Raw genomic sequence first — 69,369 nt, forward strand, 5'->3', positions numbered from 1 at the left:
GCACGTATGTAGTGTTGTTAGTGAACTTTTACTTATATATAACATATATATGATGCAATATTTTTTTAGTGTAAGTAGCGCCACAAAGGAGGCCTCATATGTACGTACATACTGATATAACGATATTATAATTTTTGATTTGAGAATGAGGAGGGAAGGAATAATATCGTGACTTTTCAGCAAAAGACGTCGCTTCTAATAGCACAGTATAAAACCGATCTCTATGCTGGAATAGCATCGAGAAAATTCGTTTGCATAGTTACTTATTAAACCTAATCACCAATTATAGATGGTAAAATTTCGTTGAGCTGCTGCTGCCTGTGGATTACACCAAATGATCAAATGCTGCTGCTTGTGGATTACATTGCCAGCTACTGAAAGTCAAACGCTTGTACAATCCCAGTCTCATATAGCTCATTTTCTCCATTGATTAATCTGTGTGGAGGCTTTTATTTGAAACCTAATCCAAGTCTAGGCGGCAGCAGGAAAGCTTTCCTCTATCGAGGCCTTGGGCCCAACACGGACGGAAGGCACCGAAGTAGGCGACTGGAAGCACGATCGGATTTGGGGCAAGAATTTGGGTCCACCAATTTAATTAAAAATAATAGTAGGTATAGATCTAATCTAACGGTACAAAATAATGGGTCCACTAATTTAAATGAAAATCAATGGCGAGATTAGACTGTGCCACGTAGCGATTTAGGAGCATTTGTAGGAGCGTCATATGGCGGTTTGAGAGCGTTTGTAGGAAGTTTAATGGACTTTTAGTATATAATAGATAATAGATAGATAGATTTTTTAAAAGATATAAAAAATAAATTTCCGATTCAAAATTTTACAAAAATATAGTCTCAAGACAAGTTGAACCCTACTCTCCTGTCGATGATGCCGCCGATCGAGCGAGGAAGCATCAGATGGCCGTGGCAACTCCGACGAGGTTGGCGCCGCCAAGGCGCACTTCGTGTAATCGTGTTCGTCCCGCTGATGTACCAGGGGCATTTGATCCCGTCGGTGGACACACGGCGCTGATGGTGGCCACCCACGGCGCGGTGGCCAGCGTCGTCGTGACGCCGTCCTACGCCGCCGCACCGTCGAGCTCGCGTCGTCGACGTCAGGGTCGTGGAGCTCCCGCTGGACCTCGCCGCGGCGGGCTTGGCTGACGGAAGCGACGACGCGACAAGATCCGCCCGGGGCTCAACTACTTCCGCCGCGCGCTGACGCTCCTCCGGGCGCCGCTCGAGCGCCACCTCCGCGTGGAGCGCGCGCTGGCCGCGGCCGATATGATGGCATCGTCATGAACACCTTCGTGAAGATGGAGCCCGATCGATCGAGTTCGTCGCCAGCTACGCGTTGGCCATTGGAAAGAAAGGTGTGGACCATCGGGCCAGTATCTCTGTATCACCAGCACGATATCGCCGGCGGCGAGAGGGAAGTCGGCGGCCATTGACGCCGACGAGTGCATCCAATGGCTCGACAGCAAGGATCCCAGCTCCGTCATCTACGTTAGCTTCGGTAGCATCGCGCGCATGGATCCGAAGCAGCTCATCGAGCTCGGGCTCGTCCTCGAGGCGTCGGCCCACCCGTTCATCTGGATGGTGAAGAACGCGGAGCTCTACGGAGACACGGCGCGCGAGTTCTTCCCACGGTTTGAAATTTCGGTAATTTCGTCACCCACCGGCAATCTCATATCTCGTCCGAAATTTTAGGTTTTTTTATGAATTTGGTCAAATTTTAATCAAATTCATTCAAAATTAGTCAAAATTTCAAATAATTTCGGCCAACTAAATTTCAAAATTTCCAACATTTCGGTCCCCCGGCAAAAAAAAAACAATTTCGAATTTCTTTCAAAAAGAATCGGTGAGCCACCAATTACATTGAATATAGATGGAGAAAACTATACGGTGTAAAGGAAAAGAAAAAAAAAATACTCAGCTAAGGTACAAGGTTCTTGCACGAGCTCGAGGCACGCATCGCCGGCCTTGGCATGGTCATCAGGGGGTGGGCACTGTAAATGCTGATCCTGTCGCACGCCATGGTCGATGGCTTCGTGACGCACTGCGAGTGGAACTCGATCATGGAAGCTGTTGCCACCGGGTTGCCCATGGTGACATGGCCGCATTCTGCCGAGCAGTTGTTGAACCAGAAGATGGCCGTGGAGGTGCTCGGGATTGGCGTCGGCGTCGGCCTTGATGAGTCGGTGACTGAAGGACACTGTGGTGGGGAGGATGGTGGTGGAGAAGGCAATCGGGAGCATACTTGATGGAGGAGAGGAAGGAGAAGAGAGGAGGAGGGCGCGGGAGCTCACGGAGAAATCGAGTACGACAGTGCAAGAGGGCGGATCATCATGTGACAATCTGTTTGATTTCATCAAGTCCTTTAAGGGTGAATAGGGGTGAATAGAGAGATCGTTAGATTTGTCCCTTATTCTTTTAAGGGTGAGATCGGTAGATCTTAGTAGTACGAATGAATAACATTTTGTTTTAAATAGAAAAATGAGTGGCATTTTTTTCTGGAGAAAGTGTATTATTATTATTATTATTATTATTATTATTATTATTATTATTATTATTATTATTATTATTATTATTATTTTGAATCTTCAGTTCATCCTTTTCTCCCCCTACTCCATTCTTGTGTTGACATGCTGTCTAGACTTTGCTACCAACACGTATTCTTGCAAGAGGCCATCAAGGCCCAAAGCCCATCAACAATTCAGCATACAGGCGTATATAGATTTTTTTTTTTTGCGAGGAGTATATAGATTTTCAGCGTATGTTGTTTTTAAACTTGTACACAAGAATTGAGGAGGTGACACAGATTACTCCATTACCATATATGAACACTATACTGTTGGCGATTCCCTCGCTACTTTTTGGGGAAAAAATATTGATGTTCTTAATTTATACTACAATTGACATTTCTAATGGAACTTATATTTAAAAAAGAGTTGAGAATATCAAAACTACCTACATTTATGATTGAAGGGATTAGTATTCATGAGAAAACAAACAACAAAATACTAATTGGTTACACAAACACACATACATTGGTAGTAGTAGCATGCTATGCAAGTAGCTACTTTTATTACAGATAGCCTTGGTAAGGCCTTTATTACTTAAATACATAACACATTTGCATCTTCAGTAGCATTTTTGTAGGCATTATGGGTATTAGTTCTGATGAAGGTTCTATGGGTAGCGCACACCGGCGGATCCAGAACCGCTTCCTGAGCCACTCCCAGAACTACTACCGCCTGGACCGCTTTGCCCACCACCGCCACCACCACCTTGACCACCTGCCTGAGCATATCCACCACCGTAAGGCCAATATCCGCCATAGTAGGGCCCATATCCACCAGCTTGACCATACCCAGAACCAGACCCCGAGCCCTGCCCAGATCCACCATTTTGTCCACCGCCACCACCTCCACCTTGGCCTCCACCTTGAGCATATGCACCACCACCACCATAAGGACCATAGTAAGGACCATATCCCCCAGCTTGACCATAGCCAGAACCGGAACCGGAACCAGATCCGGAACCACCATTTTGTCCACCGCCACCGCCTCCACCTTGGCCACCTCCTTGAGCATATGCGTTACCACCATAAGGACCATATCCACCGGCCTGACCATACCCAGAACCGAAACCAGAACCATACCCAGACCCACCGTTTTGTCCACCACCGCCACCTCCACCACCACCTCCTCCTTGAGCATATGCTCCACCACCATAAGATCCATATCCCCCTGCTTGGCCGTACCCAGAACCGGAACCGGAACCATATCCAGAACCACCATTTTGTCCGCCTCCACCACCTCCACCCCCACCACCCCCACTAGCATATGCTCCTCCAGATCCACTTGCTTGGCCATATCCCGAGCCAGAGCCAGATCCCCACCCAGAACCGTTCCCCGACCCACCACCACCTCCCCCTCCACCGCCACCGCCCCCAGCACTAGCATATCTCGCTACCCTTGCCGCATTGGACAGTCCAATGCTCAGTAGCACGATGAAGCTAAGAGCTACAAACTTGGTTCTAGCCATCTTGAGCTTTGCAAGATTGCAGGATGAGATGCATGGAACCTATGATAGCATGGGTACTTATAGTAGCCGGAGTCCATGCATGCAAGGCTGTAGTGCACAATGACACTTGGATACTAGTTTAACAAATTAAATTAAAACGATGCAGTGTGCTTCACGAAGGAGGAATAGACAATGTAGAGTTATTGGACGTTATGACTTTACAGGATAGGGCATGCAGACATCTCTTCTGACTATTACATGTGGATCTGAGTTGATAAAACGCGGCTAGTATACCACGCGCGCACTCTGAGAGTTCAGGCATTTGAAATGCAGGCGAGATTTGCCACTAGTATTAGAAATTCAGACAACATTTGTTTTTTCGTATACAAAGTCGTCGATCGTCTTACCAGCGACTTGACATTATACTATAAAACTATTAATTACGTGCCAATTATATGCCCATTAGCAGATAGGCTAATTTGTCTAATACATGCAGCGCATTCCTGCACACTGTAGCAGTCTGAAACTCTGAAGTCTCTGAACAAATCGAACGGTGCTGTACTGCAGTGTTGACAAATGACAAGCCCACAGGCTGCGTATTCATGCAAACTTTGACTGCCGATATTTATGTCAGTCTATCTTACTGCCTTTGTTAAGTGCCCTACGAGTATTAGAAATGCACCTAATCTGTCTGACAGCTCTAGGTATTGACTCGTTCAATTACAGACTGCATATGATATTTAGGCAGAAAGCCCATCGATCAGAGAGCCGTATGCATGTACAACTGCAGCTGCATGATCATAACTTTACTTCCCTTAGGTGTGTAAAATTGAAATGGATTAGGACAGACAGTGCTTACTTCTTAATGATCATTGCAGAGACTTCCTCTGTAAGAAAACGATATTTTATTCTTTGTGCAGATGCAACTATATATATGACCTGCAGAGTGAATGTCTAGTTGTGATCAATTAATTCTCCAAATAGTCTATATGCAAGTGCATAATATGATCACGGTCGTCCTCATGGAGAGAGTTGGCATCATCGCTCTTCTAGCGATTGACATCATCACTCAGATCAACGAACTGATCAGCTGAATCATTAGATCGGAGTAATTAATTTTCACATGTACTCTCTCCGTTTCACAATGTAAGACTTTCTAGCATTATCCATATACATATATATGTTAATGAATCTAGACATATATATGTCTAGATTCATTAACATCTAAATGAATGTGGATAATGTTAGAAAGTCTTATATTGTGAAACGTGAAACGGAGGAAGTATATATATATATATAACAGTAATATGCGTGAGAGCTGGCTGGCGCACAAACAATTTAGTACGTTTACCTCCAAAAAAGAAAACATTTTACTACGAAGATGGATGCACGCAATTAAACTGAACCAGTTCAATTAGACTTGCTGACGAGCTGTTAAGCATTCAGACATTCAGACTTCGTAACCACAACGTGCATTGGCCGTAAGTCATTGACCATTACAATGAGAGAAATTTTATATAGCTAAGATCGTTTAATTTGTTGATGGCAGTGAGGTGAACTCCGAAGGGAGCTTCCTTGCAACTCGCAAGTTACAGTTACAGGCTTTACAGTTAGGGCCTGTTCACTTATATGCCATTTTCAATCTTACCAAATTTTGATAAAGTTGTAAAAAAAGACTACATTTAGTTTGCTACCAAATTTTGGTAACTATATAAGAAATCCTACCAAAATTTTAGTAAGTTGCCACTATGCCAAAATTTTAGTAATGCTAAAATTTGGTAAGGTTTTTTTTATCAAAGTGAACAAGCCCTTGGTCCGAGCCAAGTTGCCTTGTCGACGAACTGAAACCTACGGTCCTACAAGGCCATGGAATACGGGCCTGCATGGCCCAACATGCGCTGCCGCCAGCGAAATCCACGAGTTAACACCCGGTTGCCAGTCAAGCAGCCCAAGAGCACATAATAATCTCGCAGGCCGAACCCAAAAGAAAGGCTCACGCAAAACGCTTTCCTATGGTCTATGGGTGGGGCTGCAGGAGAACTACCAGGGAGGAAATGCAAGATCAATTGGGTAAAGACAGGCATGCCAATGTCATATTGTGGACTTGGGATACTCGATCTGGAAATTAGAAAAGTTCGTGAGAGCTCTGCGAGTGAGATGGCAATGAAAAGTGCTAGGAAAATCCTGGGTGGATATGGAAACCCCGTGCGATGACACGAACAGATTACTCTTTGCTGTGTCATCCATGAAAACAATATGGATAATCTGGAAGGAGAGAAACTAGAGGATCTTTTAATGAAAGGAGCTCTCCACTCTAATCTTGAACTTGGGCACAAAAAATAAAGGAGGAGGCAACAACTTAGGTCATTGCAGGAACCAAACAACTAGCGGGGCTAATTCTGTGGCCCCTTAAACGGCTAAACCCCTGTACAGTTTCCTTTTCATTTTTCATACGTGTACATCACTTTTTTCTTACTTTATTTAATACAATTGAAATAGTATGTGTCGATTCATTAAAAATAAGTTGCACGCAGAAACAAAAAAGTTCTTCAAAGAAAAGGCATACTACATGTACAATATATTTTTGTGAGGAATATACATGTACTCCCTCCGTTTCAAATTATAAGACGTTTTGACTTTGATCAAACTCAAATTGCTTCAAGGGTGATCAAGTTTATAAGAAAAAGTAATAATATTTTCAACTCAACACAAATTTATTATAAAAATATATTCAATTATTGATTTAATGAAACTAATTTGGTATTATAAATATTACTATATTTGTGCATAAACTTGGTCAAATTTAAAGTAGTTTGACTTTGACCAAAGACAAAACATCTTATAATCTGAAACGGAGGGAACATAACATATCAAGAAATTCCTATTTCTAAAAGTATATCCAAACATGGTCTTTTGCACATTGCATGAATGCAATATATTCCGTTCATTTGATAAGTACAAAAAATAATGAATTGAGCTTAACTCAACTAGACAGCCGGTTAGAATGTCTCTGGTAGAATGTATAAAAAGAATGGAAGAGACTCCTATGATGTATTGCCCTCTGACGTGAGTGGCTGACATGTGGGTCCACCAGCTGTGGGGCCCATATGTCATTCTCTCAAATCAAAGTTAAAGGGTATTACGTTAGAGGATCACGTTCCAAAAAGAATTTAAGTTATAGATTTACCACGGGTACTCGTATTTAAGGTTTATTATTTTTTATTGGCAATACTACGTACCGGTTGACAACGATAAAACAATAAAATTTATCATATGCCGTCCTGATCTCTCGGAGTTCGATGGTCAAACTCATCATACAATGTCCTAATCTCGCGTGTACATGAGCAATTACGTTTGTAATGTATTTGTAAAAATGGTACAGAAAAATAAATCAGAGCACGCTACAATACAAACCACACAAAAATAATAATCCCTCCGTTCCAAAATAAGTGTAGTTTTAGCACCGTTCATGTTCAACGTTTGACTGTTCGTCTTATTTAAAAAATAATTATGATTAGTATTTTTATTGTTATTAGATGATAATACAAGAATAGTACTTTATGTGTGACTAATATTTTTAATTTTTTTTATAAAATTTTTAAATAAGACGGACGGTCAAAACGCTGGACACGGATATTTATGGCTGCTCTCAGGACGGAGGTAGTAGAAAAAATTATAAATTAGTGCACGCTGCAACACTAATCATACTGTCCCACCAATGAGACCCTTTTTTAGTAGCACTCTACTTAAATTACGAGCTACCGAAGAATTCCACACTACTATACTTAAACAACAGATGAGAGGTAGCGACAACCATAAACTAAGAAAAGAACAGTGTCCAGCTGTAAGTATGTAGAAGCTTGTTTCGCATGTGCCCCCGGCCAATATTTTACCCTCTCCTCTTCTAGAAATTTCGTCGCATATATAATTCTTACCTACCTGAAGCTAAACAAGAATTTCCATCGCCTCCCTGTTCCTTTTCCCCAAAAAAATCCACCCGACCAACAGAGTAAAAACGAGCAGAAACCTTACAATAATCGACGCTGCCCTCCTGCTTAAAATTTTCCGCTCAAGAATCACATCGGCTAGCCTAATAAACCAAAGAAAAACTAAAATTTAAATTTTCGAATTTAATATTAAAATTAATTTTAAGATTTTTTTAACGTAATTTTCTTTTTAGCATTGTTTTTTAAGTCGATACGAACTAATGTATAAAATTTTTACCTACAAATTAAATATTCCCTAATAAATTGTTTTGATTTACTCCACCTGTCCAATATTAAGCACACTTGTGATTTTCAGTGCACAACGTTTAACCGTCCGTCTTATTTAAAATTCTTTTATAATTAGTTTTTTTATTATTAAATGATAAAACATGAATATTACTTTATGTGTGACTTAATTTTTAAATATTTTATATTTTTTTAAACAAGATTATTGGTCAAATGTTAGACATGAAAATTTATTATTACACTCAACATGGGACGGAATACGGGGCCATCGATAAGACGATGAGGCTCCGATCAAGTGACGCTCCGGTAGGTATTGACAGGGACAGGAACAAATTACAAATCACATAATCATGACCATCCAAAAACCCATCCACATCGCCGCTGAAATCGCCGATCAACAGCTGCAGATGATGACTTGTTGGAGTTCGCATGCATGTGTACTTCTTGCGGATCAAATGTGCGATGATCAGATGAGAGGCTGAGATCGAGCAGCGATAGCGTCGTTGCGAGAACACTAAAAAAAAAAAATTATTGGGAGACAGATCAATCGCTAGAACTAGAACGAGCTACGTGTAAGCAAGTCAGGCGATGATTAATCAAATGGGAGAAACGGGGCGCATGATGTGCATGACAAAGGGTAGCCGTCTCCTGGTGGCGTTGAGTGATAGGATGATTGGGGATAGAAAAAAAAAACTTAGGCGGTGTTCTTTGCTCAGGTTCCCAACCTCTTTTCCTCGTGTTTCGTGCGTATGCTTTTTAAACGGTTAAACTGTGTATTTTTTAAAAAAAAGTTTCTAAATGAAAGTTGCTTAAAAAATCAAATTAATTTATTTTTTTAAAAAAAATAGGTAATACTTAATTAATCACGCTCTAATGGACTGCTCAGTTTTCCGTGCATATAAGATAGGTTCCCAACCCTTCCAACGAACGCAGTCTTAGGATGTGTTTAGTTCACGCTAAAATTAAAAGTTTGATTAAAATTGAAACGATGTGACGAAAAAGTTGAAAGTTTGTGTATAAAAAAGTTTTAATGTGATAAAAAAGTTAGAAGTTTGAAGAAAAAGTTAGGAACTAAACCAGTCCCAAACTGCCTGCCAGCCAAGACCAACGTGACTGACCGGTGGTGTTTCCCATCCCAATATGTCATGCCATGGGAAGGAACTCCTGTGCAGGGGAGCGAATTGCCGAATCGACGGGAGGAATGGCACAAACAGATGGTGTTGGGGTGGGGTGGTGACAGCTGTGTTGGTGATGACGTTTTAGAGGGGACTTTTATAAATTTTAATTTAGTCTTTAGACTCTTTACCGCATCCAAAAAGCGCGGGGATTCAGATTAGAGGTGGGGTTTATTTTAGCCCTTTTTTGAACATGGCGGGGCCGGAGGTTAGAGATGAGAGATACCGGGGACAATATTCTCAAAAAAAAGGACAAAGGACGATTTAGTTCTAGCTTGTGACGTCGGTAAAAGACTTGGGATAAAGGGGCAAATCCTTTTCTTTTTGGCTTGATTTCATTCTCACGGCGATTCTAGTTGATATGACAATGGTTTGGATACGATAATTTCTTTTAACACAGTACAAATAGACACTCATATAAACACGTGCACATCTTACCTGACGAGCACCTCAAGAGATTGTGGCGATATATCTTTGTCAATGAAATCATCATTCACCATAAGCATCTCGCTGTCAACGAATATGTTGCCTACTATTGAAAAAATAATTAGCAATAAGACGAACACTACTATCAAGTCTTGGACTTGAATTCCGGTCATGATCTCATCGAATACTAATTTACACTCTACATCTGTTTATTGCTTTATTAGCCTATGCAATTTCAATCTTGAAACGTAATGTTAGTATTGATTTAGGGTTTTCTATCGTAGTTTAATTATTCAGCATTGATTTTTAAACTACGAATAATTTATATTATTTGAAAGAGAACAGTGATGATGGTGAGTGGTGAGTGTACCATCACCTCATCACCAAGTCCATATGAAAATAAAAAATGTTATTATGGAGCTAGAAGACCAACATGTTAACCGCCTCCACTACTAAATACTAATTCCCTACTTTTGTGAGAAGGGAAAAATGATGATATGGGGCCAAATGCCACATGTCAATAACAAATATATGTAAAAATTAAGAGATAACATATAAAAATAATAAACATAATGATAATAACGGATTAATGATATTTTTATTTAATCAAATCCAACTGTAATGCACATGCAATATTATACATATTAATATGTGTATAGATATAGAAGTTTTACACATAAATATTGTTGTTTTGCTTTTTCATAGCTCAATTAATCAAACACTAACACCACCAAAACTCAGAGAGCTGGAAAGATTGATCTGTTTATAAGATAAAATAACTAATGAAGACTTGGTATTATCATCAAATAGACCATAATAGTGACGCTTCAACGCTTTGAAGAAAAATATTTCACGTAAGTGGGTAACTTTTGGACTCTGTAGCATATATTAATTGAATCGTCTGTACTTGGGGAAAATTCTTTGTGGGATACAAGTGGACAATCCCACTGTATTTGGATAGAAAACTCACTTACTCTCTTCGTTCTAAAATAAGTACAGCGGTTGCGTTTATTTTGGAATAGAGAGAGTAATAGTTTTTTTTTCACATGGTAGTATAAATTTTAAAAAAAATAAATTATAAGTGGGATAACCGGATTAGTGACAAAAAAATCTGCTTGCCCGTCCACTTGTATCCCTAATTCCAAGTAAATAATGGAACAACTCAACAAGGTTTGCTTCAAACCAACCTTAATATGCACATATAAATGTAATGTTTTTCTTAAAAAAGTACCCTCGTCTAGACCTTAATATTCTCCATTAACCTTACCATATAAACTTACATATAAATTTGATCAAACCAAACGGGAAATTCTACTGGAAAAAAAATAAAAAGGAAATGCGGTTACAGAAGCTCGTCTCTCGTTTTTCCATTCTGTTTCGACATGGACTGAATTTGGATCGAAAATGTTGTTGAGTTGTACAGAATCTCTTTGCTGCTTTTTTTTTCCTAAAAAGAGGATGAGCTATCAATAGACTTAATTTTATAAATGAATTTAGGGTTTCTTTATTGTATTCTACTACTTAAACTGCCAATCACGTAAGTTTTCAACATTTACTTTTAAACTGCCAATCACGTAAACATAAATAAAAGAATACCTATAGATTATTTTATTATTTAATTTATTTTTATGGCTTAGAGCAGTTATAATAGCAAACTATAAGTCAGCTATAAACACATTTTGAGAAGATAAAAGAGGAGTGAGAAGAGCAACGGGCTACATATTTGTAACCAGATGCAGCACGAACTTCAAGATGTATGTGTACATGACAGGTGAGACCAAGTATTAATTGTGTAGTATATGTTTATTGGTAACGGCTCTGTTCGGCTGCACTCATTTTTACTATGTTGTAGCCAACAACCACAGTGTTTTCTTTGTGCAGCTAGCTGCTAAACATAGTAGCCGAACAAGCCGAACTATTATATAAATTGGCTATTTAAATCCCCATTAAATTAATTCAGTAGTTGGCTATACTATTAAACTTCTCTTATAAAGTTATCATCTGTAGCCAAACAGCCATAGCGGTCCTCCTAAACACACAGGAGAAGGATATATGCAGCATATCCGCACATGCCGCTGCCTATCCCCTCCTTCCAATTTTCAAGCATCTCCTTGTGCTGCTACTGACGTTGATCTGGTCAGTCCGTTCGCACCCGGGCGGTACGGATGCATCCACTTTTTTTCGTCTCTCCGTTGGGCGCACGCTAACGTTTTCATCTCTCTACATCATGCAGAGCCTGACACGTTGCCACTGTCTCTGGTGCCCTATAATCGGAGGCATCGCTATTCTACGCCGGTAAAACGAATGCTAAGCACACTCACCAAAAGCTACACAAGAAAGAGCATACTTATTAGTGCACAAGGTTAATTTTTGTACAAACAGTGATACAGCTACATTTGAGGATGGAATTTATGGGCACCTGTTGCACACCCTTCTGCAGCATTTTTATCCTGCAGATTGTACCTTAAAGTTTAATTTGATACTCATTTTATCATTAACCAAACTACCTTGGTAATAATACGCACTCTCATCAACTCATTTTCCCTCTGTAACCAAACCAAACATGTGCTTGTTTTAATTTTTCTCCTAAATTTTGGAATAGGTTATTTTTCTATTATTGTTGTTTATTATTTCTAGTGGACTATTTACTCATATTTGTATGCATATAGCTCTGCCACGTTACAAACATATTAGTAGTTTTAACCTAACTGATTTTAACAGTTGAATTACGATAAGAATTTTCTCTACTTACAAGAAAACTTGAATTTTCCTTTTTTTTTTCTCTAACTTTCTGGAAGCCGGTAAGATATTACATAAAAGATAAATAATTTACGTGATGCATCTATCGTGTGGAATTGTAGAATTGTTCAACTTTATCCCTTTACATACTTGGCGCTACTACTCTAGCCATCTTTAAGATATGTTTCTTTCATACACCTAGTTCTCGTATTATGCGTACGTATCAATGTAGAAATGTCATGCTTATCTCAACATCTTCAAGATAGATTGCTTACGCACAACTATCCTTTACAGTTTATATATCTACCAATGTTAATCGGAAGATCGACATCCATCTTACTATAAATCATATAATCTCTCAAACAATTATTATCGATAAATTTACTCCAACATACTCATTTGCTATTGTACTTATTGTTTATATTGGACTCTTTACTTAGATTTATACGCATATGCATTGCCATATTACAACTATGTATCACTAGTTGTATAATTAATATGATCTTTATATGTCTATGAAATATATATTACTCTGTACCTTCTGTTGTAATATAAGCATTTTCCCCTTTAAAGAAAACTCGATTTTTTTTCACAAGGATAAACCTTTTTACCTTCCGAACTTTCGAGACTTCTCCTTATAATATCATTACGCATATGAGGCACAATTCACAAGATGCACCTACTATTTAGCGTAATACAATGTTTGACGTTATCGCTTCATCTGTTTGACGCCGCATGATCTAAGCGTCTTTAAGATGGATTGCTTACCACAACTAGCCTTCGCATTGTATGCATATGCATACGTCTACAACTATGAAATTCATGCCTATCTCGATATCTCCAAGATAGAGTGCTTACGTACAACCGACCTTTGTAATTTTATAAGGTTTGTGAAGCGCCAACTTCTAACCAGTTATAAATCACAGAATTCTCTCGAAGAATTATGACTAAACCTACATATCTATTATCCCATATATATAAAAAGATTCACCTAAAAAAACTTGTAAGGCTAAGAAGATTGCGGGCCTGTTTGGAGCTTAAGATTTTGAGAAGCAACTAGTTGGTAATCAATTTATAAGAATCTTGAAAAACTGGGTTTTACAACTTCTGATTTCTAGTTTATTTTTTGGATTCTACAACTATAACTTCTTAGAACTATTCGAGAATATTCTGATTCTGAAAGAAAATGCAATTGCGGGAAGCTCTCCAAATATATGCTGGTGAGAGACCCCAAAATTTACTGGCGGTGTAGTCGTGTAGAGGCAGAGCAAGCCTGTGCTCGGAGCGAAAAAATTGGGCGTTGAGACCGTGCGGATAGCGCCCCGCTGTCCTCTGACCGATAGATAGGCTTTTGTCCGCCTCCGGCGCGCGACACCCACTTTAATGCCCCCGAGGCGACACCTGTCCCTCCCGCCTCCCTCAAAGCCGCACCAACTGCCCTCTCTCTCTTTCCGCTCTCCACGCCCCCCGATGCTCCCCTCTCCCTCGCCCGCTTCGCTTTTCTAATCTAATCTAATCTAATCCAATCGGCCGATTAAACCTGATTTCCCCTTGCTAATTCGGGCCATCGCATCACTCCCCCAACTAATCACACTCCTCTCTCCTCCGCTTCCTCTTCTCGTATATTTATAACCCCACTTCCCTTTCTTCCTCTTTCTTCTCATCTTGGTTTCTTCCTAGTTTCGGGAGAGGATTTTAGTGAGGGATTTGAAGGATTTTGAGGTGGGAGAGGAGATGGAGTTGCCGGCGGATGGGAGCGCGCTGGCGAGGCAGGGGTCGATCTACTCGCTGACGTTCGACGAGTTCCAGAGCGCGCTGGGAAGCGCCGGGAAGGATTTCGGGTCGATGAACATGGATGAGCTGCTGCGCAACATCTGGACGGCGGAGGAGTCGCAGGCCATAGCGCCGGCGGCGGCGGCTGCTTCGGCGGCGGCGGTGGTTGGGGACGCGCAGCAGCAGCAGCAGCCGATCCAGAGGCAGGGGTCGCTGACGCTGCCACGCACGCTGAGCCAGAAGACGGTGGACGAGGTGTGGCGCGACATCATGGGCTTGGGCGGCGACGACGACGAAGACCCCGCGGCGGCGGCGGCTGCGGCGGCGCCCGCGCAGCGGCAGCCGACGCTGGGGGAGATGACGCTGGAGGAGTTCCTGGTGCGGGCCGGCGTCGTGCGGGAGGACATGGGGCAGACCATCGTGCTGCCGCCGCAGGCGCAGGCGTTGTTCCCCGGGAGCAATGTGGTCGCCCCGGCCATGCAGCTCGCCAACGGGATGCTGCCTGGTGTCGTCGGCGTCGCCCCCGGCGCCGCCGCCGCGATGACGGTGGCGGCGCCGGCCACGCCGGTGGTGCTGAACGGGCTGGGGAAGGTGGAGGGCGGGGATCTCTCGTCGCTCTCGCCGGTGCCTTACCCATTCGACACCGCGCTCAGGGTGAGGAAGGGCCCTACCGTCGAGAAGGTGGTGGAGAGGCGGCAGAGGCGGATGATCAAGAACAGGGAGTCCGCTGCTAGGTCTCGCGCGCGGAAGCAGGTGAAGCCTCTCTTCTCTTCAACTGCACTAGGATGTAGGAATATGTAGCAATCTTATGTCCATTTGCTTGATTAATTAGTTCTGAAAATTCGATGGTGCCTATATTTGGTATGCCTCTCGATAATGCTGTACTTTATTCACATGATGTGATCCCCCCACTTCTAATTCAGCTTGTAGATGTTAATTTATGCCTAATAGCCACTGCAAATAGCAAGTTAGCGTCGTTAAATATTGTTCAACCACAGAGGATGAGAATCTAAAGTGAATAAGCCATGGTTCAAGTTGATGCTCTCGGATTCAGAGAGATGACGAGTGGCTTTGTTCATTTCGGGACACTGGCTGAGCAGTGAATTTTTTTTTTTTTGGATCGACTGTTGCCGTGATAGGGATAGCATGCTCACGATGAAGCTTGGAAGGACAATTGACAAGACCAATTCGAGAAATAGTAACTTCCTTTGATCTTTTCTTTTAAAAAAAACTTGTGGGGGTAATAGGTCTTTTTTATGTGCAAGTTGTGCTGCCATGATGCACTCATACTTCTATAAAAGCTATTATATACTTTTATTGTTCTAACATAGCAAGGTCAAGTCTTTCTGATACACTTCTTGACAGAGAATAGTTCTAGACAGTTCTGGTTGTGTTGTGAAAGACAATTTTTTAACATTAAATTTTGGCTTTCTGATATACAACAGGCATATATAATGGAGTTGGAAGCTGAGGTGGCAAAACTGAAGGAACAGAAGGCTGAATTGCAGAAAAAACAGGTATACCTGATGTCATATAAAATTGCTTTGATCCATACATACTCTTTATTTTTTTTGTTTCTCTTACCAATTCCTGTAATCAGTTAGTGGTCCTTAGATAACCTCTTGACTTTGGACAATTCTTATGTTTCTTGCCACGATTGTCATATTTGTTTGGGGATTTGGGCTTTACCAATGGCTGTTGTTTTAATCTGCCCCTAGCAATGCTTGTTGCTGGTATGGCAATATGTAGGTCGCCACAAATAGCATTCGAATGTCCTTGTTCTATGTATTTCCTGTGGAATTTATCTGACTTTAAATCTTTAATACCTGTTGGAGGTTTGCACTTAAAAGGTATATCCTTCTTCAATTTGAACATTGATGGGGTTACATTAATTTGTATTACTGTCCTGCAAACTTGTGTTGAAATCCTATGCCATGTGGTATCTTCTTGTTCACACATTTTCCATGTGCCTACTATTGTTATGCCAGTATGTATTCCACATCATATCATGATTTTGGAATTGAATAACTTAACAAAAGCACCAAACCTTTTCTTCTTCCAAATTCATGACAAAAAAAAATCCAAGAAGCTTTATTAACTTATTATGCTTCTAATTTGCAGGTGGAAATGATACAGAAGCAAAAGGATGAGGTAATGACCTTACAGTTGGTAGCAAATACCATGGTTCTGAATTCACACTATGTTTGTCCTCATTGATTTGGAAGTTGTCTATGCCTCTTTTGGATCATACCATATTTTCTTCTTTTTTAATAAAAAAACAAGAGTAAGTTCATTTCCACAAACTTTCTGATTAAGGGGTCTTTGGATCGGGGTGAATTTTTTGGGGGCATTTGCAAGTTTGGACTAAAGTTCTGATGACTTGAATCCAGATACCCTCTATATCCAAACAGGCCCAAATTGGGGCAAAACAGCAAGCTGACTCTATCGAACCAATTCGTTTTTCTTTCTGTAAGCCTTTGCTAAAACTGATTGATGACTTAGAATCTCCATGGCTGAAGTTTGTCAGAGTGAACAACAACAGTATCATTAGGTCATTTATTAGAGCTGCATGACATTCATATTCTTTTTAATGAGCTGCACAACATGCATGCTTTCCCATTTCTGGCTGTGAGGTGTATTTGTTGTTATTGCATTTTTTTGGTCATGTCAGAAAATATCTTACTACATATGGTTTAAATTATGTTTAAGAAATCCCTTATTGTTTAACCAACTTCCATCATAAATGTACATGCTGGTGCTGGCCATATATTTCATGTCACTGACACTCTGGCATCTTATCCCTTCTCATTTTCTTTCATGTATCATGTTATCTATGTAGGGTCATGGTGTTACATCCATCTTCAGTTTCTTAACACTTTAGTGCCATCCACTTGTGGTTTTTTTTCCATAAAACAAATTTGAAGAAACTAACTGAGATATGCAATGCTGGAACTCCTGCCATTGCAATAGAAAATTAGCACATCATGATTTTCAGCTATCACAGTGTGGACTACTTTGATGTGTTTTTTGTTAAAAAAAATGCACACTACTTTGTCCTACAGTCATCCCTGCTGTCAAATAATTGAGTTTGCCATGTACAGAGTAAATTTGTCCAGATGTGCACCATTCTGAATATGGTATCCCATTTTGGGCACACATGCTTGTAACACCAAAATTCCCCCGGAGAACATACTACCCCATAAGCTCAAGTTTTCATTTTCAAAATCTAATTATCTGTAATTCTACATTTATTTAGTTAGTATGAGTGCAGTGACATATATGTAGTACCATCAGCATATTTGTCCCATGTTATTAAGCATTCCATAGTTAAAGTATTTAGTTTTCTACCTTCTGTTTTATTTTTAACTAACCAGTTCAAATTTTCAACCAAAGAATGATACTCTTTACCAAGGAGATCTGAAGTAACTTCTTGGGCATATAATGCTAAAACAACAAAATGGACATTGGGTAGGTTTGTCTGGGTGGTATGCTCAACCCAGTCTGATCTGGAGTATTAAAAAGAATCCTGACTCTAAACTTAGTCCACCCCTACTATAGACGCTAGAGTGAGCCTGTCCGGCATTCAAATTAAGGACACTAGCTGTGTTTGTTTCTAATGGTTGGGAGCCTTCCCCCTCTAGCATGTAAAACGAAGCGACGGTTTAGCACATGATTAATTAAGTATTAGCTAAAAAAAATGAAAAATGGATTAATATAATTTTGAAACCAACTTTCCTATAGAATGTTTTTTCTAAAACACACACTGTTTAGCAGTTTAGGAATCGTGCGCGCAGAAAACGAGTGAGTAGAGGTTGGGAAATTGTAGGGAAGATGTCATGTTGGTTCGAATTTTGAAAGGCTGCGAACTCTTACTATGTTACATAAGTAATTTTGGTTGCTACTCAGCGGTTTCAAGCAGTAAACCTTTGCCTCAATCATTCTGAAGTTTAAGCATTTCCTTGATTATAATCAGTAATTGTCTCAGTTAGAAGGCCTTAACTGGGTGCATTTTTATGTTCTGACTTTTGACGATCTCACTGAAATCTGACAAGTGTCTAGCTGAAGATAGTACATTTTACTAGGTGCTTTGCAATGTTCAGAAAGTACTCTTCATAGATTCTTCTTTCCCTAACAGGAGTTTTATCTATAAATGGGTTTTGCAGGTCATGGAGAGAATCACTCAGCAACTTGGACCAAAGGCAAAGAGATTTTGCCTCCGACGAACACTGACTGGTCCATGGTAAGTTGATCAAGTTTGCACAGCATTGACCAAAGTTAAGATCGTTGGCTTCCTTGGATGTGACCAATCGCCGCGTGTATATATATCAGCTGAAGCCAGAGTCTCCGGTTTCGCCGTGGCGCTCAGCTTCAGAGTTGCTTCTCTCCTTGTTGGTGAATGGTGATAGTTCAGTCTCTTGGACGGTCGAATGCTGGCGTCGATTACTCACTAGGTTTAGCTGCGAGATCGTTGCGTGAGCAAAGGCATACTATCTAATCTGTTTAACTCCTTATTTAGGGAAATCTGGCATGGTGAAAACGGGGCATGCCTTCTGTGTTGTTGTTTTTGTGCAGCTGTTGCATCTGCTCTGTATGTTGCTGTTGCGTTGACATGTCATCCCGTTTACAGTTCAGTGATTCTGTTCTGTACCCAAGTTTAAGAGGATTCAGTTTCAGTGATCTGCATGTAATTTGAGCTTTACAGTTTCCGTTCTTCCGGATGATGTGACTGAAGAATATGCGAGACGAAGTTGCTGCCCTGCTGGTTTGACTGGATGATGATCAATCTTGGCCTATCCATTCTCTGTCCACATGAGTAAAACTTCCTTGTTTTCCTGCATATGCCGTACAAAATTGTTGCTAATTACTGTTTGGTTTAGTGGAGAGCACGTTTTGCTCGGTCTTCTTGATAAGACGGACGTGTATAGTGTACTAATTCCTGTGCCCCGACAAGGATGGCTCGGTGGTGTTTCCTGTATCCTGTACTGTAGGGTGTACCACGATTTGCACAGTTCGACAAGAGCAATCAGTGACAGCTGTTCTTATCTATATAAACTTTGCGTATCATATCGATGATGGAATAAACAACTCGTCCAATATCTTCTCCATTCTAAAATATAAGTATTTTGTATTCCTTTTATTTAAGTTAAGGACAAAGGAGAAAGACGGATATCTCAGATGGGTGAAAAGTGTGAGAATGGCCTGGGCTAAGAACATTTTCGGAAGATTGTAAAATGCAGGAATAGAAAAGATACAAATTTAATGTTGTACTCTTATAAAACATGTAGGATTTTAAAACACAAGAATACTAGAATTGGTACCTTTGGATGATTCGGTAGAAATAAAACACAGAAATTATAAAGCAAGTTTGTACGGATAAGAGATAGTAGAGATTGGAAGGAGGATGCATGGAACTTCTTAAAAGAAAACCAGAGATAGAGTTCATGTTTACTTTCCTTGGAAATGCGACATAGGAAAACCAAAATCCATAGGATTTTTAAAGTTTTGTATCATCAATCCAAAGGACGCCATATGAATAAAATCCTAATGATTTGAATCCTCCACAAATCCATTGAAAATCCGCCAATCCAAATAAGGTATAAGATTGAGTAAAAAATTAAACAAGGGGTCGTTGGTGAGGGGAGTACTACATTACTCCAGAAATAGCTATATTTGGGTTAAAATTTTGAACATGAAAAGTAGCTGTAACAGGGCAAATAGTTATAACTAATGAATATGGGCTTTATAATTCAAAAACTGCAATAATTGATGGTTTAGACAACCATACAATGGTATGGATAATGAACATGTCGTACAATATCATTTTCCTCCTTCCTCTCCCTCTTTTAGGGTTTCCCAAACCGCCGGAATCTGCCCCAGCGGTAAGCATGGTTACCGTGTAGTAACCATGGTAATCGTGCCAACTCGTATAAAACAGTATAATTTTATCATTTTAAATTATTTTTAAAATTTATTTGAATTTAAAAAGGTTATCGTGGTTTTCTTTTACCGTATCATGTGGTAAGCGAGTAACTGAATGGTTATGGGCGGTTTGGGAAACTCCGCCCTCTTCCATGAGAACTCAAGTAACGAATCTTCTAAACAACCATGTCACTATCGTTCATGTCGTGTACAAACTACAAAGTGCTTGCTCTGTTGTCACTCTGTTAGTAACCATAATTGAAATTGACCGCTTGATAAGGCGACCAGTTGTTATCAGCCGGAAGAATAAAATATATATGGACGCTTGATTAGGACACCAGTTGTTATCGGCAGGAGGAATATAAATATATGAAAACAATGATTTTTATAATCTTTCAAAAGATGTGGGAGATACTACAATTTTCCAATTTAAAGTTTTAGTAGCTCCAGGTTAAAAAGAGTAAATTTTATAAAACTACACATACTTTTGAAACAGTTTCTAAGAGACGAAGTTTTGTTGGTCTGTCGAACGGTGAACACGGTAGCATACATGCTAGTGAAGGAGAGTGTTCTTCTGGGTCTTATTTTGGGCTTGTTCAGATTGATGCCATTTTAAACCATGTCATTATTTTTGGTAAAGTTATCAAATATGTGCATCCATTTAGTTTCTTACCAAACTCTGGTAAATGAATAAGAAATCCTGCAAAAACTTGGTAATATTGTCAAAATTTTGGTATTGCCAAAATTTGATAAGGTTTATTTTGGATACAATCCGAACATGCCCTTTATCTTTCCTTGATAATGGTTATAAGCAAGATTATGTAGTTGAACAAATCCCTGGCGGTGTTTACCAAACAAACACAGCACTCTCCCTCCATCACAAAATAAGTTAATCTAGCATGAGATATGACACATCCTTGAACCCTATTCAAATTCATAGTATTAGGATGTGTCACATCTAGTATATTAACTTATTTTGGGATGTAGAGAGTAATACCTCCGTTTCAGACACACCACAGTTTTGCACAGTTTATGTCCAATGTTTAACTTTCCATCTTATTTAGAAAAAAAATATAATGAGTATTTTTTTATTGTTATTAGATGATATAACATGAATAATACTTTATGTGTGACCGCTTTTTTTAAATTTTTTACAATTTTTGAAATAAGACGGACAATCAAACATTAAACACGGAAACTCACAATTGCACTTAAAACAGGATGGATGTACTATATCAGATTTCTCATGAAAAATTATAGTATTGTATTAGCTTGTCCACGTTTAGGGCTCCTTTGAATCGCAGGAATGAGAAAACATAGGAATAGGAAAACGCAGGATTTTGATAAGAATGCAAGTGTAAAACAGAGGATTGCAAAACACAGAAAAACACAGAGGAATGGCCGTTTGATTGGACCGTAGAATTAAAGGACAGATAAAGACTCAAAGGAAAGTTTCTAAGAGGTTTTACCTCATGTTAGAATTCCTCAAAAACTTGTATGGCATTAGGCAATCCATAGGATTTTCATAGGATTCCATAAAATCCATTCCTTTGATTCAAAGGGCTATATAGGAAAAATTCCTATATGAATAAAATCCTCTAAGGGCCCCTTTGAATCACAGGGTAGAAAAAACGGAGGAATAGGAAAAACACAGGATTCTGACAGGAATTGAAGTGTAAAACAGAGGATTGCAATATACAGGAAAAACACAGGAATGGTCGTTTGATTGGAGCGCAGGAAAAACACAGGAATCGGATAAGAGAGATAGACTCAAAGGAAATTTTCCAAGAGGTTGGAGCTCTTGCTAAATTTCCTCCAAAATCCACATGTAATGTGCCATTCCATAGGAATTTCATAGGATTTAGAAAGCTTCAATCCTTTGAATCAAAGGGCGCCCTAAAATTTCTATGAATTTACTTTGAATAAAGGGAGCCTTATAATCTTAGGATGTGTCAGTTAACTTATTTTGGGATGGAGGAAGTCAGGTAAAAAAATATATTTAAAATTATTATCACCGATTTTCGATGATCTGCCAGCAGCTAACCACCGGATAGGGCCAGCAGCTAACCATCGGCGTGGGCGTCGGCGTGGCGTGTCTGCAACTCCTCCGGGGACCGGGGGCGGTTGGCGTCGTCGCACCCCCCCGCTTTAATTGCCTCCTCCTCTTCTTCTTCTCCCCCTTCCCGCAGCTGCCACTTCCCCACAACGAGGAGAGGAACAGCAGAGCAAAGCCCCACCTCCTCCCCTCCTGCGCATCTCCTCTCCTCCCCGGAATCTGCTCCTCGCCGCCGCCGCCCGGCAGAGGAGATGGACGGCAGCAGCCTCAAGTCGGCGCAGCTCCTCGAGCAGATGCGCCTCCACATGGCCACCGACGCCGGCAAGGACATCGCCAAGAAGGTCGGCCTCGTCTACCAGTTCAACATCGCCCCCAAGGTCAATATCTCCTTCTATCCCCTTTTAATTGGGTGGAATTGAAGCGCCCCCCGTCTTGATCCTGTTTAGTGGCGCGCCTTTCGCAGAAAATCGGAGTCGACGAGGAGATCTTCGTCGTCGACCTCAAGAAGGGCGAGGTCACCAAAGGTGTGTGCGCGCGTGTATCTTTCTGCTTCTTTTGATGATCGGATTAAACTGTACTGAAATGCCTGGTTCTGGTTGGTTGGTGTGCAGGGCCGTACGAGGGGAAGCCAGATGCGACCTTCTCCTTCACGGATTCTGATTTCCTCTCGATCGCCATGGGGAAGATGAACCCACAGATCGCGTTCATTCGGTGAGGAGAAGAACGAAGAAGTTTTATGTTTTTCTTTGTACTAGAAAAAAAATGCCCGTGCGTTGCAACGGGTGAAAATTATTTTAATCTTACTATTGTTATACGGTATAATTAAGATGAAATTTCACTGTAAGGATTCGCTTGATATATATATTTTTTAGAAAATCAGGAGCTGTAATTAGGAATCCGATCATCTCAAGTTAGATTGCAAACAAACTTAAAAACGGACTCAAATACGGATACGTATTTCCAAAAGCAAATGAATTTACAAACCGACTCATACACGGATGACGTACCAAAATACCGGCAAAAACATCTTTAATTTTTATAATAGTAGAGATTTGTTTTCGAATTTAGCTTTTGTAGGTGGCTGATGAATTATGAAAATTGTGTGCAGAGGCGCGATAAAGATCAAGGGGAGCATAAGCGCGGCGCAGAAGTTCACCCCGGATATCTTCCCCAAGCCTTCCAAACTGTAGAAGGTTAGAGGTATATTGTTTGGGCGAGGTTGGTAATAATAAGGGTTGCTAGTTGCAATACTGTGTTTGATAGAATGGGGGGAGAAAACTGGAAACAGGAACAACACACGAGTGCCTGATGTTATGGCTGGAAATCGGATATCGCTATGGTTAATGTTATCACTGATATCAAGTTCAATCCTTGTTTGTTGTGACTTTCTTTTATATATCATAATATGATCCAAATGTCTGTTGATGTTTCTTGACGAATATACCCACTATAGTGATGATATCAGATTTCTATAATGAAACTAGCAATTGCTTGGCAGTGCCGTTTTACCCTGCACTGCATTGTGCTGTGAAGATCTACTAGAATACTACTCCCTCCGTTTCACAATGTAAGTCATTCTAGCATTTTTCACATTCATATTGATGTTAATGAATCTAGACATATATATCTATCTAGATTCATTAACAACAATATGAATGTGAGAAATGCTAGAATGACTTACATTGTGAAACGGAGGAAGTAGTTTTAAAGGGCCTAGCAATGTATTGTATAATATAGTTCGTTCTGTTTTACAGGGTTATACTGGTTCTTGAGTTTGATGGGGTTATGCTGGGTTAGAGCAGGATTTGTAGCCATATTAGTGTGCAGCTGTTTCATTTTCCTGTTACCACAATAACAGTTTAACCATCCGCATATTCAGTACATAGTGTACTACCCTGGTAAGTCCATGCCTCCATGGTTGATAGGGCTAGCATTGACAGTTGTGATAGAGAGATCCATGACCATGATGTTAGCAACTGCCAACTGTGTAATCAGCTATCACTCATTTTCTCATAATTGCTAATAATGAAGAAGGCCCACAAATATGACAATCTTTTCTTGAGATGTCTTGTATGAAGATCCGAAAAGGCTATTTTGCTTCATACAGTATGAGCTAACTACTGGACTACTTTGTCTGTGAACTGTTTTTGTGGACAATAAATTTACTGTTCATAAATTATGAATGGTTACCTAGGAGGCAAAGGCATTGGAGGTTGAATTGCCATCTGCGCATGTTTTTCGACAGGGTGTAAGATAAGAGCTTGTTTTTGGATTCCAGTTTCAAATCCTCCACTGCTCCACCTGATCATTGTAAGATACTAACATAGCACCATTAGCCAATTGATTCAGCATGTCTGCCATTCATCTGGTGGTATTGAAACTGACATTGTAGAAGCTATGCTTTTCCATGTCATGGTATACACTATACACTCACCACTTCCATACAACATGCGAGTGTAGCCCTGCTGCAAGTTCATCATGCTGAAGTTTCCTTCAGCTGCAAATGTACAGTATTATCATTGGCTCATCGCGGTGCATTTGCTTGTCTTGTGGTTGTGATAGCTTTGATTGGTTCGGTGAGTCATGGTCAATTGGCTGCTTTTTTTCATGTGGTTTTATATCTCAAATGCGGAGTTGCGGACTATATTTGTTCGCTCGTAGAGTTGAATCAAGCGGGCACTGACTCGTTTCTCAATTCTCAGTTTTTCTCTCCAAAACATGGTTTTAGTTTGGTAGCCCCTACTAATCCCTTTTGACATAACCGTGTTTGGATAAAACGAGAGAACCAAACTAGTTCCAAGGAATTTGGAATTTCTCCTTTCGAAATGTGGTTTGGACTTTGGGAGACATTAAATTTACACCACCTTTCAGGTTCCTCAAAGCCTATAAGAGCGTCCCCAGCAGAAGCGCTATCCGGTCCTCTATGTGAAAAATAGCGTATGAAAGTGAACCTCCAGTAGATAGGCCATTGCATCATCCAAAGATAGCGCATCCGCTGAACCGGAGAGAGGAATACCAAATTTGGCGTTCCTCTCTCCTTACGCCAAATCGCAATGATCACGTTTGGGTTGAACTCCCGCCCCCATCCGGAGTTCCGGAACGACCTCCGCCCATCGTCATCGTCACTTGCCGCCGGCGAAAGTGAGTCCCCAAAGGCGGTGGAGAGGCTGGAGAGTCGTCATCGTCACTTGCCGCCGGCGAAAGAGAGTCCCCAAAGGCGGTGGAGAGGCTGGAGAGAGAGGGATGTACCAGATCTGGAAGCTCCCGCCGTCAGCCGCGCCGAGGTGCGGCAGCCGCTCTGGCCGTAGCCAGCGCCCCTTCACTCGCGAGTTGTTGTCGTCGCCCCTCCATCCGCAAGCTGCTGTCGTTGCCGCTCCACGCTCGCCCGGTGCCGCCGCCAGGCTCCGGGATGCGGCAGCCGCTCCGCCCGTCGCCGGCGGCCCTCCACCCACGAGGTGCTGCCGTCGCCCCTACGCGCTCGCCTGGTGCCGCCGTCGCCGGCGCTGAGATGCGGCAACAGGTGAGCTACTGCTGGCGCCCTGTCCGCCCGTGAGCTACTGCTGGCGCCCTTGCTCCCACTTCCTATTGGAGAAGAGAAGGAGAAGAGAGTGGATGGTGGGGTAGAGAGAGGAGCTGAGGAGGTAGCAAGGAGGAAAGAAAAAGGAAGAGGAAGAAAGGGGAAGAATGAGAAAAAAAAGGAATATTTATTTTGCTATAATTTTTGCTCTTTTGTTGTACACTTTACTTATTTTGCTATGATTGCAAATATATTCATTTCAAACATATATTTAGTCATTCAAAATATAACCCTTATAAAAGAAATTACACAAATATAAGTTAGTTGGAAGATATTAATAAAATATAGGAGAATGTGATATGGAGGATGTAATTTGGATGATCTATTAGAGTGAGAAAAGATATGGGATGCTCTCCAGCCATTCCCACAAGGATAATTCTAGGCGAGTGGGACGCGCGATGGCCTGAATTCATTCGAGGACCGAATTCGTTCAAGGAAATTAACTGGGCGTAATTTAATTATGGGCCACATTCATTTAGGGGTAAAAGATGGTCCAAATCTCATGGTGGGCTGAATTCGTTCGCCGGAATTAAGTGGTGCAAATTCATTGGCGGGCTGAATTCGTTGACTGAAATTAAATGGGAGCAAATTTACTCTCGGCCTGAAAATTTTGGCAACAATTTGTGGGCCAAATTTTGTTTCGGGCTGAATTTGTTGAGGGGAATTAATTGATGGACCCAAATCATTGATGAACTATCTGGGTCAAATTTAACGGTGGGCCTAATTATTGATGGATGTTAAGTGGGCCAAATTTATTCGTAGGCTGAATTTGTTGATGGGCAGTAGGTGGTCCAAATTCATTTTGTCTGAATTCGTTGACATGAATTAACTAGGCTGCTTTCGTTTTGAGGCCTTGGTGGGCTGAATTTCTTGATGGGTAAATTTATTCCTTGGGCTAAATTTGTTGAGGGCAGTACATGGGCCAAATTCCTTGCTAGGCTGAATTGGTTGATATGAACTAACTGGGCTGATTTCATTTGAGGCATTGGTCGGCCGAATTTGTTGATGGATAATTGCTAGGCTGATTTCATTTTTGGACCGATTTTGTTGACATTTGTCAAGCAGGCTGTATTCGTCGCCGTGGTGGGCCCAATTCGCGATCTTCTATGACTTTGTACGATTAGGAAAAAGTACACCAAAGGTCCCTCAACTTGTCATCGGGATTAAAAACATCCTCGAACTACAAAACCTGATATGCGAGGTTCTTTAACTATACAAATCCGGTCACCCGAGTTCCTTCGGTGGTTTTGACTCCGGTTTTGGTCTACGTGGCAGCTGAGTCAGCGTGGGACCCCACGTGGGCCCCACATGTCAGCCTGCCACGTCATCACCTTCCTCCTCTCTCTCTCTCGATCTTGTCTCAGCAGGCCACCGGCGGGTGGGGAGGAGGCTGGCGGGGAGCTCCTCCTGCGCGGCCGCGAGCTCCTCCTGCTGCAGCTGCTGCTAATTTATCTCGTGTGGGACGGAGGGACGCTGCTCCTCCTTGAGGTGAGCATTTTCTTCCTTCTCTTTTGTTCACTTGTGGTGGATGTGCATATGCATGCCGCCGCTGCTGCTATGCCTCTCCTCTCTCGATGCATAGCTGCGAGCTTGTACGCAGAAATAAATGGTGGCGATTTGCTTTTGTCCCGTTGCCTGAGGAAATCTGTCCCCGGGATTGTATTTTTGTTTCCCGAGCTGTTTCCTCACCCAGACGGCCATGGCGCTCACGAAAAAAGCAGAGCGCCTCGACGTGCAATTCCAGTTCAACCCGGTGGTGTCCCGCCTCGATGCCCTCGATGTGGAGTCCCTCCGCGTGAAGACCGGCGAGGCCCTCGCCATCTGCTTCAGCCTCCAGCTGCACTGCCTCCTGGCGTCTGACGACGACGCCACGGCCGGCGCGGGCGGCGACAAGGAGAGGCGAAGCCCGGAGTCCGGGCTGTCCCCGTCGAAGTCACGCGCGGACGCGTTCTTGGGCGCGCTATAGGGGCTGTCGCCGAAGGTGATGGTGGTGACGGAGCAGGAGGTGAGCCACAACGCGGCGGGGCTGACGGAGCGGTTCGTGGAGGCTCTCAACTACTACGCGGCGTTGTTCGACTGCCTGGAGGTGGGCGGGGCGAGCGGGTCGGTGGAGCGCACGCGCGTGGAGCGGTGGCTACTCGGGGAGGAGATCAAGAACATCGTGGCGTGTGACGGCGGCGAGCGGCGGGAGCGGCACGAGCGGCTGGAGGGCGCCGGCTTTGGCCGCGTCCCGCTCAGCTACTACGCGCTGCTTCAGGCCAGGCGGGTGGCGCAGGGTCTCGGCTGCGACGGCTTCAAGGTCCAGGAGGAGAAGGGCAACTTCTTCCTCTGCTGGCAAGATCGCGCCCTCTTCTCCGTCTCCGCATGGCGCGGCCGCCGCTTCGCCGCCTTGCTCCCCTTGCCGCCATCGACGCCTCTCCCCTGCTCCCGCGTCATTGCTACCTTGCTCTCCTCCCCGCCGCGTCACCGCCTTACTCCTCCCGCCGCCGCCTTGCTCTCCTCTCCATCCGTACTGCCCAGAGCAGAGAGAGAGGATGAAGGGAGAGAAGAAGGGAAAGAGAGAGTAGGCTGATCTGGACAAGCTGACAGATGTTGTCCACGTAGGTCCCACGCCGACTCAGCCGCCACGTAGGCCAAATTCAGCGTCAATACTACTCTGGGACCTTGCGTGATTAGTTTTGTATAGTTAAGGGCCCCTGCATATCAGGTTTTATGGTTTGAGGATATTTGTGTACCTCGCTGACAAGTTGAGGGACCTTATGTGTACTTTTTCCGTACGATTACGATCGTTCCTGATTAGGATCTCAACCATGTGAAAAAAAAAGTTTTTCATTTAAACCCCTTCCATATTGCGATTGCCTCGCCGACCAGCGGCGGAGGCGGCCGGGGATCGCCGCGGTTGAGGTCGCCATGGCGGCGCTGCCCCACACCAGGGCCCCAGTTTCGGGCCACTCCCACCTCGTCCTCGCCTCCCTCCGCCGCCCGCCTGGCCCGTCTCCGATCTCCCGGATGAGATTGGGTGCGGCGGAGAAACGGGAGGCGAGGGAAAGCGGGTTCCTCCTCCGGCAGCCACGCCGGTTGCCTCCCCGTCGATCGCCTCCGCGTGGGTCTCTCTCCCAATTCCCCAGCATATGCATTCACTAATCGAGGATTCGAATCGTTGAGCCGCTCGCGTGTAGGTGATGTATCTGCCCTGCTTGCCCCGCTCTCCTGCCTGCGGCCATTGTTGCCTCCACGAGATCATGTGGTAGTTTAATTAAGCCTGATTGGTGTTGGTATTTTGGTGGTAAAACATTGGTGTTGCTGCTGCAGTTACAGAAGTGTGTCGAATGGTGAATGCATGCTTGGGAATTGGGATAAAAACCTGTCCACTTCGAGAGTGTGGGTTAATGGGTTTGTTGATCCGAGCTTGATTTGAAGGCCATAGATCGTGAAATTCCTGAAGAACTGCGGTCTAATCGCTGAAATGAGGTAAGCAACGATAAGCATTTATTTTATGTCATTTTACATGCCCATTACTGCTTCTTTTTTGAGGATTTATTTGTCTAACCTTCGTGCAGAATATATCATTATCGTTACTGCACATAATGGGATATATATGGAAGCAAATGTCATTAAAAAACAGTAATGAGAACATATATTTACAAACAAGACATACATATATCCTTGAAAAAGAAGGAAAATTAAATCGATCAATCTACACTGTTATACTCCGTCCGTCCCAGCTTATTACTCCCTCCGTCCCATAATATAAAGAATTTTGGGTGGATATGATACATATTCTTAGTACAATGAATCTGGACAGACCAAAATCTCTTATATTATGGGACGGAGGGAGTAGGTGCATAAGATTTTTCACTGAGAGCAAGAAGATGCGCATTAAGAAGTTAATCTCATTGACTTCTTCATATATACCCCTAATTAATTAAATGGAGGATCTTTGTATGCCTGCATGCATGCTGCCTTGATAGAGTACTTAGAGCAAATTTAATTATAGAGCTAACTACTACTTCCTCCGTTTCACAATATAAATCATTCTAGCATTATATAATGTTAATATATAATGCTAGAATGACTTACATTGTAAAACGGAGGGAATACTAGCTATAAGCTCATACCTAGTATAAAAATAGTATTAGAGATAACATGTAAAATAGCTTATATAAGCTTGTCTCTATTTTTATCCTCTCTCTCATTTATTTATTTAATGTATTAATGTATTTCTCAACTCTTGTATGTGATCAAGACTCATTCTGTCTCTTCTCCATACTCCCTCCGTACTCATAAAGGAAGTCGTTTAGGACAATGTTTAAGTCAAATCTTGGGAATATAAATCATGAATAACTCTCAAGTTGTTGAGTTTGAAAATGTAAAAACTATATGTATAGATTTGTCTTGAAAAATACTTTCATAAAAGTATACATATATCACTTTTTAATAAATATTTTTATAGAAATAAGAAGTTAAAGTTGTGTTTTAGAGACCGTGTCGCTGTCCTAAATGACTTCCTTTATAAGTATGGAGGGAGTATGTGCAAGTAACCGATTATAGCTAGCTTTTAGTCTGCTAAGAACAAGTTTAATAGTATAGCCAACTACTAGTTCCAATTCATCTATAGCCAATCTAATAGCTCATTTATACAATAGTTACATACTATATTATTAATACCTGGTCCCACCTGTCATACACACAATACGTCTTAAAGTCCGTGCTACAGCTGGCTACAAATCTGTAGCCCGCTGCTCTTCTCTCTCCTCATTTATCTCCTTAAAATATATTTGCAGCTGGCTTATAGCCTGCTATTGTACCTGCTCTAATACACTTGCTCTTACTGCAACATGCACATGTCCAATCATCTTGCATGCATGCAGAAGGACACTCAGGAGAAAATGGCAATAAATTGAACTGTGCCTAATATAGTGGGACAATGATAGAAAATTTATGCACCTAAGAGCATTACCAACAAAAGCAAAAAAAAAAAAAAATCCATTCCCAAGATTCTTTTTTATCCCAAATCAGATTATTAAGTATGAATTTATTCTTCTCTCCAAGAGATAACTAAAGATTGACTTCCAATAATAAAAGGTGGGCCATCCCAAACTACCAACCAAGCCTTCCTCCTGTTTTCTTCGGGCGCATGTCCCTTGATCGCAATTAAGCCTCCCCCTCTTGTCCAAATCGCGCACGTCCTCCCCTTATGATGGCGACTCCCTCATTTCACTCCTGATCACTTCCATACCCTCACCTTGCCGCCTCTCCCCTCCTCCCCTTCCTTACTGCATCTCCCCTTCTCTTCCCTCGTCACATCTCACCCCTCGTGTAATCGGTCACCAAAAGAACAAGGAGAGATAGAGATGAGCCATTGTAGTAATCTCATCCAAATTCTCCTGGATGAAGTATTCATCGAATGACGCCAAAGATTTTTTTTTTTTCAATGGCACAACTAGTACACGATCATTACATGAATAATCATGAACATAAGTGTGTTGGGTCTGTGTTTGGACACCAAGTACTTGATCGGAATACTGACCATTGGAGACTATACATTGACTACTTATCAGAAGAACCTATGTATAGCCCTGTTTATTTTAAGAGCATGTTTGTAATAGTTAAATGTGTGTGTTTTTTCTCTGTTGCAAATATTGATAAACACATGATTTATTATTGTTAAAACATACACATATTTAGAATGAGATGACCTCTTTCTTTTACGCATAATGCATGTTGTGGAAGAATATGATAATTATTGTGCAAAAAAGAAATGCATCCGGTACACTTGAATTATCATGTTTGTAAAAGATTACAACAGTATTCCAAATGTTGAGTTATGGAGTAGCGTCAGATGCGATAGATGAATATGTTCATATTGGAGGAAGTACTACTACATGAAGTCTAAAATGGCTAGTTAAAGCTATAGGAGAAGTTTTCAAAGAGGAGTATTTGAGGACACAAAAACGAGAATAGCTAGCATAGCTAGATTATTGGCTAGTCAAAGCTATAAGTGAAGTTTTCCGAGAGTATTTGAGGACACTAAATGAGAATAACATAGCTAGATTACTTGCAATTGGGAAAGGCGAAATATTTCTAGTAATGTTGAGCTCTATATATTGTATGCACTAAAGTAGGATAATTGCTTTGCTGCATGGCAAGGTATGTACGGTGCGCATGTGTGGGAGCCTACTATTATTTTAAAAGTTGGTGCCGTACATGATCTATGGTTTTGGCATGCTTTTTTGGTTTACCCTGATCTCATAATGATATTAATTTTTTTTCAATGGTTGCGGTGTTTTTGCAAAGCTTGCTGAAGGCAAATCTTCTAAAGTTAATTATATCATCAACATGCATAACTATAATAATGAACTTCAACGGTCACCTATTTGAGAGTATCTCCTTGGTCCTTGCACAACTAAAAGCTTAGTACAGTTGACTTTAGGAACCTCGTATTCACGTAGCTTTTCAAACAACATTGTCCATTGAAGAACAATAATATGAGATCCGGGTAAACCAAAGAAAGCATGCCAAATCCATAGGTCATGTGAGGCAATGGCTTCTAGAATTACAGTAGGCCCTCGCACATGCCCATGCTACATACTTTCCCATGCAGTGGACAAACTCTTCTAGTTCTAGTGCATAATGCATACAATCTATAGAGTAATATTCATGGATTTTTTTTTCTTCCCCAACTCTAAGTAATCTCGCTATGTCATTCTCGGTTGGTGTCTAGGAATACCCCCTCACTGAAAACTTTGCCAATAGCTTGACCAACCATTTTAGATTCTCTATAGTAGTACTTTATCCAATCTATCACATCTGCTACTACTCCAATGCATAACTCAACATTTGGAATATTGCTTTATTATTTTACAAACATGATAATCCAAGTGTACCGGCTACATTTCTTTTACAAAATAATCATCATATGCTTCCACATCATGCACTATGTGTAAAAAAGGGTTGTGTAATTCTAAACATGCACAATAACAAATAATGAATCATACATGTATCAATATTTGCAATAGAGAGAAAAAAACACATTTAACTATTACAAACCTGCGCCTAAAACAAATAGTGTACATACGCTTTTCTATGGCCAGTTAACATGTTCCAATCAAGTAATTGGTTTCCAAACACAGACACGCCACGCTTCGGTCATGATCATTCGTGTATTGATCGTGTACTAGTTGTGTTGTCGGAAAAAAAAATCTTCACCATCATCTGATCAAGACTCGTAAAAAAGAAATTGGATTTGATTATTACGACCCATCAAATGAGGGGAGGGGAGAGGAGAGGGGAGGAGAGACGAGATAATTGAATGGGAAGTGAGAGGCAGCAAGGGGAGGGGGTGGAAGTGATCAGGAGCGATGGGAGGGAGTCGCCATTCCGACGGGAAGTGAGGACATGCCTCATCAGAACGAGAGGGGGAAGCACGATCAAGGGACACATGCCAAAAGAAAACAGGAGAAAGGCTCGGATGGTAGTTTGGGTGGACACACATTTATTAGTTGGAGTCAGTTTTTAGTTCTCTTGTGAGATGAACCTATTTACACCTTAAAAATCTGATTAGGGGCCAATTAAAAAGGAGAGTCTTGGAGATGGATTTTTTGTTTCCGTTGGTGATGCTCTAATAAACTGGGACAACGGGAGTAATATAGATACACCATTAGTAACAGCATAGATCTTTCTCTTTTCCCCAATCAATGTGGTAATTTCTAGGCACATAGGGCAGACATGTTGATATAAAAGATTTTTTGTTCTCAGAAAATTAAATTTGTTCACGACCCGTCCAAACTATATGAACTATCATTGCTGGTTGGCCCGTTATTGGGTTCAGACGTTCAGTACCCTGTGAAACCACTTATAAAATGTTGTACTACAACCTTCTTTTAGAGAGGGTAGGTACGTTTTTTATTACCCAGCTTTGGGGAAAAGCCAAATAAGCCAAATATAGTCTTTTACAGCTAGAAGTTCTACATGAAAAGGTATGTTACAACCATTTGAACCTCAAAAGGGATGTTACGCCTATAAAAGAATATTCCACCCATGATTTGTTTTCAGGCTGTAACATGGATGTTAAGTTATCAACAGTTATCTAAATGAATCGGGTGAAAATAGTTATGTTTTGTTAGTATGAAGTAATATGAAGAAAATTGGGAATTCAGCATTACTAAAATGGAACATCTCCACTGAAACTATTTGTGTGAACATGAGCAAGGTGATCCTCCCAATCCCGATCATTAAAGCAGTAGTACTCCCAAAAGGAAAGGGGAACGGTCTCAACATGCTTATACTAACTTTCCTAATATAATTAATATATTAAGGTAAATTTTGGGAAACCATGGTGTCCTCTGGACTCCGGTGGCAACCATCACCCATGGATTGCAACAACTGAATTGCAGAAATCCTAGCCATGTATGGTTAACATTCATTTTGGAATGGCCTTTTTCAGATTGCACAGTTGCGTGCTTTGATATAGTCTGTAGATATACAATTTCTTGGATACGTTTCAACCAGGGAAGCAGCAACCATTGGATACCACGCTCTCTTTGCAGAAATCATGCAGAAGCTGCTTCTTTGAGATTCTTCTGAGAGTTCCAATTCTTTAGATTCAGGCGCCTTCCTCGCAGTCTGAAATTCAGAGTTTTGAACATGCAACACGATCGTTGCATGTGCCATTTGCGTTTTAATTTCTACACATGCTGCCCAATACTGCATTGAAGGGTTTCGTTTTTCTAACTGGAGCAGTATACTAGTAAACTCCTAATAGCCGACATTTTGACACTACTAGTAAACTCTCTTTTTTTAAGATGGATTAAGTAGTCTCTCTGATCGCATCGAACTTGTAATAATCTACTCGTACTACATCGGTTGTCGGTGTCGATCTGTTCTAAAAAACTGGTTATAATGCACACTCAACTTGTGTTTTATTCCTCTGCAAAAGAAAATCTACTAAGGACCAGCCTAGTTACTCCTGCCAGGCGATAATTAACAAAGTAAGCATTAAGCAAATGTGCAACTTGGTGTACTTAAAGTCCAATTTGGTTTACTGTACTTGCGTTTACCTCAAGTTGTCTAGGTATAGCAAGCAGGTGGTTTTTTGTGATCTGTGTCCTGCATCAAAAGGTTAAGCATGGCAGCACTTTCAAGTATGGATCTTGATGAGGAAACCCATGCATGTCAATGGACTATAAGATGTCTGTTAATTTCCACCCCTCATTTGCCAATACCAAAGAGGAAATAAAAATATATAACCATTAGTCCATATATGCTCCCTTTGTTTCAAAAATATAGTAATATATAGTATTGGATAAGATACAATTTAATACTATGAATCTGGACAGACCCATGTCTAATTTTATTTAATTTAATAGTAGTTATCCAGATCTATAATACTACAACGTTATTATATTTTGCGATGAAGGGAGTAGTATTAGGCTATTAGCAGCAAGCCAGCGACTACGAGCACCGTAGGTCCATATATAGGTAGTAGCCACTAGACACAAAGTAGAACTCTACAAGCAGCTTGCTTGCTCACACGGGCTGGTGTAAGTGTGTGTATAGTGTCCAAGATGGAGAGGGAGAGCAGCACACCGGCGAGCAGCTGGCTGGGGATCGACGAGGCGGCGCCGTTCGCGGGGAAGAAGGCGACGAAGGACGCCGCCGCCGCCGACGCCTTCGTCCGGCGATGGCCCAAGGTGGTGAACGCCACGCTGGTGGCGTTCATCATGACGATGCCGCCGCTCCTCATCCTCCTCGGCGGCGGCCGGCCCGGCGCGCCGGCGGTGTGGATCAAGTCGACCGTTGCCAGCCTAGCCGCACGAGGGGGTAAGTGACTGCAGTTTCTTGCTTACTTGTTACAAAGGAACCCGGTTGTTCTTCCAACATTGGAGAGGAACCTTGGGTTTTTCATGTTCTTCGTGCTGCTGTGTTTGCAAAATTACAGCTCAAGCAGAGCTGCAGAGGGACTAGTCTTTGGAATCAGTTCTTTTCTAACTAAGATGCAGATTCTAACTTGATTTTTTTGTTCATATGTTTCATACGGAAACATTCTATATAGATATTGCCTTAAAATATTAAAAGTATCTACTTTTTAAATTTATATTAATTAAAACCATATTAATTATATGTTAATAATTTTCTCATTTTACCATGAACGCTGTTGGAAAATTTCCATTTCCAACCGCTACATATTAGGAAATTTATTTATTTCTATTTTTTAAAAAAAAATATTCAATTTTTTTTGGAACTTTACTCGATTATTGATGGATAGTATTTTAGCATCTGATTATAGTGGGCTAGTGAATAATAGTGGGTATCTTAAGAATTGTGTAACATATTAGAACGCAGAGTGGAATTAAAATTATCTATATTCAAATTTTTATCTTGTTAATTCTTTTAGTGGGATATACATCGATAATTCAGGTGGTGCCAATGGGATAATTCCGCTTGCTTACCAGCCTAGACCTTATCCTCTTTATGTTTGGGGATTTGCAAAACCCATATCCAAGTCCAACACTAGACTTCATAATTAGTTGTGTGGTCAAGTCCATTCCATACTAGACTTTCTATGTTCACTAAAGTTTTACTATAGACTAACTTTAACGATCCTATTACTCTACACCACTATTTTTTTAAAAATATTACGTCTTGTCTCATGGCATGATAATAAAGCTTTGCGACTGCTTGCTTTGATCGGTGAAACATGTATTGTAGGCCTGTCCAACCTTCATACTGGGCTAAAAGAACCCAAGGCAAAAATTACAAGCACGGATTTTATGAGGTCTTTTGGGGTTTTCTTAGTTGTTTTCAATTTTTTGGATTTCTAATCATAAAATATATCAAGCCGGGCGAAGTTTGAATAGGTCAATTGTATTGGTTTATAGTATTGTTTTTGGGTTGAAATGCAAGCCCAGTGAGATGAAAATTTTCAAAACATGTCAAAATAGACATCACCGAACGGTTTAGGTGATATTTGAAATCTAGTTGACAAAATTTGAACGAGATTCCCTACATACATGGTACGAGAGCTTGAGCCAATGTAGGTGTTGAACTACTCATTTTGTTCAGTGATCAAGGACCGGACTACTATTTGGTTGATGGACTAAACATGCCAAAGCTGGCTAAGCTTTTGTGCCACACTTCCTAAAAAATAAAGCCACTTTTTATTTTTAGTCGATGATATGAGGGAACGGTTTATCCACCTTCCTAAAAAAGAAAGTTTTAACTCTAAAATTCCGTGTTCAATCCACACTACACTCATAATTTTAAAATATTTGGAGAGACATCTCTCCCTTCAAACCTCGTTTTATTTTACCTTCTTGTATAAGTAAAGCCAGTTTTGCCACACTGCATATTTCCCATGTTTACACTCTTTGGGCTTAAAATGTTGCTCCATTTCGCTTGCAGAACCCAAGAAAGACGTGCTTCTCGGTGGCCTGCTCCTCCCAGGATTCGACGAGCAATCGTGCGTCAGCCGGTACCAATCCGTCTACTACCGCAAGAACATGACGCGGCCGCCGTCGCCGCACCTCCTCCGCCGGCTCCGGCAGCAGGAGGCGCTGCAACGGCGGTGCGGCCCGGGCACGGAGCCGTACCGGCGGGCGTCCGAGCGGCTCAGGTCCGGCCAGAACGCCGGCGACGACTTCGTCGCCACGGTCGACGGCTGCGGCTACCTCGTGCTGATATCATACCGCGGCCTCGGCAACCGCATCCTCGCCATCACCTCCGCCTTCCTCTACGCCATGCTCACCGGCCGCGTCCTCCTCCTCGACCCGGGCAAGACCATGGCCGACCTCTTCTGCGAGCCGTTCCAGGCCACGTCGTGGATGCTGCCCGGCGACTTCCCGCTCGAGCACTTCCGGGACCTCGGCGAGGACGCGCCGGAGAGCTACGGGAACGTGGCGGTGAACCGGAGCGGCTCCGTCGCCGGCCTGCGGTTCGTGTACGCGCACCTCGACCACGCGGCGACGCCGGCGAACAGGCTGCTGTACTGCGACGACCACCGCCAGTTCCTCCACCGCGTGCAGTGGGTGATCCTGAGGACGGACAGCTACATCGCGCCGGGGATCTTCCTCAACCCGGCGTACAAGGAGGAGCTCGACATGATGTTCCCCAACAAGGACGCCGTCTTCTACCTCCTCTCCCGGTATCTCCTCCACCCGACCAACGACGTCTGGGGCATGGTCACCAGGTTCTACCACTCCTACCTCAAGAACGCCGACGAGCGGCTGGGCGTCCAGATCAGGGTGTTCGACGGCGACGAGCCGTTCCAGCACATCCTGGACCAGATCCTGGCGTGCACGTCGCAGGAGCGCCTCCTCCCTGGAGTCGTCGTGAGCGGCCACGGCGGCGGCGTCGCGCCGCCGCCGATCGCGCGGTCCAAGGCCGTCCTGACGACGGGGCTCAACTCGTGGTACCACGACAGCATCCGGGACATGTACTGGCGGTCGCCGTCGGCCACCGGCGAGGTGGTGAGCGTGCACCAGCCGAGCCACGAGCTGCACCAGCACTTCTTCCGGAGCACCCACGACATGAAGGCCCTCGCCGAGATGTACCTGCTGAGCTTGACGGACAAGATCGTCACCAGCGGCTGGTCGACGTTCGGCTACGTCGGCGCCGGCCTCGGCGGCCTCACGCCGTACATCATGATCAAGCCGGAGAACCACACGGTGCCGAACCCGCCGTGCGTCAGGGCCATGTCCATGGAGCCCTGCGACCACGGGCCGCCGTACTTCGAGTGCACCAAGAAAGAGATCGACAAGATCATCGACACCGGCAACCTGGTGCCTCATGTCCGATCATGCGAGGACGTGCCATGGGGACGCAAACTGGCTGATCCTATTAGCTAAACCAAAATAGTAGTATTAATACTGTTTTTGTTCACAATTTATACCATGTTTTTAGTTGTTTTTGCAACCTATGGAATAGAAAAATATACTCCTTTTTTGCAAATTAGCCAATAACTGTTCATAGAATATATGATTTATGAATGCTTGATCCTACATACTTCCTTGGATAATTTTACCATTATTGAGAAGTGATTGTATTGTTCTAGTGTAAAATTTGATACTTTCAAATATTAAAAAAAATTAGGATCATAAAATTTCTTTACTCCATCCATCTCATAAAAAACAAACCTATTACAGAATACGACTCTTCCGAGCTATGACTACAAATCTGAACAACTCTCATAATAGTAGGATTTTTGTACGTTTGTTTTTATGAGACGGATGCAATAAGTTCATTTATAGATGGAGAAAAATGGTCGTGTAATTCACAGTTATCTTGGAGTAGTAATTAATTCATTCATGGTTAATCAAAAAGCTTAATGCCTCCGGCTAGATCCTCACAGCGCTTGATGTGCCGTGTCACGTTCTCGCTGACGGCGAGCTTGCCCTGACATGTCGCGGCGGCGGGCGGCGGCTTGTGGAAGCAGGGCTCCATGGATACGGCGCGCACGCACGGCGTCCGGGGGACCTTGTGGTTGAACGCCGTGAGCAGCATCGCCGGCCGCAGCCCGGCGAGCGCGCTGCTCATGTACCCGAACGTCGACATGCCGCTGGTGAGCAGCACGTCGGCGAAGCTGAGCAGGTAGATCTCGGCGAGCGCCTTCTGGTTGTGCGCCCGCTTCCCCATCTCCTGCTTCTCCTCGTGGCTCGGCTGGAACACGCCCACCCACCGCCGCCCGCCGCCGCTCGCCGTCGCCGCGTGCTCGTAGTACTTGCCCTTCAGCCTCTCGTAGTACTCCACCTGCAGCGACGCGACCAGGATGGCCGTCGTCGCGCCGCCGCCGGACGTGTTCGTCCTGGCCGGCGCCGGCGCGTCGCCACCGTCGGTGTCCGGCAGGATGCGCTCCTGCGACGAACACGCCATGACCTGCTTGTACATGTCGTCGACGGGGATGGACGCCCAGGAGAACATCCTGATCTGCACGCCGATCATCTCCGCCGCCGGAGCGAGGTACGCGTGGTGGTATCTCATGACCATCCCCCACACGGAGTTGGAAGGGTGGAGAAGGTAGCGGGCAAGGAGATGGGTGACGCTCTCCTTCTCCGGGAACATCCACCGGAGCTCGTCCTGGAACTCCGGGATGGCGTACAGCGACGGGACGAAGTAGAGGTCGCTCTGCAGCAGCAGCCAGTTCACCTTGGCGAGCACGAGCTGGTCGTCGTTGCAGTAGAACCGCTCGTCGTCGCCGCGGAGGTCGTGCGCCAGGTGGAGGTACACGTACGGCGGCACGGACACCGGCGTCTCCCTCGCCGGGTCGCCGGTGATCTTCTTGGCGGCGAGGAGGTTCCCGTACGACTGGTTCGAGTGCACCCCGAGCCGCCACAGGTCGGCGACGGGGAAGTCCGGCGGGAGCACCCACGTCGTCGCCGTCTCGCCTTCGCCGCCGGGGAACGGCTCGCAGAAGTGGTCGGCGAAGTCGTCGGGGAAGTGGACGAGGAAGACGCGGTCGGTGAGCAGCGCGTAGAGGAAGGAGGCGACCAGCGAGAGCATGCGGTTGCCGAGGCCATTGTAGGGGAGTCCGACGAGGTAGTTGCACTCCATGACCTCCGAGCTGTGGCCGGACCGGAGCTGCTCGACGGACTTGGCGTAGCCCGGCGTGCCCGGGCCGCACCTCCGGTGCCGCGCCTCGTAGTCGCGGAGCTTCTGGAGGAGGTAGGGGGACGGCGAGAATGGCGAGCGCTTGTAGTAGCGCGGGGACTCGTGCCGGCTCAGGCACGCGCCGCGGTCGAAGCCGCCGCCGGCCGCCAGCAAGCCGCCGAAGAGCTCGTCGGCGCCGGTGGCCGCGTCGCCGGTGGCGCTGGGTTTGGAGGCGTTCGTGAATCCTGAATTTGATTTTGAGACGTGACAAAACAAACTGTAAATTTTTTTTAGCAAAAACATACCAGGTGAATTGAGATTCTTAATTTTAGCTCCGCGCGCGCAATTTGAAGTTTACATCACGCAATTTAGGATTTCAAATTCGTAGAAATTTAAGAATTTCTGAATCCACCAGAGATGATATTCGAAATTATGGCCCAGATGTAGGATTTCTGAATCCATGAAAGAGCTTTGGCCCACAAAATCATGGCCCAGGTGGATCTAGAAGGGGTTTAAAACCAAAAATCAGTCGCATGTGAAATACCAAATCCGAATAAATAAACCCGAAATGAGGGGAGAGTTCTCAACTTCTCTGATCACTGTGGGATCTTAAACTGTTTGGCGTGAAATCTGTTTGTTCCATGCAGGGATTGAACTGAGTAATCTCAAATCGCTAAAAGATGGACAAGTACATCATATCTTAGTTTCTTCCAAGCGTATTTACCAGTTGAAAATTAAACCACAACAAAGTACGTGCACAATTCATTTTAGTTTTCCAGTGATCACAAACTGCAAATCACACCAAAACACCTGCATTTTTTTTAATCTAACCGCCTCCAAATGTAATTAGGGATGCAAGTGGGTAGTCATAAAAACCCGCTTGTTAGTTCATTTCCTATATGTTAGTACAAAATTTGAAAGAAAACATGAATTAGAGGTGAGATAAGCGGACTAAAAAAACCCGCTTGCCCGTCCCGCTTGCATCCCTAAATGTAATCTCATACTGCAAATCACAAACATTTTACCTGCAGTAACAGCAGTCAGCCTCGCCGCGCTCTGCCAAACCGTGGACGCGCTGGCCCATCCGCCGAGCACCAACAGCGCAAACAACGGCACCGCCATGACGCAGACGACGCCGACGACGCGCACCGCCGCGCCGCCGCCGCCGGCGACGCCGCCCAGCTTCTTCCCCCTCGTCGCCATCGCCGCCGCCGGCTTGCTCCGATCACCTCTTCTTTGCACCGCACGTTCAGTGTCTCAAACTTCGTCAGCTTTTTATCACATTTTTTTCTCGCGTCCTTAGCTTGACATGCGAGCCACTGCACGTTGGAGAGGTGGACTTGCGTTCGGTTGAGTGCACTGTAGCTTCGTACATAGGTAGAAGAGGTGCAGCTTTGCGTGTCAGGTTGGGGACTTGGGGTTTGATCACAACAAATGTCCTGCCTGATACAGTGATACTATGATAATATATCTTTAGCTCGTTCGGATCATTTGATAATTTTAGTACGGTATGATGCACTATGCAGTATGATGACCTGCAATAGCTTGCAAACTGGGAGCTGACCTGGGTAACAGAGCCGGCCGGCCACCATGTGATAAGATAAGATGTAGTGTTATCTTAAAATGGGGAGATCATATCGTCAAAGTTTCAAAACCCACGAACGAAAAAGTGTGTGGTTTTGTTAAAACAGAAACAAAGGTGTACGACAATCCCATGTTTAGGGGTTTGACTAAAAATACGAGCAAGTAAATAATTATTTGGGCATCGTATGGAACTTATCAAGAAATCACGGCCCTGGTAGGCCCATTTGCAAGCCTAGATACTGGCGCTGTTAATATGCGGAGAAATTTTATGATCGTTAAAAAAAAATCTCGAGATACCTAAATTTTTTTTACCTCAAGGTACTTACCAAATTTTCCATTAGCAAGTGTGGTACACTACATGAAAAATGATTTTTTATGGCGTTTGAAAAATATTTTTCATGGCTACTATGAGAAAAAACCGCCAGCGCAAAAAATCGGGAGGGGGTGGGAGGTCATGGGCCGCCAGCGAAATCTGATTTTCGCTGGCGGCCACATTAAGAGGTCTGCTATAAAAATATTATATTTTTCGAAGCATACCTCTTAAATGTCCGCCAGCGAAAAACACTGTCTCGCTAAAAAATTTTGGCGGCATTTAAAACAACGCGCGCGAGATTCCTTCACAAACCGCATTTAAAACCGATTTCATCCCAGTACTGCCACTACCCACCCACTCCCACTGCGAGACCACCCACCCACCCACCTCTCTCCCTTCATTGCGCCCCCACTGGCGACGGCGAGTCGGCGACCATGACCACGACGACGACGGGCCGGACGACGACGACCACGGTGACTGGTGACGACGACCACGGTGACCACAACGACGAGCCAGGCCAAGGGCGGCGGATGTGCGGCGGCGGGAGGGGGCGGAGGGGCCACGACCGGAGGGCCTCCTCCTCTCCTCCCCCACCTCTCTCCCCTAGGGATGGGCAAAATAAGACTGAACCAAAGAACCGAACCGAAAAGACCGAGACCGAGATCGAAAAAACCAGTCTTCACTGTTGAAAGACCGAAATTTTTTCGGTTTATTCGGTCATGGGCCTCAATTAACCGAATTGACCGAAATAACCGAATTAGGCCCAATAGACTAGTTGGCCCAATAAGCCCACTAATAAGAAACCCTAGAGCCAGACACAGCCACGCACATCGTGAGTGCGTCATCCTCATCCCCATCCTGGACGGAGCGGTCTCCATCCGCATCCTCCTTCGCTCGCCAGGCGCCGCCTCCGCCTCCACCGCCAGGTGCAGCCTCCAGCCGACGCGTTTCCGCCTCCACCGCCAGGCGCCGCCTCCAACGCCGGGCGCTGCCTCCGCCTCCACCGTCGGGCGCCGCCTCGAGCTGGCGCGCCTCCGCCTCCACCGCCGGGCGCCGCCTCCAGTCGGCGCCCCCTCCGCCTCCATGGCTCCATCGCCGGGTGCCGCATCCAGCCGGCCGATTTGCTTCTTGTCTGATTCGTGCTCAATTTGCTATCACAATCTGCGGTCTAATTGTTGATTTACTTTGCTTTTGCTGTTTTTACAGTTAGTTTTATTGATTTGCTTTGCTTTTGCTGTTTTTACGGTTAGTTCGGTCTATGACCAAGACCGAACCGAACTAACCGAAGACCGATTTGCTCGGTCTTGAGATTTGTTGGAGACCGATCGGTCTTAAGATTACAAAGACCGAATTTTCAAAAAGACCGAGGAACCAAACTGAATTTTTCGGTTAGACCGAATGCCCACCCCTACTCTCCCCTCCTCCTTCCCTGCGCCCCCACTAGCGACGGCGACCACGGCGATGACGACGACGACGACGACGATGGGCCGGGCCACGATGACCATGGCGACCATGGCGACTGGTAACGGTGACGACGACCACGGTGACCATGACGACAGGCCGGGCCACGGGCGGCGGATGTGCAGTGGCGGGAGGGGGCGGAGGGGCCACTACCAGAGGGCCTCCTCCTCCTCCTCCTCCTCCCCTCCCCTCCCTCTCCCTCTCCCAGATCTAGTCGGAGGGAGGGGGCGTCGGCCGCCGCGGCGGTGATGGCAGGCGGGCGACGACAATTTTGTTGTCCATTTTGATGTTTGTTTGTATTGATGTTTCATATATGCATGTATTGATGTTTGTTTGTTGAAAATGAAGTGAGAAATTGATGTAGTGTTCTCTTAAGGTTAGATCTGATGTGGATTTGAATTGTTATGGATTTGAGATTTGGGGATGTGAATTGGGAATGCATGTTATTTTTGCTGGCAGCTAGAGGACAGCTGCATAGGGTTCTGTCAGCTAAAATCGATTATCGCTGGCAGCCGGTATAACACAACCGCTAGCGAAAATCGATTATCGCTGACGGCCAATAATCGCTAGCGAAGATCGATATTTTCTCTCGCCTTTGCTTTATGGCGGCTGTAATTTTCGCCAGGGAAAACCTAAAATGGCCGCCACGAAAGATGATTTCTGTAATAGTGGTACCTCCAGGTACCCTTTTTAAGGATGATAAAATTACCCTAATATACAAGTCCATCTTGCAATGGTTTTATCCAAGTACATGTTGCAAACTCGCAATAGTTTTGTTGGCGGCGATCGAATTGTGCCAACACATAACGACACCTTGTATACTAGTTCTGTTGTGCTACTTCAGAGGCGTGTGTTGGTTTATATGTCGAGGTAGAGTTAAAATGAAATAGAACCGTTGCCACTTACTTTACTCTGCTTGAAGCGAGTTTAGACTAACGTAGGTATCTAAGTTTGCACTGGGAAGTTGTACCTAGGGTGAAAATGGATTAACTATAGCGAAAAAAAATTTTTAACCAGGTTCTAGAGCACCCCCTCTTGTAGTGTAGTTCTACCACCATTTTGTACATTAACACTGATTTATCGCTATAGATGGCCATAAGGCCTGAGACCCGAAGGCCTGGCCCATGGCACGGCTTTTTGGCTCGGCCCAAGCACGGCACGGCCCGGCATGGGTCGGGCCCGTGCCGGCCCAGCCCGACCGCCGGGCCGTGCCTGGGCCTCCCCGCCTGCACGCTGGGCTGGCCCGGCACGATGGGCCGAAAGGCCAGGCCCGGCACACAAAGTATAGGGATTAACAATAGACATATAAATGTCTGTCCAAAGAATAGGGACCTTAAATAGACTTAATTTAACTATTTATATACCACAGCCCAAAGAAGAGGGTGGTAAAATAGACCTTTTTTTAGCTATATATGTCACAGCCCAATAGTACGGAGGAAAATTAGACTTATTCTGAGAAAACGCACGATGGCCCAGCGTGCCTTCGGGCCGGCCCGGCACAGCCCGAGGCGTGTTGGGCCGTGAGTGCGGCACGTGGGCTGGCACGGCACGGCCCGGTGCGTCGGTCGGGCCGTGCCGGCCCGATAAGCCTCGGCCCAGGCACGGCCGGGCCTGGGCCATGCCGTGCCCGGTGGCCCACATCGCCATCTATATCTATCGCACGCCACGAAGGGATCCTATCAGGACGCGTGCAAGCTGGCTAGGATATTCTCCAACGACGTAGAGATGAGAGTCGAAAAACAAGGGATTTAAATGGCGTTCTTTATAATCATACGTAGGGATTAAATATTCTCATTCTATAATACGTTCTTTTTTACATTGGCTTTTAGTCTTAAAAACATGTTTATAAAAATTTAATCATATACTACTTTTATCGTTAATTAATAAGTGTTACAGATTATAATCAATTATATGCGAAACGAGGAGACTGACATGTAAGATTACAAAGTTGTGGGGCCATGTTAGAAATACAAATGTATTTTCAATATTATTCGTACTTTAAGTAAAAGGTACAACTTTAACTCTAGTTTCAAATACTTTACTCTTTGGGTAATTTTGGGTATGTTTGGAAGCCATGCATGTGGCTGTGCCACAGCCAGCTGCTACATGAACCCAACTACTAACATTTCTTTTGTTCGCACAGCCCCATGCAGCATACAGCCAGTCCTGCTAAACGGGGCCTTTATTATCTTTGAGAAGGTACTGGAAATATTTTCTACTATAAAATTTAATATTTTAATACCTACTAAATAGTAACTCACGATATCAATAATGTCAGTTTAAAATTTATGTATCTCGATATACTTTCTCAAGCACTTCTCTTTGCTTCACCACTCCGTTCGGTCGACAAGCTTGAGCCCCGCGGGCATGTCGTGGCAGTGCCGAACGTGCGGCACGATCTTGCCGGCGTCCTCCCACCGCTTGCAGTCGTACAGCGGCGCGACGTGGAAGCACGGCTCCATGGACATGTCCCGGCGGCACGGCGGCGCCGTGCCGTTCACCTCCCGGCGCGGCAGCACCCACGGCGTCAGCCCGCCGAGCCCCTGCGCCACGTACCCGAACGTCGACGTCCCCGTCGTCACCAGCACGTCCGTCGTGCTCAGCAGGTACATCTCCGCCCACGCCTTCCGCTCGTGCGCCCTCACGCCGTACATCTGCTGCTCCTCGTGGCTCGGCTGGTCGAACACCACCACCTCGCCGGACTCCGTCGCCCTCTCCCAGTACATCCCCTTCATCTTCTCGTAGTACCACGACTTGAGCGAGGTGATCACCACGGCGCTCGGCCTGAGACCGCGGCGCGCGCTCGCCGCCGCCGTCGCCGGTGGTTCTTGGTCCGTGTCGTCGAGCACCCGCGGGAGCAGCCCTTCGTCCTGCGTGCACGACGTGATCGTCCTGAGGATCTCCGGCGACTCCCACTCCCACGAGGAGACGCGCACCTGGATGCCGACGCGGCGGCGCGCCCACGCGAGGTGGCCGCGGTAGTAGCGGGTGACGAGGCCCCAGACGTGGTTGGTCGGGTGGAACAGGTAGCGGCCGAGGTGGTGGAACACGGCGTCGCGCTCCGGGAACAGCGCGGCGAGCTCGTCCTGGAACGCGTCGACGAGGAACAGCCCCGGCACGATGTAGCTGTCCGTCCTCATCACCAGCCACTGGATGCTCGACAGCAGCCGCTGGTCCTCGTCACAGAAGAAGAGCTTGTCGTAGTCGGTCTGGTTGTAATCGAGGTGGATGTACGCGAACGCCGGCGGCGGCGCCGCCGCCGCCGCTTCGCCGCCGTCTGGTCTGAGCACTCTGTCCTCGCGCATCTTCCCGTACCGCTCGGCGGTGTGGAGGTAGAAGCCCTGGTAGCCCACGAGCGGGAACTCCGGCGGCAGCAGCCACGTCGTGCCGGCGAAGGGCTCGCAGAACAGCTCGCCCATCTCGTTGCTGGGGTCGACGAGGAGCACGCGGTCGGTGAGCATCGCGTACAGGAACGCCGACGCGGCGGCGAGGATCCGGTTGCCGAGGCCGCGGTAGGAGATGGAGACGAGGTACCTGCACGCCTCCGGCGAGGCCTCGGCCGCCGCCGGGCTCTTGCCGGACTTGAGCTGCTCCACTGCGGCGCTGTAGGCGGCGGTGCCAGGGCCGCACCGCCTCTGCAGGTCTTCGTGGCGCCGCAGTTTGGAGACGAGGTGCTCCGATGGTCGCCGGCCGGCGTTTCGCCGGTACGCGGCGGATTGGTACCGGCTGTGGCAGGATTCTTGGTCGAAGCCGTCGACAAGGAGGCCGCCGAGAAGCTTGTCGTGTGACGTCGTCGGGTGCTTCATGAAGGAGACATCATCATCTGTACCTGCACAAGTCACAGAAACTTTTTGGAACATGGATTTTTTCCCCCGATCACTTCCACAATATAAATGGGTCTATCTAAAATTATGGCGATAGATTTTTTTTTTCAAAAGTATGTTAAATGTAGTCATAGTTATATTGTAATCTACCTATCTATCTATCTATTATATTATTAAAACAGCCTTGAAAGGAGGCACCACGTTCGCCGTGGGGGCTAGAAATTCCCACATTAATCGAAGAAAAAGAAGAGTCCAAGTAGAAGTCCAATTTAAAAATAGCTAAAATTCGGAATTAAAAATAAGTAATATTGAAATAAGTTTCCATATAAGAACCCAATACGAGATTAACCAAAATTCGAAATAAAAATAAAATAAAATCTAAAATTAGAAAAGGAAAGGAGAGTCCAAGTAGAAGTCCAATTTAAAAATAGCTAAAATTCGGAATTAAAAATAAGGAATATCAAAAGAAGAGTCCATATAAGAACCCAATACGAGATTAATTAAAATTTAAAATAAAAATAAAAATAAATCCGAAATTATAAAAGGAAAGGAGAGCCCAAGTAGAAATACAATTTAAAAATAGCTGAAATTCGAAATTAAAAATAAGCAATATTGAAAGAAGTTTCCATATAAGAACCCAATACGAGATTAACCAAAATTTGAAATAAAAATAAAATAAAATCCAAAATTAGAAAAGGAAAGGAGAGTTCAAATAGGAATACAATTTAAAAATAGCTGAAATTCGGAATTAAAAATAAGGAATATTAAAAGAAGAGTCCATATAAGAACCCAATATGAGATTAATTAAAATTCGGAATAAAAATAAAAACAAATCAGAAATTAGCAAAAGAAAATAAAAGAAGAGTTCAAGTAGGAATACAATTTAAAATTAGCTGAAATTCGGAATTAAAAATAAGCAATATTGAAAGAAGAATCAATATAAGAACCCAATACGAGATTAATTAAAATTTCAAATAAAAAATAAAATAATATCCAAAATTAGAAAAAAATAAAAGAGAGTTTAAGTAGGAATACAATTTTGAAACAACTGAAATTAAAAAAAATAAAAACATTAAAAGAACACAATACGGTCTTAACTATTTTTTTAAAAAAAATAAATTCTGAAATTAGAAAAGGAAAAATAATATTTAAATTAGAAATACAATTTATAAATAACTAAAATTTGTGATAAAAATAAAGACTATTGAAGGAAAAAACCATCTAAAACACATGACGAGATAAATTAAGTAACAAGCCTATAAAAGAGTAGAGTGATGGCGGTTGATACGCCATATAAAAAATGTTAATAAAACAACAAATAGAATCCTAATGACGATTATAAGGAGGGACGTCAGGCATGCCGTGAAGCAAACAAGTAAGGCAGTAGCCGGGACTTCTAGAAAGTAAAAAAATAAACCCATTGATAATCATATTCGATTTTTAAAATCTCAATGACAATAAAAAGGAGAAGAAGCGGGCGGGCGTATAAGAGTATGGTTGCAGAGCCGCCGACGGTTGACGGGACTTCTAGAAAATAAAAAATGAATTCCAATGATAGTTATGTTCGATTTTTAGAATCACAATGACAATAAAGAGTAGGCGACGGATGGGCTATAGAGGGGCATAATGGCATCGTTCAAATTTTAAAGGTTCGGAACTTCCAAAAAGTAAAAAAACCTAATGATAATCATGTTCGATTTTAAAATCTCAATGACAATAAAGAAGGGAGGCAGCGAGCGAGCCGTAGAAGAGTACAATGGCAAAGCCGCTGACGGTTTGACGGGACTTAAAGTAAAAATGAACCCAAACGATAATTATCTTCGATTTTTAAAATCTCAATGACAATAAAGAGAAGAGACAGTGGCCGGGTCGTAGAGGAGTATAATGGCAACGTTTGACGGGACATCTAGAAATTATAAAAACGAAACCCAATGTGACAATAAACTCTAAAACTATAAAATCCAAATTTTAAGGTTCCAAAAAGAATGAATAGAAATATTGATAGATCGAGTAATCAAATAAAGAAAGAGATGACATAAGGGGTAGCAATTGGTGTGACTTTTAAAAACTATATAATTAGAAACACGAGGATGATAATGGTGTGACTTTTAAAAACTATATAATTAGAAACATGAGGATGATAAGGTTTGGTCTTTCAAAGTCTTAAGGCAATGAGTTAGCTATTTAATAAATTTTAAGTAAAGTCATACTTAAAAATATATTATTTTGTTTGGGTGCTAGCCGCGCAATTACGCGGGCAACCCAGCTAGTTAATATTATAATGTAAGTTTGCTTGCTCATTTGGGCAAAATAGGCATGAGACGAAGGGCTCACGGTTGATTCGCAGCTTGTGCATGGCGTGATTTTTTTTTTCATCCATGAACACGAAACTTTGTTGAGAAAAAACTATCGATACTTTTTTAGCGTTTCCAATATAAATTCTTAGGTGATTTTTATGTGATTTTCCCCAAAATAAAGATTTTTTAAATATACAGATAAATATTTCCCTTTTAAAATTCTTATATTCTAAATAAAATAAAATTGAACTGTAATTGTGTGCTTAAAAACAAAGATTACATGTGAATTTTAACCAAAATAAATTTTGGTACAGGGTATGTAACCAAATAGCCTGTGCGAATGTACAAGCTACCAACTCGCATGTATGACAGAAAAGTTCGAAATTGGGAGGAAAATGGAAGAAAAACTAGCTTAATTACCTCCCCGAATGCCATCCACCGCCGTCTTGATCCACATCGCTTGATCGCCAATTCGCCCGCTGAAGATGACGACGAGCGGCGGCATGGTCATCAGGACAGCGACGAGCACCGTGCTCATCTTCCCCGGGCGCCACGGCTTGCCGCCGGCGGCCTGCAGGGCCTTCGTCATGGCCGCCGCCGCCGATACCAACTGGCCGGCCGGGGAGCCACCCTGCGCCGCCGCTCGATCTCTCCGTGCAGCGCTCTCACCCTCAGTGGCAATGGTTGCTAGCTCAGTGTGAGATCTGGTGATTCAGCCAACTGGATGCTGGCATGCTGCACAAGGTCTTTCTCTTGAAATGCAGGTCAACTGTATGCCTATATATTCAGTACTAGTAAAGTACAGGAAGTAGATAAGCACTCTCTCCAAAAAATTTGACGTCCTAAACTATGTGCAGTAAAAAAATCTTGAAATGTTTAGATTTGTCGTTAGGAAACATATTTAAAGTTATATTTATATTCTTCTAGAAATAATGAATTTAGAATAAATAATAGGGAAACATGTATTGATGACTGTGTGACTCTGTGTGGTTGTCCAAAATATCAAGAGAAATTAACGAAGGTAGCAGCATGCAGTTAATCTTAAAATTAATTAACGTACTAGTAGTAGTAACCTGACAAGATATGTGTTTTCTATTGAGGACGGCAGTGTATTTTAGTCCTTGCAGGTACATCCTACCCCAATGGCAGAATGGGCTAATCTGTGAATTCCACAAGTGGACAAGCTAATCTTTGGACTTAATTTGTAGGTAAACGATCCTACACCAATGGCAGAATGGCCTCTGAGAAAGTTCCTTCCATCTTGAAGTATCAGGACAAAACAAAGAGAGATTGTGCCTCGATACCGTGATTCCCCATCCTTGGGATTGGGGCCTTGGGTACTCCAACGGTGAAAGGGAGACGCTGCACAGCGATCAATTGACTTGGCCATTCCGTTCCGTTCCGTTCCAGACTTCCAGTAATTTTTTGCAGAAGCATACAAGCGAGGTACCAATGGCGGAATCGCTAATGTATGGATAATGGATCGAGGCAACGTGACCGTTATTTGTTTACAAACGCTAGTCCATCTCCTCGGTAGGGTTTTCTCTCAACCGAGTGGCGTATCTAATAATTTTATTTGGATGGTCCAATTTATAAATTTTTAAATACTCTAAATATAACCAAGTTAGAATTATAGATTAATCAAATGTGCATTATAATATATTAGTATAGAAGCTTTTTTTATTATTTTTTTAAAAATTTCTTTTCACATATGTATATATATGCATTGTGCTATGATTTTTTTCCCAGGACCACCCCTTGATCCACCTATGGATTTAACACACATCACACTTGTACTATGCACTTATAGGGATAAGTTTATTTCACCTCTCTCTCAACTCTAAACCTGGATATTCTAACTCTTCAACTCTTAAAACCGTTCAATTTGACTTTTATTTTACATTTCAAACTAGAGTTTTTCTTTTTTACTTACATGATGCTTATATGGTGTAAGTTAGAAAGTTCGTCAATCCCACGTATAGTGCTCTCTTTCCTATTTTCTCCCTAGCCCTCTCTGCCTCTTTCCTTTTCTTCCCGGAGGTCGGAGAGCTCCAAGCCATGTTGACCAGAGCTTCCGCCCACCAGCTAGTGTCATTTCGAACTGTTTTCTCATGCTACTACGGCTTGGGAGAGGAGTCGTTGCGAGCATATTGCGTGTGGCAATGAGAGAAGAAGCGATGCAAAGGTGGAGCTAAGGTGCCTATGTAGGGAGCTCCCTAGCGGTATACCACCCGAGGAAGGGAACTGACGTGTAGGTGGGTGGGGGTACATTGGACAGAAATGGGAGAAAAGAGAGAGGCACACCCCCGAGAATCGACAGGAAGAAAAGGTGCTTACACGATGGTGCGGGGAGAAGTTGGAGTGTGCGGTGTTGCAAGTGGGACGAGGACAGGGATGACTTAGGCCATCTCAATTGAGCTTTTTGCTCTAAAACATTGGGTCATACTGATCGAAATAGAGACGGACTACACACATCAAAGTAATTTAGTTAGATCCAACGGCTCTTTTAATTTGTGGTGACGTGGCTCAACCTCAGTGTTGCTACTATAACTACATTAAGTAAGATGCACTATATAGATTTATATGATAAATAGTGAATGATATTTGTTAAGGATTACTTTATTTAACAGGAGGAAGTTTAATTTCTCCTATGACCCAATTAATACAAGTTATAGATATCTAATCACAGAATAAGTGATGTTTTGGACTGCAATATCGTAAAAATGTCAAAAAGTAACGATATTTTGAAACTATTTTTCCACTGTATAGGTTGAATTTTATTTTTTTCCACTGTCTAGGTTGAATTTTATTTTTTTTGGTAGAATGATATGTCAATGTAGAGTCTACATTGTCAAAAAGTTTTTTTTTAAAAGTTATAACTATTTGCGTTGAATTTGCAATGAATTTGAAAGAAAAAAAGTACACGCTGATCTCCTACCGGTATTAAAATCCGTTTCCGTCACAATGTTTGTGAATGAGCAGATCCTATTTTTTCCGATTAACGATTTTCAACCCCCACCTGGCACAATGTCCGCAGCGCTGACACCTTTTTAGATTTTAATAATAGTTCATGTCTTAATACTAGTCCACACTATTGATATTATTTAAATTTTTAAAAATATTTATAAATTATACTATATTTTATATAAAATAAGTTAATTACATAAGTTGATATTTATATCTATTAGAAGTTGAGTTGGTTTTTATGTTCCGAGAAAAAAATGTTTATGTATTCGTATCCGATCATATTCGATTCTTATTTGTATTCGAGATAGTCCGTATTTGTTGTTGTATTTGAGTTATCTATATTCGTTTCCATATCTAATAAAAAATTATGAAAACGAATATGGTATGAGTATTATCCATCCGTATTTGCTCCGTTTTCATCCCTACGTACAGTTGTTTGTGTACCTCATAATGAAGTCATCGAGTATAATTAGTACTTCTATTATACACATGTCAACATGTCATATTGTGTATTCAGCCAGTGAAGCTTAAGCATTCTGCTAACATTTAAAATTCTTTTCGGCACTTGTAAACATCAAGGCATAAATCAGTAAAATCTGTTGTTCTAAAGATGCAATGTTCCTTGATATTCAGTTTCTTTGCAGTTGCCTCTTCTTCCGGTGGCGCCAAATGTATCGCTCCCAGCATATTCTCTGCTTCTCCAGCCTTCTGCTTGACGGGCTTTCAAAAACACATGTATAATTACGAAAAGTTCAAAAATTTATGTATATTTTCAATATTTATTCGAGGCGTATGACATTACTGCTGTTTACAAAAATGAAAGTCAAGTCATTTGTTGGGTCATAGCTACCCATTGAGAAGGAATAAGTTCATCTGAGGTCCCTTAACTTGTCAACAAATCCGATTTTCGTCCTTTAACCGAAAAACCAGATACAACAGGTCCCTCAACTATTAAAACTGGTGCAAAGAAGGTCCCTTGGCGGTTTTGATGACGGTTTTGGCTGACGTAACGCCTATGTGGCTAGATTGACTCGGTCTTCATCTGACGTGGCGCTTACGTGACAATTTAATCCGAAAAATAATAAATCCCGTGGGACCCACATGTGTCTGTTTTGACTGCTCGTGGTTGGTTTCTTGTTTAGCTGGATTTGGTGCAAAAGCGGAGATATTTTTCTTACTACTTTTTAGCCTCCTTTTGGTTAATCTTTGTTTGATCCAAGAAGAAAATCAAGAAATCGCCATGGTGGCCGGTCGCTGGTGCACAAGGTGTTGTCCATGGCGACGTCATTGTCTAGGAAGGTGAAGCCGGTGACGAGTAGCGGCAAGGGCGGCGCGGCGCCGCGGCGGCGGCAGAGGGGGTGGATGACGGGAAGGTCGACATCCTGTCGTTCGAGGTGGCCAACGCTATGTCGCGCGCCGCCAACCTGTATCCGCTTGCTGTCGGACGCCGAGGCGGCGCGGCTGCTCGCCCGCGCTGCCTCGGCTCCCAGGCCGTGCGTGCGCTCGTGCCAGGCGACGACTCGTGGCTCCTGGCGCTCACGCTCGCCGAGAAGCTCGACGCGCTCAACCGCGTCGCAGCAGTGGCGACACGCCTCGGCAGGCGGTGCATGCTCCAGGCGCTCCTCGGGTTCGACGGTTCGACCACGTCTACACCGACCTCCTTGCTAGCTGCTCCGACGCTGCCGCGATCTCCTCTCGCTGACGCCCTCTCCGCCTCGACGGCGATGGCGGCCTCGCTCCGGGCGCCGTCAGCGTGGAGTTCGCCGCCCACCCAGGATTGAGGATGACAGTGGGGCCCATGTGGGTCCCACCATTTTATTATTATTATTTGTGCGAAACTGATATGTGGGTCCCACGGGTTTTATTATTTTTCCGGATCGATTTGCCACGTAAGCGCCACGTCAGATCAAGATCGAGTCAAACTAGCCACGTACGCGCCACGTCAGTCAAAACCGCAATCAAAACCGCCGAGGGACCTCCTTTACACCGATTTTTATAGTTGAGGGATCTATTGTATCTGGTTTTCCGGTTGAAGGACGAAAATCGGATTTGTCGACAAGTTAAGGGACCTTAGATGAACCTATTTCCATTGAGAACGACGTGGTGAAAATTTGTTTGAGTCCATGGTCCTTTAGGCCCAGGACCAGCCCAAAATATGGGTCTACCCTGCTTACTAGGCGGACAAGGATTTTCTACACCTAGTGCCATGGCACCTATCATTTACATGTGGCTCAAATAATTATAGAAAAAATTAAAAAAATTTAGTAACATCGTTTGTGATGATACAAATCTATACACAAACATGCAGGACTAAATTTGATCTACAGCTAGAGAAACAAACATAATAAAATCAGACAGTGAATAGTACCCGTACAGTGCAGATAAAATTTGTTATTTTGTTTCTTCATATATCGATCGAATTTAGATTTACATGTTTACATAGTGTCTTATATTATCATGGACTATCTTATAAAATTTTATGAAATTTTTATATAACTGTTTGCATTATATAACTGTTTGCATTACACCTAGGTGCCATGGCACCTAGGTGTAGAAAATACTTTCTGCTTCCTAGGCTGCTAATTACTCTTCTGGTCTTATCTTTTCGCTTATATTTATGCTTAATTTTTAAGTTGATCTGGTGGTTTGTTTTACCATAGTTTATTCTGCAGTATTTATTTTTAAATCACTAACACATATATAAAAAATTTTCTTGTAAATTATATTTGGTTGCTAATAAGCGGTATGAATAAACATAAGCATAAACCAAACGACGACTCCTTTCCAGTCTCCGGTAAAGCTTTCTATCAGCTTTCATTTTGCATGGATGCTGCTAACATACAAGTGTACAACATGCGAGAGTGACAACGTGACAACTACAAAAACTGTTACTACAATGTACGTACTATACCATTCACCCCCGACGAACCAGCTTCAACCCCCACTGCACGTCGTCGCAGTGCCGGACGTGCGGCACCATCTTCCCGGTGTCCGCGCCACGCTTCAGCCTGCAGTCGTAGAACGGCGGCGCGTGGAAGCACGGCTCCATGGACACGTCCCGCCGGCACGGCGGGTCGTCGCCCGCCGCGGCCGCGGTGTCGTTCGCCGGCTTGTGCATCACCCACGGCGTCAGCCCGGCGAGCCCCTGCGCCACGTACCCGAACGTCGACCACCCGCTGGTCACCAGCGCGTCGGAGAGGCTGAGCAGGTATATCTCCGCCCACGCCTTGCCGTCGTGCGACCTGGCACCGAACCGCTGGTACTCCTCGTGGCTCGGCTGGTGCACGCTCACCGCCTCGCCGGTGGCCGTCGCGTGCTCCCAGTACATGCTCTTCATCTTCTCGTAGTACCACGACTTGAGCGAGGTGACGAGCACGGCTTTGGACTTGGAGTTCGCCGGCGCGACGTCGACGACGGGGGGCTCTCCGGCGGCGATCACCTCCGGGAGCAGCTTCTCCTTCTGCGTGCACGTGGTGATCTGATCAAGCAGCTTCGGCGACTCCGGCTGGGCGCCGAAGACGCGCACCTGGATGCCGACTCGCTGCTGCGCTGTCGCGAGGTAGGCGTCGTAGTAGCGCGTGACGAGGCCCCAGACGTGGTTGGTCGGGTGGAACAGGTAGCGGCCGAGGTGGTGGAACACGGCGTCCGTCTCCGGGAAGAGCGAGTCGAGCTCGTCCTGGAATCCGGTGACGAGGAACAGACCCGGCACGATGTAGCTGTCCGTCCTCATCACCAGCCACGGGATGTTCCGGATCGCCCTCTGGTCCTCGTCGCAGAAGAAGAACTTGTCTTCCACGGTGGACGTGTGGTCGAGGTGGATGTACGCGAACGCCGGCAGCTGCGCCGTCGTCGGAGCAGCATCGCCGGCGTCGGTCGTGATCACCTTGTTCTTCACCATGTTGCCGTAGCTCTCGGCGGTTTCGACGCTGAAGCTGGTGTAGTTCGCCAGCGGGAACCTCGGCGGCAGCAGCCACGTCGCGCCGGGGAAGGGCTCGCAGAACAGCTCGTCCATCTCGTTGCTGGGGTCGACGAGGAGCACGCGGTCGGTGAGCATCGCGTACAGGAACGCCGACGCAACGGCGAGGATCCGGTTGCCGAGGCCGCGGTAGGAGATGGAGACCAGGTACCTGCACTCCGCCTCCGGTGACGGCGACACGATGCCGCCGCTCTTGCCCGACCTCAGCCTCTCCACGGCGTCGCTGTACGCGGCGGTGCCCGGGCCGCACCGCCGCTGCAGCTCCTCGTGCCGCCGCAGCTTGGACACGAGGTGCGGCGAGGGCTCCCTGCCGGCGTTTCGACGGTACATGGCGGATTGGTACCTGCTGTGGCATGATCCGTCGTCCAATCCGTCGGCCAGGAGGCCGCCGAGAAGCTTGTCGCGCGCCGCCGCCGCCGCCGGCCATTGCAGGATCGAGCCATCGCCTGAACAAACGAAATCAATTCTCAGTTTCTCACTTCGTCAGTCAGACTCAGACACGCATCGGTACACGGACGGCAACAGAATTCAGGCTTGCAGATACTACGTTGACGATTGACTGGCTGCAAACTGAACTACACACTTGACAATTGGATGATTGATTGACACGCATGTCAACGTCTGAAACCGTGGCCCTGACCTCGGCGAAAGGCGTTGACGGAGCTAATCCAGACGGCCGGCGCGCCGGCGCCGCGGGCGTCGAGGAGGATGACCATTGGCGGCACGACCATGACGAAGGCGGCGAGCACGACGTTGACACCACATCTCCACGCCCTGCGCACGTGCCTCTTGGCCGTCGCTGGCACCACGCCGTCCTCGACCTCCGGCCACCGGCCGGCGGCTGAGCGTTGCTTCTCTTTCCGTAGTGGCGCGGCGGCGGCGGCGGCGGCGGCACCGCCGGATCCCATCTCGGCTCTCCGCCGGCGACGTTGGTAGAATGGTATGTAGGCTACCACCTACTTGGCTATACTTAGTTTTCTGCTAAGATGCAAATGCAGATGCTGCGTGCCATACTTCGTTTTCTTTATTCTTTCTGTGGGTGAATCGAGCTCTATGGGCTATGGTTATTGGTTAGTACTAATCTTGGTTGCTAGTGTAGAAACACTTTGATTCCGATCTCAGATTTGTAGTTACCTGTAAGTTGACAATTGTTAAAGGATACCGAGCTGGAAATTAACTATTCTTAACCGACAAGTTGACCTACACTCATTTTAACACCTCCCTGATGCCAATGCTAGCGTTGAAATTGACACGAGAAATTTTAACATGGGCAAGACTACGAGTCACCGACACATTTCACATGAACTCAAATGATTTTGTTTTCTCTAGACTCGATGGCATAGTACGATGATTTGCACAAATGTCGTATAAAGCGAGGTATGAAACATTAAATTACGAGTCATCGACTTGTCATTTACCTCTTCCCTTTATGAGCCGAAGCACTTGGGACTCGGATGCGATCAGCACCCGGCGATCGGCGGACAGCAAGAACACGAGAAGCAGAGGCAATGAGAAGAGCACGATGACCCAAGGCCGTCCTCCTCCTCGCTTCGCCATATTGTGACAATCTTTGGTCCTCTCAACTGACACCAACACCAGGTTTTGAGACCTGGGATCAGAGCAGCAAATTCATAGGGAGAACATCTTGGTACCCAGGTCGTGAAGTCAACTGCTCTGTTCGTGGCTTCGTGCCAGGCACGCAGATCCAGACTGTAGAAGCGTACTAGATGCATGCCGCGACGTGACCAAAAATAATAAAATTTGGTTTTTGCACAATGTTCAGGTGTTGTCTGCATGTCACTGACCGGTTCTGTGGATGATTAATCTATGGAGATCTCTGCAACAGAAACCGAAACGCGTCAGATCCTTCTGATCTGCGCCGACAGTCTCGCGGAACTCGTCACTAGGGGAGGGAGGCAGCGGCGGAGGGAGAGCATCACGGTGGCCGCGGGCTCAACGTCCTCGATGGCGGAGAGGAAGAGGAGGAGAAGGGGGCTGCACATCTCGCGTTACGTTACCTGCGGCCCATATAGATTGGGCTGGAAAGGGAATGTTGCTTACGCGTGAGGACCATATAAGTTGGGCCTAATTGGGGATTACGGCGTACGAGCAGCCCATGTACGTTGGGACAGAACGGGACTGTTTCGTTCCATATTTGTTGGACCGCAACAGGACTGTTGTATACGACTGCCGGATGAAGGAAAGCGCCAATCCGGCGAGGGTTGTGCCGCACGTCCAGAGCTGCCACGACGTGCCGTGGGGAGTGAAGCTCGTTCATCATCGTGCCGAGTAGATGCCAAACGACATGACAAATTAAGATGCCCGATCTTTAGCTTTTACGTGTTATTATCGAGTGCTAACCATTTCACATTCAACTTATACTACTCCCTCCATTTTAGGTTATAAAATATTTTGACTTTCGTCAAAGTCAAACTGATTTAAATTTGATTAAGTTTGTAGAAAAAGGTAGTAACATTTTCAACCTAAGATAAATTTATTACGAAAATATATTTAATTATTGATTTGATGAAACTAATTTAGTATTATAAATATTACTGTATTTATCTATAAACTTAGTCAAACTTAGAATAGTTTGATTTTGACCAAAATACAAACGTTCTGTAACCTGAAACGAAGGAAGTATATCTTTGGAGTGAATAAAGGAAACTCCTATTTACATGCTTCTCCTTACGGTACGGCCCCGTGAGATGATGGATTTTCTCTGTTCCCCAGTGGCTGTTGGCTTGTAGACACGCATGGGCCGAAACCTAACTGCGGCCCACGAGCGGCCCATTGCAATTAGGCTCTTGTATTCGTCCTCCCGTCCCGACTCCCGAGAGGCCGACAGGCCGAAGCACACGGAGCATACCACTGCACGTTTGCACCGATCATCTCGGTGTATGGACTGCACACGACACCGGAATCCGGGTTGGTCACCGTAATCTCCCAAGACTCCAACGGCGGGGAGGCGGTGACGGGGCCCATCGTTACGTCTGCGCCTCCTGGTGGTCGCTCGCCGTAGGGATCGGAACATAACGTCAGAAATCGCTCTGTTCGTTCGGATACTTCTCTTTTTTTTTTTTTTGACGGACGCTCTGCTCGGATATTAACCACACAGTCGCGTCAGTTTGGTAGATCTGCTGGATTGGCTGCCGAAATCAACTGAGTAACTGTTTCTTCCTGGTTGTATTTCTGCCCTCGTTCGTCACATCTCCTTCCTCTTCCCAGGTTTTCTAAACCGCCGGGATCGGGGTTACCACGTCCCGGCATTAAAAACCATACAAAACCGTACAAAATTCATCAAAAATTCAAATTATTTTTTAAATTTATTTGAATTTAAGGATGTTACCGTGGTACTTATATTACCGTACCCCGCGGTAAGCCCGATAACCGTGGTAACCGTGCGGTTACCGGCGGTAAGGTAAACCCTGCCTCTTCCTCTGTTACATGTTACGACTTGGTTATTTGCTTCGTCATTAAGCCTCTATATCATCACTGCCTCACTGGTCGATATAATCGGCAAGCAATCAACAAGGTGATAGCTTTTCTTTTCCATGCTAGGGTGTGTTTAGTTGGGGAAAAGGAAATTTTTAGGTGTCATATCAAACGTTTGACCGGATGTCGGAAGGGGCTTTCGGACATGAATAAAAAAACTAAATTTCAGAACTCACCTGGAAACCGCGAGACGAATCTTTTGAGACTAATTAAGCCGTCATTAGCACATGTGGGTTACTGTAGCACTTATGGCTAATCATGGACTAATTAGGCTTAAAAGATTCGTCTCACGATTTTCCCCACAACTGTGCAATTAGTTTTTCTTTTTATCTATATTTAATGTTTCATGCATGTGTCCAAAGATTCGATGTGATGTTTTTGGAAAAAATTTTGGGAACTAAACGGGACCTTATTTGGTTCATGTCGAAGTGTAATGTTCAAAAGGCAACGTTGAAGCTGTCCAAAAAATGTGATGTCATTGGTTTTAGAAACAGAAATGGCAGCAGCGCCAGCACTTGTGTGCGAGCCATGCTAAAACATTTTCATGAGCACCCCTAGAGTATTTCTCCCTCCATTCTAAAATAATTTCTTTTTAGAACACAGTGCTAACATAAACGGTTGACGGGTACGTCGTTTACCACTAGAAAAACAACTAATAGTAAATAGAAGCACACCGATATCAAATCTAGTACTTAAACCCATATGGATAAGTTCCACCACAAGAAAGGAGTTGGGCTACGCTCCTCTCATTTGTCTGAAAATAATTTCATGTATCAGAGGTTTTTTTTGAAAGAGAAGAGAAATACATTGGAAAAAAATAAAGTAGAAGATAATTACATTGGTATTTGAAAAAATAAAGGATGATTTAGTCTTTTTACCTTTATATTGATATTTGAGGGGTAAATGAAAAATAATTTTAGGACAGAGTAGATCGATAAGAAATGATGGCCTGTTTAGATTGGTATCATTTTAAACATATCATTGTTTGATAAAATTGATAAATATATAACTGTATTTAGTTTTTTTTATCAAATATTGATAACACATAGGAAATTTTTGTCACATCATATTTATTTCATCTTACCAAATTTAGTAATTATGCCAACTGATAAAAAAAATTGGTATTGCTAAATTTTGATAAGGTTAATTTCAGTAGTAATATGAACAGACCTGATTCACATTGTTACTACTCCAATTTAGGTCAATGTTCGCTAATTTAGGCCTTTTTGGTCCTTTTGGAGCAGGTCAATGGGGAACAGGTCAATGAACCATCCCTAGAAGTATTATTTATATAGCAAATCGCGAGGGTTCTAGGCTTCCAAGCCAGATGCAAAGATGTGACTTAGGAAAAAGAGACAGATATTACATGTATCGGGATTTACTACAGTAGTGTTACACGCCATCGTATTTACTCTGGTAAACCACATGCCTCCTACTGCTAGGTGATAGCTAATCCTGGAAGTGGGTGCTAATCTCAGTATCTCGTACACTTCTACTGGTAAACCACCTGAGCAGGTGAGCTGCTGCTGCAGTGCGATCATAGCAACCTTGCCGACGGAGCTGGTGTCTTCACCAATGCGACGGCACGAAGCCACAATCGGCGGCGACGGCGCTGCGGCGCCATGGAAGGAGCAGCAGCTTGCTTCACACCGGTGGCCAGAGGCCCAAGAGGGCGCGCCGGCGTTCCCACCGTCGACGATGAGAAGGCTCGTTTACAGTGCAGCCAATGCTGCGCTCGTCGTCTTCATCATGACCGTGCCGCCAATGGTTGTCCTGTACGGCGCGCGCTCCAGCTCGCCGGCCGTCTGGATCAGCTCTGCCAACGTCGGCGGCCGAGGTAAGAAAACTAATGATTGCTGTGTTTGCATCGTTCCAATATTCCGACGAACTAATACAAGTAGCGGGCAAGTTTGATACTGAAGAAATTTTTCACAGGATCATCAAGCGACGAGTCCATCCTGCTCCTACACCGGCCGGCGGCGGCGCACGACAAGCTTCTCGGCGGCCTGTTGGCTGACGGATTCGACGAGGGGTCATGCCACAGCAGGTACCAATCCGCCATGTACCGTCGAAACAACGCCGGCAAGGAGCCCTCGCCGCACCTCGTGTCCAGGCTGCGGCGGCACGAGGAGCTGCAGCGGCGGTGCGGCCCGGGCACCGCCGCGTACAGCAACGCCGTGGAGAGCCTGAGGTCGGGCAAGAGCGGCGGCATCGGGTCGCCGCCGCAGACGGAGTGCAGGTACCTGGTGTCCATATCCTACCGCGGCCTCGGCAACCGGATGCTCGCCGCCGCGTCGGCGTTCCTGTACGCGATGCTCACCGACCGCGTGCTCCTCGTCGACCCCAGCAACGAGATGGGCGAGCTCTTCTGCGAGCCCTTCCCCGGCACGACGTGGCTGCTGCCGCCGGGCTTCCCGCTGACGAACTTCACCAGCTTCAGCGTCGACACCGCCGAGAGCTACGGGAACATGCTGAAGAACAAGGTGATCACGACCGACGCCGCCGCCGGTGACGTGCCGACGCCACACCAACAGCTGCCGGCGTTCGCCTACATCCACCTCGACCACGACTACACCTTCCACGACAAGTTCTTCTTCTGCGACGACGACCAGAGCGTGCTCCGGAACGTCCCGTGGCTTGTGATGAGGACGGACAGCTACATCGTGCCGGGGCTGTTCCTCGTCACCGGATTCCAGGCGGAGCTCGACTCGCTCTTCCCGGAGACGGACGCCGTGTTCCACCACCTCGCACGGTACCTGTTCCACCCGAACAACCACATCTGGGGTCTCGTCACGCGCTACTACGACGCCTACCTCGCGACGGCGCGGCAGCGAGTCGGCGTCCAGGTGCGCGTCTTCGGCGCGCGGCAGGAGTCGCCCAAGGTCCTGGAACAGATCACCGCGTGCGCGCACATGGAGAATCTGCTCCCGGACGTGATCACCACCGGAGAACCGGCGGCGACGACGCGCCGCCGCCTGAAGCCCAAAGCCGTGCTCGTCACCTCCCTCACGTCGTGGTACTACGAGAAGCTCAAGGGCATGTACTGGGAGCGCGCGACGGCCACCGGCGAGGCGGTGGGCGTGCACCAGCCGAGCCACGAGGAGTACCAGCGGTTCGGCTCCGGGTCGCACGACGCCAAGGCGTGCGCCGAGATATACCTGCTCAGCCTCTCCGACGCGCTGGTGACCAGCGGGTGGTCGACGTTCGGGTACGTGGCGCAGGGGCTCGCCGGGCTGACGCCGCGGGTGATGTACAAGCCGGCGAACGAGTCGTCCGCCGTGCCCGACCCGCCGTGCCGCCGGGACGTGTCCATGGAGCCGTGCTTCCTCACGCCGCCGTACAACAACTGCAGGATGAAGCGAAGCGCGCACTCCGGGAAGGTTGTGGCGCACGTCAAGAACTGCCACGACGTGCCATGGGGGCTGAAGCTCGTTCGTCGTGTCGAGTAGATGCCAACAACAAGAGGAGGTCCATTTCGCAGTTCAGTTAGTATATAGTTAGTAGATTTACACAATCTTAGCAGGATATTTTGAGTTTTATGTGTGTACTATTTCACAATCAACTGAGATATCTTCGTATCGAATAGCAGTCTATTCATATGATATCTACCTCGTACCATACACAGATCCTTCGAATAAAAAGTGTGTGCATTATATTGGAGTATTTCGATGAGCTACTATTGGCTTTGTTTGACGGAGCTTCCGAGAGTTTTGCCGTTTCTTTCATATTCTCTAGTTTTGACAATTGTGCCAGAATTTGATAATGTGGTGTTACGGTAAACATTTGCTAATAACGGATTAATTAGGCTTAATAAATTCGTCTCGTATTTTACAGACGGAATATGTAATTTGTTTTATTATTAGTCTACGTTTAATATTTTAAATGTGTATCTATATATCCGATGTGACACGCTAAAACTTTACACCCAAGAATCTAAACACCCCCTCCAAGTCTCAAACACATTAGAGATAAAATACACGGAGACAAGAGGACTGCTAGCTTTTATTTATTTTCCCAATTCCTCTTTCTTGGTTGTTTGTGCAGGTCGGTGTAGCATCGGGGTGCAGTACATTGGATGTTTCCATGCAGCATCTCTTCATTATTATAATATATACATTCAAGTTTCAACACTCAGGAGGTACAGTTTCAGTGTAGGACACAGTTAATACTGTCTATATTACCTAGAAACTAATCTCTCCAGTTCTATAGCCCGTACATCTTATAGAAAAAGGAATTGATGAGGGATTTCTTATGTAAAATCAAAGGTGTTTTTGATTATTATTTTGTGATGAACAATTGGGCATTGGAGATTATTGGTTTTGTTATTTGGAATTTATTCACGAAGTGGTTTTGGAGATGATTGGATTTCACAGGTGATCGCAGGATTCGTCATTTTATGTGACCGGTCAAACCGGGCTATGGCAGACCGGCGTGTATTGCGCGGTCTGACCGGCCGACGCTGTGTCGGTTTCGGTTTCGGGTTGTTTGTTTGGATATCCGAGTTTATTTCATGATTATGACTTCTAGATGGATACTATACGTATGTAATACTGTTGTTTGCTATTAATGAGTCAAGTTGTGATAGCTTGGTCTCGGAATATGGTTTCTTTGTTTATTTCATGTGTAGGTGACTCGATGCCTCGGGAGAGTATTTGCGGTGATGGACCGGGAGTCGGCTTGGGGATAAGACGACGTCCGTGGTGGTCAGAGATCATGCGGGATACTTAGGCTAGAGTTGATGCACGTGATTGATGGAGATTCCATATGGCATACGATGGAGGTATTATGTGCGTATGGAATGCGGAGTCGAATTTGGAAGGAGTCCAAATTTGGTACGATTGGTTATGTAAAGTTTATTTCTTGTACTAAAGGGTTTCCTAAGGTGTTTAGGACTCTTAGTATGAGTTTAGTTCGTGGCTTTAGGCTGCCTACCTCATGTATAAATAGAGGGGGAGCGTGAGGCTTCCCGGTATCGCTTTAGAGAGCAATTGAGTTGAGTTTTGAGTTAGGGTTTCGAGTTTAGTCGAAATTTTTGTAAGGAGTGCTGTTGATGCACTTTGTAAACACAGAGAGAATCAACAAAGTCGTCATCTACTTTAAGAGTTCTTCGATTTGTGTTTCACCGGATTTCGGTGGTCTAACCGTCGGCACACCAGCGGTCAGATCGGCGGCATCGCAGTGGTCAGACCGGCAGGTACACGGCGGTCAGACCGGCATCAGCGACAGGCGTCAGGAGCAAATCTCGGCGGTCAGACCGGAGATTCAACACCGGTCAGACCGGCGGCTACGCTTCGGTCAGACCGGCTAATCTACTCCGGTCAGACCGATCTCCGTCGATTTCGAGGGTAACTTTTATTTCCGCTAAAAGTTTTCAGTTTTTGGGTATAATAACCATTCACCCCCCTCTGGTTGGCTTAGTTCTTATGTTTTGATCCTACATCTTACATATTTTTTAACTCCCGGTTTGCTCGAATATTTATGCGACCAACTTCATCTCCTCTAGATCTAGCGATACAGGGAGCGACCAACAAGTTAGGATTTACATTCCAGCTTTTATGGTAGGGATGGAAGGTGGGTGGGGACCCGGGGGGGGATTCATTGGACTTAGGCCCTGTTCAATCGAGCATTTTGCTTGGGCTAATCGGCAACACGTAAAACCAGGCAAGCTATTAACATATGTCTAATTGAGTATTATTATTAATTATTACAAACTCGAAGACGGTTTTATTTGATATATATATATATAAAGGTTGTGAGAAAAAACACATTACTTTAAAAAACATGCTCACGGAGAACTAGAGAATTGCAAAAACCAAATGCCCTCTAGTAACCTTAGAGGGATGGGTGGTAGGCGGTGGATTGGTGGTGCGAGGTGGACATGGGTGGGAAGCGAGGTGTGGGTTGTGGCGTTAGAGCCGTAGGCATGGAGAAGGCCAGTGGGCTGGCGTTGGTGGCGGGGCAAAGCAGAATGAGTGGGTGGGGACACCACGTAGCTAATGACTTGAGGAGAAGGAGAAATAAGAGAGGGGGAGGGTGGGGGCGGGGTTACGCAAGCACCATTAACATCTTTCTGTCAGCCGACAAGACCGAGTGGTAGGGAAGGTGGCATGGGCACCAGGAGAGATACGGAATGTTGTGTTGGAGAGGACAGTGGTGGAAGAGGATAAGGTCAAAACCCTAAAACAACACTAATCTTAAAGTAATCTGGGTCATTCAAAGTGCATAATAGGAGGGATGATTCTCTTGCAAATATTACATGGATGGTCCTAACAGAAATAACATGGTCCAAAAATGGAAGACGTAATTGTGGAAAAAAATTAATTCTAATTTTTATTGTATTAAAATATGTAAAAATAATTTAAAAAAATTGCAAGTCTGCACCCCTAACATTCTCTAGGAGGGTGTCTCCCAAAGAGCATTTTTTATGAAGTGGCATACGGCCGCTGGCGCATGCTAACGGTCGCGTGGAGGACAGCCAACCATTTTGTAGGTAGCCTCCTTACCGTCCTCTCAAAGGATTGTAAGGGGGCGCCTGCAGTAGCTAAGTGAGTGTAACTTCACTGGTTAAATTTCTTGTGGTGAAACCAGCCCACTTGAGTTCAAATCCTAAATTTGACACGGATGTTCGCGTTTATGGCTAATTTTCTTTTAGTGGTAAACGACGTACTCCCTCAGTCCTAAAATACAACAATTTTTAGTCCTCAGAGTTTGTCCCAAAATATAACAACTTCTCTACTAACATTCTCTTCCCAACCAATCACAACCCTCCATTCACTTTTTCCACCTGCCTACACTACTCATCCAATCACAACCCTCCACCATTCACCTCTACCTACTTTCTTAATAACCGTGTCAAACTTTAAAACTTCTTATATTCTGGGACGGAGGAAGTACCTGTCCACAGCGAGGTGCTCATGAGGGTAGGGTGAGTGTGTTCCCATACTGACTTCGTCACTCTCAATCTTTCGGAGGTGCTCATGAGGGTAGGGTGAGTGTACGCATGTTGTGAGCGTGCATTTGTATTGTATTTTTTTAAAAAATAATTTGTTTAAAATTATTTTTAAATGTTTTAATAAATAAAGTGAAAGCTTAAAAAATTTCCTTAATCGTGTGAGCCAGTTGGACCCAAAAAGGATTATACAACTTAGTTAGGGCGTATTTAAGTTGGGCCTGAAGCATATGTTCGGCCCTTCTTAATTGATCCGGACAAGAGTGCAGGAGCTGCCGTGCCCGTGCGGTCCATTGTTTCGTGGGCTGGGCATGCATTATTGCGACATCGGATACACCGCCAATGTACACAGGGTCGTATAAATGGCTCCCTGCATGACAATCCAATCGTTTTCATCACGGATCAGGCTCCTCTACTTCAAAGAGTGTGTTTGTCATTTACATATGGGTCCAACGAACCGTGGACCTATCTGTCAGTGACAAAATCACGGTGTCTTCTAAGACGTACGATCTCAATCCTTCTATCACTCCGATATATCCTATACACATAAATAAACCAGTGCACATATCATATACATCAACTAACAAATATTACTAAAAGTTTTAAAAAATATATATGTACTTTTAATAATATTGAATCAATGTGTAAAGTATTATCATCAAATTCATCACACATCAAAAGAAAAAAAAGACAAAATTATAGTCTTAAAATTATCAGATTTTACCCTTTTTTATTATCGCTAAAATATAGTGAATTTGATGTTAATTTTACACGTAAGTGTAATAATATTAAAGTTATATGATTTTTTTTCTATATTTTTCGATGATATTTGTTACTAGTTGATGTGCACACGAAACTTTTGTGCATAAGATATGTTTTTTCTTTATTATCACTCCTCAATGGTTGAACAATAAACTATTCTAACATGGAAAATAACATGAAATAATACTTATAGCCATATAAATATACAAAATTACATGTAAAAAAAATTCAGACTTAGATAAAAATAAAATAAATCCACATATAGCAATAAAATTACAGTTCAAATGATCTAAAAGTCCAAATTATATAGCATTGCAAATTTAGACTTAGCCACATGCAGTTACATATGACTGAATCTACAATTTTTTCGACGCCTGAAATCTAGAAAATTTCATTACCGCAAACTAGTCCTAATTGATAGAAAATGTTTAATTTGACCCTAGAATTTGTGAAATTATTATGTATAAATGATTCCACTCTACGATTTTTTTCCCAATTTATATAGCTTTGAACTCTTGGTTATTAGAACTCAGCCCTTATAATCTAGTATCTGATAGATTAGATGGTTTTTTTTTAAAAAAAAATCATAACAGCTTAATAATCATTAAGTTCGCTGCTCTCTTTTTTCCCCTTTTCGTCTCCTATTATTACCGTTCTTCCTTTTAGTCACTTTCCAAATTGTAAGAACCCTTCCTTAATACCTAAAAATCTTATTTTAGTATGAGATTCTTGATCCCGAGAAGAACGCATCATCCGCCTAATAACCATGAACTCGGAGGGAGGGATTGGCGCTGGCATAACCAATCGCCCGTCGCAGCAATGCTCGGCCCCCGCGGCGGAGGACGGGGACGACTACGAGAGGCCATGCCCATGGATCCCCGGGAAGAAGAAGAAGAAGAAGAAGATCACGTGCCTCGCCATTTGCCTCATCGCGTCGCCGATCTTGATCCTCCTGGTTAGCCGGCGAGGCTCGCCGTTCCCGTCCATGTCCGGCTGGGCGTCGCCGTCGAGGATGTACGCATCGAAAGGTAAATTTACCCTTGTGATCAATGTCACAATTCCATTTTCAATTTTTAGGGGAGAAGACGAACCGGTAATTTTTTTCTGCCTCGGCCATTGCAGGGTCCAAGAGAGACGTGCTCATGGGCGGCCTGCTCGTCCCGGGACTCGACGAGCGGACGTGCGCCAGCCGGTACAGCTCGGCGATGTACCGCAAGAACACGGCGCGATCACCGT

The 69,369-nt window shown here is 44.5% G+C and overlaps 9 protein-coding genes and 2 pseudogenes across 9 annotated transcripts in view; 7 read left to right on the top strand and 4 right to left on the bottom strand.

Annotated features, from left to right (window-relative positions):
- Positions 1-724: 724 nt before the first annotated feature.
- LOC127776317 (UDP-glycosyltransferase 73C12-like) lies at positions 725-2,390 on the top strand (annotated as a pseudogene).
- Positions 2,391-2,954: 564 nt separating this feature from the next.
- LOC127777662 (putative glycine-rich cell wall structural protein 1) lies at positions 2,955-4,046 on the bottom strand. The gene has a single exon (XM_052304272.1). It carries the CDS (start codon positions 4,044-4,046, stop codon positions 3,189-3,191), a length of 858 nt encoding a protein of 285 aa, XP_052160232.1. The 3' UTR covers positions 2,955-3,188.
- Positions 4,047-14,024: 9,978 nt separating this feature from the next.
- LOC127776052 (bZIP transcription factor 46) lies at positions 14,025-19,047 on the top strand. The gene is made up of 5 exons (XM_052302369.1): positions 14,025-15,123; positions 15,816-15,887; positions 16,492-16,521; positions 18,534-18,610; positions 18,700-19,047. The coding sequence occupies exons 1-5, from the start codon at positions 14,332-14,334 to the stop codon at positions 18,701-18,703; spliced, it is 975 nt and encodes a 324-aa protein (XP_052158329.1). The 5' UTR covers positions 14,025-14,331; the 3' UTR covers positions 18,704-19,047.
- A 3,402-nt stretch (positions 19,048-22,449) lies between these two features.
- LOC127776053 (sterol carrier protein 2-like) lies at positions 22,450-23,786 on the top strand. The gene is made up of 4 exons (XM_052302370.1): positions 22,450-22,722; positions 22,809-22,869; positions 22,957-23,056; positions 23,454-23,786. The coding sequence occupies exons 1-4, from the start codon at positions 22,597-22,599 to the stop codon at positions 23,533-23,535; spliced, it is 369 nt and encodes a 122-aa protein (XP_052158330.1). The 5' UTR covers positions 22,450-22,596; the 3' UTR covers positions 23,536-23,786.
- A 3,693-nt stretch (positions 23,787-27,479) lies between these two features.
- LOC127776318 (scarecrow-like protein 3) lies at positions 27,480-28,494 on the top strand (annotated as a pseudogene).
- A 6,951-nt stretch (positions 28,495-35,445) lies between these two features.
- Positions 35,446-38,860, top strand: LOC127777782 (galactoside 2-alpha-L-fucosyltransferase-like). The gene is made up of 2 exons (XM_052304399.1): positions 35,446-35,744; positions 37,326-38,860. Exons 1-2 carry the CDS (start codon positions 35,489-35,491, stop codon positions 38,765-38,767), a joined length of 1,698 nt encoding a protein of 565 aa, XP_052160359.1. The 5' UTR covers positions 35,446-35,488; the 3' UTR covers positions 38,768-38,860.
- Positions 38,861-38,969: 109 nt separating this feature from the next.
- Positions 38,970-41,825, bottom strand: LOC127777516 (probable fucosyltransferase 8). Its single transcript, XM_052304122.1, has 2 exons — positions 41,531-41,825; positions 38,970-40,750 (listed from the first exon to the last, which is right to left on the bottom strand). The coding sequence occupies exons 1-2, from the start codon at positions 41,706-41,708 to the stop codon at positions 39,231-39,233; spliced, it is 1,698 nt and encodes a 565-aa protein (XP_052160082.1). The 5' UTR covers positions 41,709-41,825; the 3' UTR covers positions 38,970-39,230.
- A 4,093-nt stretch (positions 41,826-45,918) lies between these two features.
- Positions 45,919-50,731, bottom strand: LOC127777557 (fucosyltransferase 2-like). Its single transcript, XM_052304163.1, has 2 exons — positions 50,405-50,731; positions 45,919-47,692 (listed from the first exon to the last, which is right to left on the bottom strand). Exons 1-2 carry the CDS (start codon positions 50,571-50,573, stop codon positions 46,191-46,193), a joined length of 1,671 nt encoding a protein of 556 aa, XP_052160123.1. The 5' UTR covers positions 50,574-50,731; the 3' UTR covers positions 45,919-46,190.
- A 4,957-nt stretch (positions 50,732-55,688) lies between these two features.
- Positions 55,689-57,952, bottom strand: LOC127777522 (galactoside 2-alpha-L-fucosyltransferase-like). The gene is made up of 2 exons (XM_052304130.1): positions 57,568-57,952; positions 55,689-57,373 (listed from the first exon to the last, which is right to left on the bottom strand). Exons 1-2 carry the CDS (start codon positions 57,833-57,835, stop codon positions 55,866-55,868), a joined length of 1,776 nt encoding a protein of 591 aa, XP_052160090.1. The 5' UTR covers positions 57,836-57,952; the 3' UTR covers positions 55,689-55,865.
- Positions 57,953-61,997: 4,045 nt separating this feature from the next.
- Positions 61,998-63,871, top strand: LOC127777523 (fucosyltransferase 2-like). The gene is made up of 2 exons (XM_052304131.1): positions 61,998-62,259; positions 62,358-63,871. The coding sequence occupies exons 1-2, from the start codon at positions 61,998-62,000 to the stop codon at positions 63,869-63,871; spliced, it is 1,776 nt and encodes a 591-aa protein (XP_052160091.1).
- Positions 63,872-68,631: 4,760 nt separating this feature from the next.
- Positions 68,632-69,369, top strand: part of LOC127775683 (galactoside 2-alpha-L-fucosyltransferase-like) — a 2,301-nt gene continuing 1,563 nt past the window's right edge. Inside the window, exons 1-2 of the mRNA XM_052301965.1 lie at positions 68,632-69,161; positions 69,256-69,369. The exon at positions 69,256-69,369 is cut by the window's right edge and continues 1,563 nt beyond it. Coding sequence (XP_052157925.1) covers positions 68,900-69,161; positions 69,256-69,369 — 376 coding nt within the window. The 5' untranslated portion in view covers positions 68,632-68,899. The remainder of the gene's footprint in view (positions 69,162-69,255) is intronic.

This window comes from Oryza glaberrima, chromosome 6 (genome assembly GCF_000147395.1).
Source record: "Oryza glaberrima chromosome 6, OglaRS2, whole genome shotgun sequence".
Lineage (NCBI taxonomy): Eukaryota > Viridiplantae > Streptophyta > Magnoliopsida > Poales > Poaceae > Oryza > Oryza glaberrima.

Bases quoted from the DNA above. Each gene is read 5' to 3' on its own strand.
- LOC127776053 (XM_052302370.1), top strand. From the start codon at position 22,597: ATGGACGGCAGCAGCCTCAAGTCGGCGCAGCTCCTCGAGCAGATGCGC. The intron at 22,870-22,956 runs GTGTGTGCGCGC...GTTGGTGTGCAG, and splicing joins GAAGGGCGAGGTCACCAAAG to GGCCGTACGAGGGGAAGCCA. The intron at 23,057-23,453 runs GTGAGGAGAAGA...AATTGTGTGCAG, and splicing joins CCACAGATCGCGTTCATTCG to AGGCGCGATAAAGATCAAGG.
- LOC127777662 (XM_052304272.1), bottom strand. From the start codon at position 4,046: ATGGCTAGAACCAAGTTTGTAGCTCTTAGCTTCATCGTGCTACTGAGC.
- LOC127777516 (XM_052304122.1), bottom strand. From the start codon at position 41,708: ATGGCGACGAGGGGGAAGAAGCTGGGCGGCGTCGCCGGCGGCGGCGGC. The intron at 40,751-41,530 runs GTAAAATGTTTG...AATCAAATTCAG, and splicing joins GCTGACTGCTGTTACTGCAG to GATTCACGAACGCCTCCAAA.
- LOC127777782 (XM_052304399.1), top strand. From the start codon at position 35,489: ATGGAGAGGGAGAGCAGCACACCGGCGAGCAGCTGGCTGGGGATCGAC. The intron at 35,745-37,325 runs GTAAGTGACTGC...TTTCGCTTGCAG, and splicing joins CAGCCTAGCCGCACGAGGGG to AACCCAAGAAAGACGTGCTT.
- LOC127777523 (XM_052304131.1), top strand. From the start codon at position 61,998: ATGCGACGGCACGAAGCCACAATCGGCGGCGACGGCGCTGCGGCGCCA. The intron at 62,260-62,357 runs GTAAGAAAACTA...AATTTTTCACAG, and splicing joins TGCCAACGTCGGCGGCCGAG to GATCATCAAGCGACGAGTCC.
- LOC127777557 (XM_052304163.1), bottom strand. From the start codon at position 50,573: ATGACGAAGGCCCTGCAGGCCGCCGGCGGCAAGCCGTGGCGCCCGGGG. The intron at 47,693-50,404 runs GTAATTAAGCTA...TGACTTGTGCAG, and splicing joins GGTGGATGGCATTCGGGGAG to GTACAGATGATGATGTCTCC.
- LOC127776052 (XM_052302369.1), top strand. From the start codon at position 14,332: ATGGAGTTGCCGGCGGATGGGAGCGCGCTGGCGAGGCAGGGGTCGATC. The intron at 15,124-15,815 runs GTGAAGCCTCTC...GATATACAACAG, and splicing joins GGTCTCGCGCGCGGAAGCAG to GCATATATAATGGAGTTGGA. The intron at 15,888-16,491 runs GTATACCTGATG...TCTAATTTGCAG, and splicing joins CTGAATTGCAGAAAAAACAG to GTGGAAATGATACAGAAGCA.
- LOC127777522 (XM_052304130.1), bottom strand. From the start codon at position 57,835: ATGGGATCCGGCGGTGCCGCCGCCGCCGCCGCCGCCGCGCCACTACGG. The intron at 57,374-57,567 runs GTCAGGGCCACG...TCGTTTGTTCAG, and splicing joins CGTCAACGCCTTTCGCCGAG to GCGATGGCTCGATCCTGCAA.